We start from the raw sequence: 72089 nt of genomic DNA, 5'->3' as shown, positions 1-72089 counted from the left end.
CTTTCCAAGCATTCGTTTATTCCTCACTTGATTCACATATTTATCTTTCTTGATTTACATTTGCCATTATATATGTTTTATGTTTTAAATCACTAAAACCTCAATTTCTATCAAAACGTTTTTCACGTTCTATTAAATTTTTAATTTACCCAATTCACCCCCTCTTGGGTGTGTGCCATAGGATTTCAAACCTATCAACTATCCCATTCCAATATATATCGCTCGGACCCACCAACGGGTCTTTATAGAGTCAAAGAGGGACATTTCCAAGCAAAAGCAGAAATAGAAGGGATCAAAGGAAAAGTGTTTCCATTGCCAAGAAGATGGGCATTGAAAAAGGAACTACCCCCTGTATCTCACCATCCTGAAAGTCAAGTGCTTAGAGAACCAAGATTCAAGTATATCTTTCTTCTATGTTATTAACATAATCAATGCTATTGGTCATTCTCCCATCTCATGGATACTTGATTCATGTGCAACTTCTCATATATGTGTTTGCATGCAAGATCTAGAGGAGAATAGGTCGCTTGGGAAGTGAGAAGTTATCCTCCAAGTGGGAAATGGAGCTCTCTTAGAGCCATTAGCTATAGGGACTGATATTTTACTCTTATGTTGGTTTTGATGATGAAAAACAAATGATTTTAAACCCCAATTCAAGTTTACATTTTTGAACTCAAATCAATTTCAAATACAATCAAATCAAATGAAGTATGATTTTCTATCTATATATATTAAATGGAAATTAGCAAAAACATGCGCTATGATTTAAAATAATCTCCTAAATGATTTTCAAAAATTAGTTTTGAACCGTTGGTTAAAATAGAACAATAACTTTCTAAATGAAGCAAAATTTTTCAAAAACAAAAGACCACATGTCAAACGATTATAGGAACCTGTTGACATTTTGGCATTTTAAACCAAACTATCAACAGATATCTTATAAATTGTCGACCATTTTGGTTGATATGTTTCTGGCAATCGACCATTCGCCTTAGAGCTGTAGATTGGTAGAATGCTTGTTCTTATGACAAAAAAGGGGGAGATACAACTTGAAACTGATTTTCAAATGAAAATAAGTTTTGTCATCACCAAAAATGGGGAGAATGATATTTTACTCTTGTGTTGGTTTTGATGATAAAAATAAATGATTTTATACCCCAAGTCAGGTTTACATTTTTTAACTCAAATCAATTTCAAATACAATCAAATCAAATGAAGTATGATTTTCTATCTATATATATTAAATGGAATTTAGCAAAAACATGCACTATGATTTAAAAGAATATCCTAAATGATTTTCAAAAATTAGTTTTGAATCGTTGGTCAAAATAAAACAACTTTCAAAATGGAGCAAACTTTTTCAAATGAAAAAGACCATCTGTCGACCAATTCTAGGAACCTGTCGACCATTTTGTCATTTTTGACCAAAATGTCAATAGATATCTTATAAATTATTGATTATTTTAGTTGATATGCTTCTGGCTGTCGACCAACAAAATGCTTGTTCTTATGGATTGGAGTTTTCCTTGCATCTATCAACTGTTATGTTATAATCTATCGACCGATAAAATGCTTACATAAGAAGGTGTCATCAATTCTTCATATACTTTCGACCGATTTTCAAATTTAAGCGAACCTGTTGACCAGTTCCTTGAATTTGTTGATCATTTCTATTATAGAGACTTTCAACCTCTAGTTTAGTCAAGTCTTCAATTGTGGCTATCTACCACCAATGGCAATTTTTTTGAAATCCCTCACCAAGCACTATAAATACATCCAAGTGATTCTATTACAAGCTTATAAGTGCCTCATATTTTTGTACTCAGTTGTTTTGCTCGTTTTTCTCTCAAAAAGGCTTTGATTATCATTTGTATCATTTTGCTTAAGCCTTGTGTATATCTTGAGAGATATTGTAGCTAAGAGTATATACTCTTTGATCTTCTCTTCTTGTATCATTATTAGTTTTCCTACATTGCATTGCTAGAGGGCCTACTTGATTGAGTATGAGGTTTGTAATTTCCTAGTTTGGTGCTAGAAGGCCTACTTGAGTTCAAGTAGGAGGTTTAATGCATTGCTTCAAAATCCTTAGTGATGAGCTAAGGAAGTGGATTAGACTTGGTTTAAACAGAACCACTATAAATTGCTTGTGTCTCTCTATTACTTTTATTTTTTATTTCATTATTCCAAGCATTCTTCAAAATCATCCCAAATTGCATTAAAATCTCATTGTTCAACAAAAATGAGTTAAAGTTCAATCAAGTTTTAAAATAACTCAATTCACCCCCTTTTGGATTGTGGTGCCATTGCTATACAATTATACCAGGAACAACTTTTGTAACTCTTCAAACTGGGTATGTATTAACTTTAAAAGACTTTATATTGATCTAATGCTTTTCGGAATATAATGTCCCTAAACTTGTATATAAGGGATGGTTATGAATTATCTTTTACTTCTAAATCATGTCAAATTCATTATGATAATGAGGTAGTTGGCATGAGTATTATGGTGAATAGTCTTTATATATTGGAATTACACAAAAGTGTCAGACAGAAGGATGTAAATGTTGCATCCACTAGCAGCAGGAAGTGTTCTCGTGGTGACGGTGTTGACCTTAAACACTTGTGACATCTTAGATTAAGCCATATATATAAACGGGAGAAGGATTAACGAATTGTCCAAAAAAGGATTAATTGATCTAGTAGATTATGAACCGAGGCCAACTTGTGAATCATGTCTCCTCAAGAAAATGGCTAAGTCATCATCTATTAGACAAAGTGGGAGAGCCAGTGAATTGTTAGGACTAACCACATAAATGTTTGTGGGTCATTCTCTGTTATGACGAGGGGTGGTTATAACTACTTCATAACCTTTATTGATAATTTGTTACGATATGGTTATGTGTACTTGATTAAGTCCAAGTCTGAAGTTTTTGAAAAATTCAAAGAGTTTAAGGTTGAAGTAGAGAACCAAACTGAAAAGAGTATTAAAATACTTTGATCAGATCGAGGTAAGGAATACTTAAGTACGAAGTTTAATGACTACCTCAAGGAAAATGGCATTATATCCCAGTTGTCTCCTACAACTCTACAGTTGAATGGTGTTTCTGAGAGAAGAAACCATATTTTGTTAGACATGGTACGATCAATTATTGCCTTTGTCGATCTACCATGATTACTATGAGGGTATGCATTATGCACCGTTATTTATCTCCATAACAGGGCTCCAAGTAAATCTATCGAGAGTACATCATATGAGATATGGGTCGAAAGGCAACCAAGTCTTAAGCATGTCAAGATCTAGGGTTGTCATGCCTATGTTAAGAATCTCAAAACAGATAGACTAGAATCTCTTCTAATAAAGAAAGATTTGTGGGGTATCCCAAGAATTGCAAAAGGTACTACTTCTACTTTCCCACTGATCAAAAAGTGTTGGTTAGTAGGGATAACATATTCTTGGAATAATTCCGAAAGAAAATAAAAATAAATTTTAATTTAAGATAATTTAGCGACGGAATAATTCTGTTGCTAAATAAGAAAACATTTAAATTAAAATTAAAATCTTTTAGCAACAGAATAATTCCATCGCTAAATGGAAAAAAATTAAAATTAAAATCTTTTAGCGATGGAATAATTCCATCACTAAAAGAAAATAAAAATAAAAATTTAATTTAAAATAATTTAGCAACAGAATAATCCCCTCGCTAAATGGGAAAAAAATTAAATTAAAATTTAATTTAAAATTATTTAGTGACGGAACAAATCTGTCGCTAAATAGGAAAAAATTTAAATTAAAAATTAAATCTTTTAGAAATAGAATTCTTTCATTGCTAAAATTAAAATTATAAGTTTTAACAACCGAATTATTCCATTGCTAAAATGTAAAATTCATAAAATATTTAAATTAAATTTAAATTTTCATTTGACAAAAAAATTCATATTTAAATGTAGAATATTCCATCGTTAAGTTGTAAAATTAATAAACAAATAAAATTACAAATTAAAATCAAAATAGGGACTGAATTTTCTACTGCTAATATTGTAATTTGTAAAACTTCCATTTAAATTAGCAACGAAATAAAATTAATAAATATTAAAATTAAAATTAATATTTGTTTAAATTAGCGACGGAATATTCCGTCTGTTTTAAAATACAAGACAAACAAAGAAGCCTCCATTCAAATATAAGGAAAAAATTAACAAAATATATATATATATATTCAAATATAAGACAAGTATAAGTAAAACATATTCGGATATAAGACATAAAGAAGAAAATATATCTGGATACAAGACATAAACATATATTTGCATATTTGAATATCATGAAAGCCACTTGATTATTGTTTATCTGTACAAAAATTATTAGTAAAAATAAACTTAGAATTAGTTACAAAATTTGTTAGATTTTGAAGATATTTTCTATCAAATATTTAGAATTATATACTTACAAAATTATTTCTCTAACATATAAATCGCAAATCATTTTTTTTCACTAGTTTAACATTAAATTGGAGTTTAAAAATATTATTTATATATATATTTTTTTATTTAGTATAAATATATAATTTATATAGTATTTTTTATTTATTATTTTTTGTTTAGTATATTATTTATATATGAATTCGACTCGTTATTCGGTCGGATTATATTAATTTTGGGAAAGAATATTTAATTAATTGAGTAATGACTTTGGGACATTATGTGTGTTATTTTTAGATAATGTGATCAAAGTAGAGAGAATGTAGGAAAAATTCAAATGTTTGATTCTAATGGAAGTGGGACCCATGACTTTGCAAGGTATTTAAATGAGCATTTTATGGAATTTGAGGTATTAAAAATATTGTAATATGGATTATGGAATATTGTATAAATGAAAATGGTTTTCCTTGAATAATGAAGGGTTAATAATAGTGTATATATATATATATATATGTAAATAAGTAGGAAAAGAGGAGAAAAAGAGAAAAATAAAGGAAATGAGAGAAGAGGATAGGGCGTTCGTGAGAGGAAGGAGGGAGAGCAACTAGGATTTCAATTCTTCTTCTTCTTCCCCTTGATAATCAAGCTCCAAGGGGGTTTTGGTTTGGTTGGTTGTTGGATTCTCATCATCTCCATCTTCACTTGCTTGTTTTTCCCCAATTTGAGTTGAGGAGGAGCGTGGTGGCTTTGGTGGAATTTCTCCAAGTGGTGTCCTTAAAAGAGGTGATTAAGGCAAGTTCTAGTTCTTCTCTTCTATACCTTTAGTTCTTGTTGGATTGATGATAGAGCTTGAAACTTCTATAATTTTTGGAGAAAGATTTATGTTGTTGGTTAAGTATGTAAACCCTCCCTCATCTTCCTTTATTCTTGTTGATTTGAATTGGACATTTACATAGGGTCTTTCCACCCTATATTTAGTTGGGAATGATGTGTTTTTGTGATTGGGATTGATGGTTGGGAGTTTTGGTTGATTTAAGGTATTTTCGATAATTTCTGTGTGTTTCTGGGTTCATTAGTCGACTATTTAGTGGATTAGCTAACCTCTGGAAGATCATGTCTCAACCCAGTTGACTAATCCTTCTTGGGTGCCACGTGGCGTCCCAAAAAACTATCACATGGCATCCTCACTCATATATGTGCATATATTAATCTTATACTAATCCCACTCCAAGTTTCTTAAATTACACTTGGACCCCGAAAACTCTCAATCACCTCACCACTCGCACATTGCAACCCACATGCACACAATCCCACATAGGCCCTCTTGGCTAAGCCATGTGGCTATCCCTAGGCTCTTATCTTTTCAATTAGGCTGCATGTGGGAGCCTCACGCATTATATAATATCTTACAATCTTTAATTAGGTGTAATCCCTCTTAGAAATATTATGCAAAATTCATAATAATAAACGATACCTTGAGACATGCTCTGACCACTCGGACACGCCACCTAGAGGCCAAGAATCAGCTCCGCCAGCTCATCTTAAGGCCCACCTTCTCTTAGAGGACTCCCTAGGCCACTTAATCTTCCACGAAGGATTCCTCTCAAGGCCATCCGAATTAGACTAAGAACCATAGTCCTCGTACTCGCCGTATGCATGTTCAGCCCTAACATCTGATAAAAATACTATGAATAGCTCTTCACTCATCGAGATAGGTACTTCTCTTATCTTAATTCATTGCACATCCGACGAAACCTCTACGAGCTTCCACGGATAACTATTTTTCTTCCCATACTAACTTAAGCATCGGAAGGCACACGTGGGTGAGGAATCCCCGCGTGCCTTCTAACTTGTTCTTATGAACGCATTTATGACCCGAACACACAGGAAGTTACTCTCAAATGGATTAATCTTCTACTGAAGATGCACCTGAGGGCTCATTCGAGACTCTTGCCAGACAATCGGAGACTAGAGTGGCTGCATATTTTCACAAGCAGACACCTGCCAATTTTTTGTCTCGCTACACCATGACTGCAATGTTCCTACACAACAAATCTCAATTGTTGTATTTTGGCAACAATATGAGAGGTCCCATGTAGCGCTCTAAATATAATAACTTTGACATCTGAAAATCCCTTCTAGAAGATAAACATATCTGTAAGAGATGGACATTATTTGCAAAAATCTTAATTTTAGCCTACTTAAAAGTAGTCCATATCCCTCTATAAATAAGCAGTTTTATGCCTCTAATATTAGTGTGAATTATGCTCTACAATTGCCATCATCCTCAATATCTAACTTAAGTATCGGAGTATTTGTGTAAAACCTCTCTACACTCTCTAACTATTTTCTACCTAGCAGACTTGGGTAGATAAACGATGATGTTCCCAGTCAAATAAATTTATTGTTGTATTTTGACAATAAATATATTTTAATAAAAACATAAATTAAGAATTATAGATGGATTTCTACAAGATAGTGAATTAAAACATATTTTAATTATTGAAAAATGGCACAACTATTCTCCTTAACTCAATTTCCCCGAAATAAATCTCAATTGGTTTATGTCTTAAAACTCACCTCACTTTGGATTGAGTTGGATGAGTTCGAGTTTACCAAAGACAAAACTTTGGTGTTTGAAAGCAAACTCAACCCACCTGTCTTTCAAATACAAAGCCATATAAACGATAATTAGTCTTATCGATGTCCCATTATGGGTAAAAAAATGAGGTGTTCTAAGTTTTATACTGTTTAAATATTTATAATTTGATTATTATTATTATTTCAATATATATATATATATACGTTCTATAATTATAATGTCTCATTTGCTTATATTTTTAATATTAATTACTTGATACAACTTTTGTAAAGACACGAAAATTTAGAATCATTTTAAATCATTTTAAAATTTAATAAGGAATAAGTTGGTAAAGTAATAAATAAAACCAGAATTTTATTTCCTTGTATCAGCATTTTAATTGCAATAAAAGTACATTTTATTGAATGCATTGCTTTAAAAAAAAAAAAAACAAAGAGTAAACAGTTAAAGATATGGAATGGGCTGAGCCCAACCCTTTCTCGGCCCAAATGAGAGGGGGAATCCCAGCCCATTTGGGCAAGGCCGTCACTTTAAAATGGAGAGAACCGTAGGCTCTCCCGATCAACACCAAGAAGCCTCCGCCCGCGGACGAGCCTCCTTCCCTCTGCAATCTCTTCTTATCGGGCGGATACTGCCACCAACCTTTGGTAAGATTTTCGGCAACCGATTTTCTGATTCACACACACACACAAGCGTTTGGGAGGGTTTTTTCGAAAAGACGAGTTTGATGGTCAGTTCGGATCGTGTGAATCTGCCGTGGTCGGTGACCGACGCTTTCCTGTAAACGGGATTCTTTGGGTATCTTGAAAACCAAGATTGGGAAACTCCACAGGCGGGTTTCGATCGCCAGAGCACCGGCGGGCCAGCGGCCAACAGCGTCCGACTTCTGCTGCCGGCGGTTGGATTGTCTTTGATCAAAAATTCATTACTCGTGCCCTCTCATTATAAATTAGAGTTTCTTGCTTCGAACTGTTAGATATAAATACTTTACAGTATATATATAATAAATTCACATATCATATAAAACACTGATATTAATAAAGAAGAAGAATACCTCTATGCTCTATAACAACGATGAAAATCTTGATTGCAATGGCAAGCACAAAAGCACTGCACCAGACCAAATCTTCCTCTTCTTCTCTGCTATTAAGCCTTAACCCTTTTCTTAATGGGAAGAAAATGGTGTAATAGATGATCAAAGTGAAGAGGGGACTTAGCCATATATATATAGAGCCAATAGGGTTTTACCCATCACAAAACCCTATTGGGCCTACACTTATTCGACAAACCATATTTATATAAATAGGCCTAAGGCCATTAAGGTGCACTAAGCCCAAAGTCCAATTATGATCACATATAATTCATTTGGGCTTCCAGGCATTGTTAAGCTATAGCCCAACTGGTTTTTTCTTAAAAAAAAAAAAAAACAAAATCCAATTAATATTGCACACAAAATGGAAAAATTATAACATTCTCCCACTTGTGCAATATTAGTTGGTGTCAATATATATATATATATATTTTGAAATTGACTCTCCAGTTGGACAACAAGAATTTAAAAACTTGAGTGGCCACTATTTTGAAAGCATAGCTTAACAGATAATCACCTCTAAACATGTTCCGTCCGACCTAATTACCAAAATTAGATCATAGCCGTCAAAATGTATTTATTTCCATAAATTTGCACTATGGCCATAACTTTGGCAATTAAATTAACATGAACACAATATGATTTGAAAGTGTAGTATAGACAATAGCATATACCTTATAGATCTTCATGCCAAGTCTATATCAGTCCTTTAACTACCACTATCCATGAAAGCTGAATCTGAATGCCTTCAATAGTGATAAAAGAAACAAACATAACAGCTCCAAAATATACAGTGATATCACCAATCTAATGTCATGAAAAGATACATCATGAAAAGATACATTAGCATGCATATGACTTTAAAATTTAACATGGATCCATGAAATAAATAGTCGAGCTCATTACATAATAGTGATTAGGAGTAACAATTCAACAAAAATACCAACTCCCACTAATCAAGCACATCAAAAGACTCTAAAATCCCCATATTAACAACGTGACTTTTAAAATCAATAGGTCGAAGTCCTTTGGTTAATGGATCAGCAACCATAACCTGAGTATTTATGTGCTCTACAATAATATCACCTTTCTTGACCATGTCTCTGACTGAAAGATATTTGATCTCTATGTGTTTGGAACCACTAGAACTTTTATTATTTTTAGTGAAGAAAACTGCAGCACTATTGTCACAATAAATTTTGATTGGCCTTGAGATGGAATCAACAATCAAAAGCCCAGAAATGAAGTTCTTCAACCACATAGCCTGTGATGCCCCTGCATAACATGCTACGAACTCTGCTTGCATAGTAGATGAAGCTACAAGTGTCTGTTTTGCACTTTTCCATGAAACTGCCCCACCGGCTAACATGAAAACATATCCAGAAGTGGATTTTCTTTCATCAGGACACCCTGCAAAATCTGCATCTGTGTACCCAACCACCTCAAGGTGATCAATTTTTCTATACATTAGCATAAAATCCTTTGTTCTTTGCAAGTATCTCATAACTTTCTTTGCCAACACCCAATGCTCAGGCCCAGGATTAGAAGAAAATCTCCCTAACACACTAACTGCAAAAGCAATATCGGGCCTAGTACAAACTTGAGCATACATCAAACTTCCAACAGCACTAGCATAAGGGACAGTTTCCATCTGTTGTTACTCTATTACATTTTTGGGACAATTTTTCTTACTAGGCAATTCTCCCTTAGCTATAGGCACTTCCCCAGCTCTACAGTTTTGCATATTAAAGCGATTGAGAACACGATCTATATATGATCTTTGAGAGAGTCCCAACAAACTTTGAGTCCTGTCCCTTTTAATTTCAATACCAAGAACAAATGATGCTTCACCAAGATCTTTCATGTCAAAAGTCTTGGAAAGCATTTGTTTAGTATCATGAAGCAGGTTCAAATCATTACTCGCAAGGAGAATATCATCTACATATAACACAAGAAGAACAAATCTGCTCCCACTGATCTTGAGATATATGCATTGGTCTATCTTATTTTCAGCAAATCCAAATGAAGTAATTACCTCATCAAACTTTAAATACCATTATCGAAAGGCTTGTTTTAAACCATAAATAGATTTCTTCAACCTACATACCAAATGTTCTTTACCATTTTCTTTGAAGCCTTCAGGCTGTTGCATATATACTTCTTCATGCAAATGTCCATTTAAAAAGGCTGTTTTAACATCCATCTGATGAAGTTCAAGATCAAAGTGTGCCACTAGTGCCATAATAATTCTGAAGGAATCCTTTGAGGAAACAGGGGAAAATGTTTCATTGTAATCAACTCCTTCTTTCTGAGTAAAACCCTTAGCTACTAATCTCGCCTTGTACCTTTCAATATTGCCTTTTGAATCTTTCTTAGTTTTGAACACCCATTTGCAGCTTATAGGCTTAACTCGTTTAGGCTGTTCAACTAGTTCCCACACATCGTTGCGTGCCATAGATTTCATTTCATCCTCCATGGCTTCCAACCATTTATCAGAACAAGTACTTGAAACAGCTTGGCTATATGAGATTGGATCTATAACATGACCAAAATCGTAGTCATTTTCACCAAGGCATACCACATAATCATTTGATATAGCAGATCTTCTTTCTCTCTGAGGGCGCCTATCAGGAATTTCAAGATGTGAAATGTGTACTGGAGCATCTTCATGTTGGGATACTTCTTCTGTTTGATCTGGTTCAAACACCATCCTTTCATGTACAACTGGTACTGGCATTATCATAATTTCCTCTTCCACATTAACATCCCTTACACTAGAACAAGAACATTCACTTGTATCATTCTCCAAAAATTTTGCAGTGATAGAATCCACAATCTTTATGCCTCAACTAGGGCAATAAAATCTGTATCCCTTAGAATTGTCAGGATAACCAACAAAGAAACAACGTGTAGTCTTAGGATCCAATTTACTCTCAGAAGGATTGTAGATTCTTACCTCAGCAGGACAGCCCCAAACTCGGAAATGATTTAGGCTCGGCTTACGACCAACCCAAAGTTCAAAAGGAGTTAGAGGCACAGATTTACTGGGAACTCTATTCAAGATGTACATTGCAGTCTTTATGGCTTCACCCCAAAGAGACATGGGTAGATTACATCTACTCATCATCGTCCTCATCATATCTTTTAGTGTGCGATTTCTCCTTTCAGCTACTCCATTTTGATCTGGTGTGCCAGGCATGGTATATTGAGCAACTATCCCACAATCTTGTAGATACATGGCAAACGGACCCATACATTGTCCACTAGGTCCATGCCTACCATAGTACTCTCCACCTCTATCAGATCTCACAACCTTTATACTTTTCTCTCGCTGCTTCTCCACCTCAGTTTTGAAAATCTTAAACTTTTCGAGTGCTTGAGATTTATCCGCAATAAGATATACATATCCATAGCGAGAAAAGTCATCAATAAAGGTGAGAAAATATTTGTTCCCACATAATGTAGAGACATAAGGTCCACTTATATCAGTGTGGATAATTTCCAGAAGCTCGTTACTACGAGTTGCACCTCTTTTCTTGGTTTTGGTGAGCTTTCCCTTTATGCAATCAACGCAAGTCCCAAAATCATTGAAGTCAACAGTAGGCAAAATACCATTTTTAACAAGTCTCTCCATCCTTTCTTTGGAAATATGACCCAACCGTTTATGCCATAAGTTTGAAGAGTTTTCTTTAATCAAGGTTCTTTTAACACCAACATTCTCAACATTCAAGGAAGTAGCCATGGAAGAAAATTTTAACTTATATAACCCATCACACAAGAGTGCAGTGCCAACAATAACTGAATTAAAAAACAAATTTAAACTTCCATTGCCAATACCAAAATGATATCCCGCACAATCCATCTTAGAAATGGAGATCAAATTCCGCCTAAAGGACGGTACAAAAGTGACATCATTCAAAACAAGGGTATATCCAGTTTCTAATCTAAACTCTATTGCTCCTATATCTTTAACTTGTACTCGAATGCCATTTCCAACCACCAGCGTTCTCTCATGATCATTTGGCTTTCGCTTGCTCTTGAACCCCTGCAAGGTATTGGCCACATGAATAGTTGCCCCGGAATCAAACCACCAAGAATTCAATGGAACATCTATTAAATTGGATTCAAAACAAACAAAAGCAAGTGGTTTACCTCCACTTTTGTTCTTTTCCAACCAGTTCTTATACTTGTGACAGTCAAATTTCTTGTGACCCTTTTTCTTACAGAACCAGCAATTGATCTCATTCTTGATAGCAAGTTTGGGGCCATTGCTCTTCTGATTTTTGATCTTGTTGCCACCTTTGTTATTTCTGCGATAATTGTGGCTTGAGGAATGCCCTTTCATGTTTGGCTGACTCACAAAATTCACACTACCACCAGAACCCCTAAGGATCATCTTTTCTTCTTGGTCACAGATAGAGATTAGTTCATTGGTATTCCACTTATCCTTCTGAGTATTATAAGAAGTCTTCAATTGGTCAAATTGTGAAGGCAAGGAGTTAAGAGCATGATGAACAAGAAATGATTCAGTAATGGGGATCTCAAGCTCGGTCAGTCTAGCAGTTATATCAACCATCTTCATAATATATTCTCTCACACCACCCACCCCATCATACTTCATTCCTGTCAACCTATCCATAAGTTCTCCAGCATTCGCTTTTTCAGACGATTTGTATTTTTCTGCTATATCATCAAAGAATCTCTTAGCATTTTCTGTCTTAGATATGGCACCAATGAGAGTATGGGAGATAGACCTTTTCATTATCATCAAACTTAAACGATTCGCCCTTCCCCATTTTTCATACCTAGCTTTCTCTTCAATGGAACTCCTCACAGTTGGCTTAAGAGGCTCATTCTCATGTAAGGCCATGTCAAGATCCATCAAACCCAGATGAATTTCAATATCTTCTTTCCATCTCTTAAAATTGGTTCCAGTCAGAGTCTCAATGGTCGAAGTCTGATTACCGACATTGAAAGCACAAGGGGCTGTATATAAAAAAAATATATCGCAATTAAATGTAAGCAAAAGATAAACAAGAATAAGCCCAAACATCTTTATGGCATTATTCTTACAAAAACTTAAGATGCACATTATAAAATCACCTTTGGGCAGAAAATATAATATACAACTTAAATTTTCAAGTAAGTAAATCAAGGACAAAGGATAAACAAGAATAAGCCTTAAACCTTTATGGCATTATTCTTACAGGAATTTAAAATGCACATTATAAAATCACCTTTGGGCAGAAAATATAATATTCAAGTTAAATTCCCAAATATGAAAAATAAGTAACTCAAAAACAATCTCCTTTGGGATAAAAGTTTCAAGTCACAATGTATTTTCACATTTACATCATGTCATCTAAATTAAAATACACAATTAACACCTTTGGGCAGAAAATTATGCACCTCAATTCAAATAACAAATGTCCCCAAATAATTAGGTGAGATCAATCAACTTAAATTTCCCCCTTTTTTTTCTTTTTTTTTTTTGAGTAATGGATTTATCATTTAATTATTAATTTTTTAGGCTCAAAATAAAATTTTAATTTCAGACCCAAAAATATAATTTAAATAATTAAATGTGTAAAGCCCATAAGAAAACATATATATCCCAATAAACATATGGGCTAAGTTAATAAAAATAGGCCCAAATAATCAAATTAAAACCCCATAACAAAATAAGCCCATGAATTGAAATTAGCCCACTTGATAAAAGGATAGCCCAAGCCCAATAAAAACAAATTTTGGATCTGCTGGAACAGATCCACTTATGGGTCTCTTTCGGATCAGGTTAGACGGCCCAGATCCGACCAGAATAACAACCCAGCCCCATTTAAAACCCATATTCTTCCTTCTAGGGTTTCTTCTCAAACCCACCGCCTCCATAGCCTCTCTCTTCCTCTCTGTGCGTCGCCACCTCTTCTTCTTTCTCTTTGTTTCGCCGGCCGCCTCGCCTTTTTCTTCTCCATTCAAGGCCGCGACCGGCGACGCGGGCCATCAGCGACGACGAACTACGCCATGGCCGTCGCTGCCACTGTCTTCTCCGTTTTATTTCATCGCCATCAACCCAGCGGTATAGCCTCTTTCTCTTTCTTAAATCGTAGCAGTGAACAGATTATAAATATGTATGTATATATATATATACTTTGCTTAGTTGCAAAGAGATTGGAGAAGATAGGGCAATGGAAGATATATATCTTATATAATATAAGTATTAGTTGCAGAGAGGTTGCAGAGAGATTGTATATAATATATATATGTATTATATATATATAAGTAAATGTTCACGGCAGAGGTGAACAGTTTGTAATACATGGACATTGCACAGTAAAAATTCACAATATGTGCATTGAAACTTACAGTACGTATAATCAGGTCCTATATGAATATGTGTTTGCTCTGATACCACATGTTAGATATAAATACATCATAGTATATATATAATAAATTCACATATCATATAAAACACTGATATTAATAAAGAAGAAGAATACCTCTATGCTCCATAACAACGATGAAAATCTTGATTGCAATGGCAAGCACAAAAGCACTGCACCAGACCAAATCTTCCCTTCTTCTCTACTATTAGGCCTTAACCCTTTTCTTAATGGGAAGAAAATGGTGTAATAGATGATCAGAGTGAAGAGGAGACTTAGCCATATATATATAGAGCCAATAGGGTTTTACCCATCACAAAACCCTATTGGGCCTACACTTATTCCACAAACCATATTTATATAAATAGGCCTAAGGCCATTAAGGTGCACCAAGCCCAAAGTTCAATTATGATCACATATAATTCATTTGGGCCTCCAGGCATTGTTAAGCTATAGCCCAATTGGTTTTTTCTTAAAAAAAAAAAAATCCAATTAATATTGCACACAAAATGGAAAAATTCTAACACGAACTTCTAAGAGTTTCCTCGACCATGGCTTATCTACCTTTGTTTTCTGTAGGATCGACCGGGTGAATACGTTGGGATGGTGATTTTGAGGATGGAAAGGCTTTAACTTAATTTCGAACAATTTCTCTGGACTTTGTGAGCCATGCGGTGAGAATATAATTCAAGATTTTGATTTTTCTGTTGAAATATTTAATTGTTTCCTATATTATGCAATTAATTAATTGGCAATTGAGATTGGTGTTTTATTTTGTTGATAAAAATAACACATCAGATTGAAGGGCGAGGTAAATTCTTGCACTTATTTGCTTTAATTTATGGCCAATGTAGTTGCTCAAACACATTATCTGTTATTATCTTTCGTATGATGTGTATATCTTTGGGTTTCTAATGTTGCAGAGACAGTTATTACAAGCTCTTTTTCACTTAACAAGATGACCTCCAAAGAACTATGACGCGTGAATCAGAGGCCAGCTTAGAGCATTTTCATGGTGTCAGTTTGGTTACGGACGTAGGAAAGCAAAATTGACGTTTGTAATATCGAGTTGGTTATTGTGAAAGATGTTGCAGTGATTTAGAGTCTGGATAAGTGAAGGCATAGTTTTAGGGAGGCACATATGTTTGTCATTAGGCCTTTGCCATGACGGGTGCGCTTGCATGGAAGGTCATCTCTTAATAAAAGCATACTTCTTTGTGTTTGAGGGGAGATCACACGGGATGTATTTTTTGCCCTAGGTTCTCCCCTCTAGAGTGTATTCTTCTTGTTTTGTCTTTTCTTTTCATGCTTTCCTTTCTCTTGAACAATGGAATATTGCATCCTCGAAAGCAGCCTCGACATTCTCGATTTTGGCATGCCATGAACCAGCGTTGCTTCCTAGTTGTTCTCGGATGATGTAGATACAAATTACACATCAGATTGAAGGGCGAGGTAAATTCTTGCACTTATTTGCTTTAATTTATGGCCTTTTGATTCCCTTTTCATACCTTTTTTATGGATGCTCAATGTAACACCCCGTCTCGCCAGGCGTGTCACTATAAGGAAATTCCCGGGGTTTCTTTTTTTTTTTTTTTCAAGTCTGTTACTCGCGGGGCCTGTGAGCACAATCTTCACATGCAGATGAAACACTCGTCGTAAAACTACAGCCGGCACCCGCGATGATCTTAAGTACAGTCTCCACATGCAGATAATATACCCCGAGAGATCCAGTCTTACTCGTTTAGTTAGAAATAACAAATCTTAACCGAATGAGACAATATAAACACAGCGGAATACTTAATTAATCAAAATGACGTGGCCTACCATGTGTTACACACCAAAATGTTCCCATACCGTCATATGTATACAACATCAAAACTAATTATTACAACATCGTCAAGTGATATATAACATCAATGCTTCCAAATTTATATAACAACAACAACTATCAAACAAACACCACTGGCTTATCTGTCATGTCCTCGACCTCGCTGTAATCCCTGACTGGAACGTTGAATGTTCCAGGGGCATAACCCATGTTAGATATTAAACCATCTAAGTGAAGGTATGAAACAGTTATACAATGCATGAAAGACATACGAGCATGGCATACTATACGACAACATGCAAGACACGTCTAACTCGAGATATCACCTTGACATACTTAATCCCTCGAATGTCCCACTGTGGCACACGTTCACCTGGTCCAACGTTAATCCCTCAGGTGCACCGTCGTGACACCCATTCACCTGGTTTAACATTATTCCCTCGAGTGCCCCAGTGTGAAACCCGTTCACCTAGATTAACATTGTCCCAATCTCAAGTAGACTCCATACCGCCCCATATGGACCCAACGATGCAATTAGACTTGACCCCACATGATATGAAAATTTACACGCCATGGACCAATATTTTTAAAAAAGTAAACAGTTAATGCAATGTAGTGAATATCGACACAACGAATGTAAGTAAAAGCCTTGTAAAATAAGCTAAGTCTAGGAGAGTACAATTACTCACAAGAACTTACCAAAAGCACTTAAAAACACTTTTGAGTCAAGATAAGGCTAAAATCAAACCACTCACCTTAATTCGGAAAAGTCCAGATTTTACCTCGAAAAACGTGCCACACCTCAAAAATTTTGTAATTCTTCTTCCAATGACCCAATTGATTCCTATTTCACCATTTAAGACCTTTGGAATCAATATTTCTATTTTTCCACAATTTCTCTATTTTTATTTATTTTTCAAACATTTCTATCTTCGGAAATTCATTAAAAATACCTAACATCAATTTTCACAAAATACTTTTCCATGATAATTCTTAAAATAATTTTACCTAAATTCTGAAATTAAAAACACACAAAAACCCTACCTCACGCGCCGCCCAGAGGTCCTGCGAGTGAGAGCCACGCGCCGCTGTCTGGTTGTCTTCTCCGGTCGTCTTCCCCGATTCCGGCGACGTCCAATGCCCTAACTTCTTATAGGGGCTTGTAGAGATCTTCAAGGCGACCCCAATGGAACCTTCAATCGTCGGAAAAAGTGGCCGGAGGTGGGTTTAAAACCCAGTTGCAGGTTGCGGCGGCGGCGGTTCGACTTTCCAGCCAAGCTTCCAGAACCCCTCCAAATCTATACCAAACGCTCCCAAATTTTCCAGAATCAATCCTTAGAACACTAAGAACAAAAGCCCCTTATCCTTGTGCCTCGATTCAAGCCCGAATGCCCTGAATTTCTCTCGATTTTTTTGAAACCCTCGGCCTTGGTTGGCTATTTATACCCAAACGCTCCCAAATTTCTCTCGACGCCAAAACCCACTAAATCTTGCTTGATCTTATCTCTTTATCCCCAAATCTAGCTTCTAAACTGATCAAATAGCCCTAAATCATGAGATTTTGACCTTAAAAATTTAGTCGAATCGGCGATCACTTCCGCCATTAAATCCGATCGCATCAAGGCCATTTCAGGCCAATGGCAAGCCTTAGCAGCTTCATCATCACCTAAAGCTACCCTAGCACCCTTCAGGCGACCTTCCCGACGCCTCCAGTGGCGGCTGCCGGAGGCCATGTGAGGTGGTCGCGTTCCCACTATGCAAGTTTTAGAAAATTGCATTTTCACCAACCTATTTTCTTCATTTAACATTTCGACCCTTTCCTTTGAGTCCCTTATCTTTCTAAATATATCACAACAACCCTCAAGTTCTATATTTTCCCTTTCCTTTTTGGAATTTCTGAAAAATTCGTCGATTCGACCTCCCACTGATATTTTGCAAAATCTGCACTTTTGCCCAAACTCTCCTAATTGCGTGCTTTTGACTTCAAACCTTGAAAATCCCTGATTTTTATCAAATATCGTCTAATTGTGCCATTTCTCGTCAATTGGCTCATCTTAACTTAGTCATTCCTCCTTCGTTTAAGTTTCGAATATCGCACTTAGGCCTGAAACTTTGCTAAATATCATTTTTGACCCATATCTTCAAACAAATTCTCTTATTATTTAATACCGGGTATTACACTCAAGAGTCTCAGTTGTTCAGATCTTGCCATGTTTGTCTGGCCAATGTAGTTGATCGAACACATTATCTGTTATTATCTTTCATATGATGTGTGTATCTTTGGGTTTCTAATGTTGCAGAAACGGTTATTAGAAGCTCTTTTTCACTTAACAATATGACCTCCAAAGAACTATGACGCGTGAATCAGAGGCCAGCTTAGAGCATTTTCATGGTGTCAGTTTGGTTATGGACATAGGAAAGCAAAATTGACGTTTGTAATATGGAGTTGGTTATTGTGAAAGATGTTGCAGTAATTTAGAGTCTAGACAAGTGAAGGCATAGTTTTAGGGAGGCACATATGTTTGTCATTAGGCCTTTGCCATGACGGTTGCACTTGCATGGCAGGTCATCTCTTAATAAAAGTATACTTTTTCGTGTTTGAGGGGAGATCGCACGGGGTGTTTTTATTGCCCTAGGTTCTCCCCTCTAGAGTGTGTTCTTATTGTTTTGTTTTTTTTTCTTTTCATGCTTTCCTTTCTCTTGAACAATGGAATATTGCATCCTCAAAAGCAACCTCGACATTCTCGGTTGTACTCTCTAACCCAACGTATTTTGGCATGCCATGAACCAGCGCTGTTGCTTTGTTTGTAGATGAATTAAAGAGGCTGGTGAGTAGTTGAATTAGTGTATTGAGCTCTTTACAAAGTTAAATTCTTCATTTGTAATCATTTAGATATTTGAATAAAATATATCCTTTATTCTTTGCTGTCTTTATCTAAAATCTTTTCTTTGAGTGTTAATTTTGCTTTCTTCGTTAAATTTTAACACAGTTTAGGGTGAATGTAAAAGCTGAGTCGACCCATATTGTCATGGCAGCCCACATCTTAGGTTTTAGTCCCAAGTGGTTACAATCTAAAGTTCTGAGCAAGTGACAATGCATTGCATTCTTTTAAATTACAATAATGTCACACTTGGATATTGTTGTACGTACAATACCTATCCTTCAAAACAAAACAAAACAAAAAAAAACAAAAAGGACACAAGAGCTAGCAGCCTAGCCAAGGTGGTCACAAGAAACTCTCAACCCCATATAGGAATTCATTTATTATATATATTTTGTATGTAATGCGCAAACTGTGGCCGAGCATATATATATAACCTATGAAACTCTTAACCCCACATAGGAATTCATTAACCCAACGAGGTGCTAATCAGGTCCAAGAATGAGGACGACAATAATGGTGGCGATGGTGACAGTATTTGGTAGAAACGATCAGTAAGGACACAACGGCGAGGTGCTAATTTGTCCATGATTTGCGACAAATGCACATCTATTTTTAGCCCACATGGTAAGAATTGTAATTTTTTCATGCTTTTGAAACACAACATTGGTGTTAAGGTATTTTCAATTCTATCAACATGAGGTATTTTCAAATCACATACAATTAATGAACAATTTATCATTTGTTAAGATGTAATTGGCAATTTAAAAGAAAAGTAATCATTTATGTGGAAGATGGAGCAATTGCGTAAGGTATTTTCAAATCTATATTTTGTATGCATGAAGACAAAGAGAGATTAATAATATGGACAAGTACATCAAATATGAACAAGTACATCAACGTAAAATGACTTTGAAACTATATATAATTAACTTGATAGGTAATTAAGTGAACCACAAACATAATGTAAAACCCAAAAATAGAAGCGTACTAGATTTGTTTAAATAATAAAGAGATCACAATTACTCTACCTGTTGCTTAAAATCTCCATTTGTGTACTTTATGAGTGAATATGTTTCTAATAATAAATCTATTTAATACACAAATTTAAATATAATGGTTGGGGATACTGATCGTACAAAAATTTGAAAAACAAATAAAGTTCAAAGAAAGACATTAACATGTTTGTCGCGGTAAGTCGGGAGCTTCAGTGGGTATATCCCACCGTGATCCTATCATGGTAGGCCGCGAGGTCCAGTGACTCAGAAGGAGACATTACATCTTACAATGGACTACATTAAGTTCTTGCAACCATAAGAGCAATTTACCATGGCTATGTTGAAGAAAAGATTTTCATGCTTGTAAAATAAGAAGTATAATCAATACAAGAGATGATTTACACATTGCACTACACGTCCATTTCAAAGTATTTGTATCCACAAGCATATAACCGCCTCCAGCCTCACCCACATACTTTGTCATAAGCCTCAAAATAGCCTAAACCAGCCATTATTGCCACCACAAGCGGTAGCGACGACGCAACCACCGTCTGCAAGTGATTTTCACGATCGAAGCCTACTGTTTGTAACAAGAAGCAAAGAGAGTTAATATATCTAAAAATGGGTTAGATCTAACAGTTGAATTTCTGTAGATTTGATTTTTATTTTTTGGCCTAAATGCCACATGTGATAAAAATATAGTAGAAATGGTAAAGGGACTAGTAGAGATATAAGGAAACTGAAATATAGTAGAAATGGAGGAAGGAAACTGAAATCTATACCATTTGATTTGGGTGTCAGGCAACAACGATAGCCTTGAGGCAACAAGAAGTTGGAGGTGGCGGCAACGTAGTGGTAGTAACAACGACGAGAAGCTAGAGGCGTCGACTACGTAGAGGCAATAGTGGCAGGGAGGTTAAGGCGGTGGAGGCGATGACAAGCAGAGAGAACTTCAGGAAGTTGAGAGAGGGAGATGAAGTCAAGTTGCTGGGGGTTTAGGGATTTAGCCAAGGGAAAAAGAGACAAGGCATCCCTCGCCTTTACAATTGGGGCTATTTTTTTATTTTTTTTAGACATTTAGTTGTTAACTAAATAATAAAATAATTTATAAAAATATTATTAATAATTATTTGATTGATAAACATAAAATGATTTAAGATTATGATAACTGATAAAAACTTTTAAATTATGATAATTTTTAAATATTTTAAATAATAATTTTTGATAATATAATCATTTATATTATTGCATCAAATTAATAGATTATGATACTTTGTACACTTAATTTAAACCTATTTGGTGAAGTTAATGCATCAATATATCATTTAGTGTGCTATATCAATATAAATATATAATATATTGATGTAAAGTGTGTTAACATTTATGTAGTCTTTTCAAACATTTGAATCATTCAATATTAAAATTACTTTATTTATAGAGTTTTATAATATACAAATGTAGTGTATGTCTTATGGAAGTAGTTTAACCCCAAAAACATAATATTAATTTGAAATAAATTAAAAGCGTGATCCTACTATTCAATAAATTAAAATTTATATCATAAATAAAAATATTTTAAAAGATGAATCATTTTTTGATAATTAATTATATTTTGTCACAATATACTTAATGAGACAAGTATGATATGATTAATATGATGACAAACCAACTTTGTCACAATAAGTATGTTGTGACAATTTTAATAGTTATTATGACAAATTAATTTATTATAAAAATGTTAAATTCTCATAATAATACTCTCACTTATAACTGTCATCACTCCTCCAAACTTTCTAGGGCAAATAAATTTGATGTTCCTACTCAATGCATAGTACCAAAAAGTGGATCATTTGATTGTGTGATATACCAAGATTTTAAAATTTGACGTGATTTTCTTGTCTCTTATCACTATAAGAATATTTATATAATTTTTTCAATTCAGCTTTAGTATACTTTTTACATTAAAAAAAATATAATTCATTCTCAAATTTTTTTAAATTACGAAAAATGCCTCTCTCTCTCTCCTCTCCCTTTTTTTCATTTTGTATACATTTAATAAATGTTACCAATAGTTAATTATTATACATTTAATATATATATTATTTTTTAAATTTTTACATATTTAGTTTACATTTATATATATAATTAATTTTATATTTTATGAACATGAAATATATTTATGTATATATTTAGACTTTAATTTAAATAAATATATTTAATTTCTATATTTATAAATAAAAAGTTTAATTTTTATAAATTAATATTTTCAATTCATCTAATGTTTGACACAGATATAAAAAACGTCTCAAATTTGAACATACATCTGCTTTCGTAGTTTTAAAACATTTTGAAAACATGTATATAACATGAATGTGTCAAATATTACAACCAGACATTTATACACACATATCTAACACCCCGTGTCAATGTCCAATGTGAATTACCAAACAACCACCAACAACGAGGCCGTTAGAACATGTTGTCTAGGCCCTATAGTGTGCAAGAGTTAACTTCTACCTGTCTGGGAGTTTACATCAGCATACTTGCATCAAAAGTCGACTCTGTGTTCTTGAGAAGTCGCATTTCCCATAGGGAAGTCAACTTTTCTGGAAACAGAATCGTAAATCCAATTTTCTACACCCTTCAAACGACAACCAATTTGTTATATTTGACACATACAATCACGTATATACATTAAATACCAAGCTGAGGCTCTGATACCACTAACAAATTACACATAATGTAGAAAAAATTAAAATTTTAATTCACATAGAGATGCAAAGCGAAATACAATAAATACACACCATACACAGTTTGGATATTTAAACAATACATATATTCATCACATGAATATAAATAAATGCGTACTTAAAGTTCAATGTCAAGTTGGGGTACAAAAACTATTTCTGTACTGAGACCAATTACAGCTCAAGTTGTGGTGGTCCTGGGTTATCCACACCTAGCTTGTTGTCTGGTACCGTTTCAGTCACCTTAATTTTCTCATGCTAAACCATAGGAATCTTGTATCGTCAGCACTTGTGCCTCAAAACCCATCTGACTATCACACACCTATAATTTTAATTCAAACAGAAGAAGAACGAAGGAAATAAAAAATTACAAAAAGCAGCTAACAGATTTTTTTCACTCTCTGTCAATTTCTCTTCACTTCTTCTTATATAACCCTCAAATTGAAGCTGAGTCACCACTCAAAACTCCCAATTTCATGCCACGTGGGTGCCCCAATTTTAAGCTTAGTGGCACTAAGAGTCGACTTTCCAGTAGCTAGAAGTCGACTCATTGGGCTACTAAGAGTCGACTTTCCAAGGAGAAGTTAACACCTTGAGCCTTTAAAAGTCAACTCTCCCAAGGAGAAGTCGACTTTCTAGCCCTACAAGCCAACATTTAACTTGTTGGTTTCTCAAGACACTTTGGGCACATGATTTTAATACCAGACGCAACACTATATGGTGTCTGACTTTTTAGGTTCACTACCCGCTAGCAATCAGATAACACCAAAATCCATTTTGGTACCAGCCAACACCTTGACCCATCACTAGAATCTCTCCATATCCTGATAACGATCTAAGAGTTCCTGAATAGTTCTTAGTAGTGATTTAAGACAATATAAGTGGCAGTGAAGTCTCACTTCAAGTGAACCTATTATAGTTAGCGATTATTGTGTTATAATCCTTCTATCACCTAACATCCCCACTGACCTAGAGTCATGGAGTGATAAACTCACAAACTTAGTAACTATGTATCTAACTTCATCAATGTGACAAGATGACACCTCAAGAAACACCTTTCCTAATAATCAATCTGCCTTGTGCAGGGACTGTCCCCTCACACTAATAGTTGATCACATAGGACGTTCACCCTATCAATAATGATAAGGCTGATGGATCCTCTCCCTGAACACCTACCTCTATGCACTAGCAATACGAAACCACATAGATGAACCTCTTCACCTCGCAATTGGATGGTTTGACGCATTAGCAAGTCCCGCACACCAATACAAAAAGCAACCATGCCAATTCAAGTCTAAGGATTAGCTACGTTATCACAACTTGATGACATGACCATTTTCCACTATGCCATATGGTCAATTTCGATGTCACATTCAATGCGTTGTTCTCCAACAACCACTTACAAGTCTACTAGCAACATCCCAATATCATATGGTGTGTGACACACCACTCTCCCTCATAGTAAATGATGTAGTAACCCTTATCCTAGTCCATACTAGACTAATCAAAGTTCCTATCTATAGAATCTAAGGACTAGGAATTGTTTAAGAAGTTATATTACAAGAGAATCCCGTCACACAGTCTCAACATCTTACGAAAAAGATTCACAAACAAAAGATCTTAGGACTCATTCATATCTTTACTAAAGAGTTTATGAATGAAGATAAACTTGTTTTACATTGATATATATAAAGATACAATAAATTTATTAATTACAAGCCCGTTAGACATCATCCAAATCTAGCATTAGGACACACAACACTAACACACCCAACATACCACCAATCACCCACCATGAGTCTCCCTTTTAAGGATTCGTGTTTTTCACTTAGGAAGTGTGGGATTCAAAAAATTAAGTGGGAGGTATCGTTTGGTTTAAGATTTAAACTAAATGGTTATGCAAGATAATATCAAAGTAACAATAGTTTATATATTTATTGTAGCATTTGCAAAATGACAAATTCTTCAAACCCAATCTCGCGTATTTTAGAAAAAAAAATGTTTTAACTAAACCGAACTCTAAGGATTGGTTTCGCAAATTAAAATTGGTTTTAAGTTTGGAGAAAATTCAAGATGATGTAAATAGACAAGTCCTTGATTCTCTTCTAGAAGGCTCCTCTAAGGCCCAGGCCCAAATCAAAGGGAAAAGGTAAGAAAGAGTTCTTGCAATTTCTTCATCTTTTAGAACTTCAAAGAGGAAGAAGAGTTCTTCCAACAAGAAGAAGTTCGAGCCTATAACGACTTGCCTCCTGGAGCCCCTGCTAGCATAGAGGATCCGTGAGAAGATCATTAGTAAGATGGTATAAAAGCAACTTAAACCACACCACCTTCACATGCCACATAACCATCATATGAAACATCATAATGAAACTGTTAACATACACATACAACCAGAACAAAAGGACACACCCTCTAAATACAATATATCAAGTCATAACCACAAAAGCATATATACACCCTTGGGCTCAAGAGTCTAGCTAACGCTAGCAGTACACCGAAAAACACCCTAAGACCTTCTTCCAGGTGAGCTCTATACACATCTACAGACATAAAGTCAGCCCTTACTAGACTTGCCCCTAGCCTGGTCCTTGCCTTTACTTGGAATAATAGAAATGAAGAGAATAAGCCACAAAGCTCAACAAGTATAACAACAAATAAAGAATGAATGATCCAAGAACAAAGAAATATAAACAACCCATCACTAGCAACCCAATCAAACAAGAATATAAGCTAAGGAATCATCCCAATGCCATGCCTACCAAACGACCCATGAGTACATAAATAACATAAAGAGTACCGTGACATCCTGTCCAACACCCACAACCATCACTGACACTTGGGGACAGAAAGCTCACTCCTAGAGCTGGGCCCTCTCGCCACACAACCCTTAAGGACATTTAGCTCCCACCCAAGATCACAATCACAACATAAGCCACAAGGTCATTAGGGCCAGAAAGCTCACTCTTAGGGTGATGCCCATGAGTACATACACCTTTAAGGACAATCCGCTCCCACCCAATGACTAGGTTCACCAGCACCACATACACAAGTCCATATATGTATAAAAAAGACATGCTCACAAATGGGTTTAATTCCATGCCAATGAATGCATAACCACCCCTCAAGAACATCTAGACCTGTATTGGGACCAAGAAGAAAATACTAAAAAATAATCCAAATGACTTGAACTCATTCCAAATCGAAGCCTATCAAGTCTAGTTTATAATGCAACAAATGGTTCTCGAATCAAATTTTTTTACTAAAAGTTATACTCAAAACAGTGGAACATGCACAGGCTACTACAAGGCAAAAATGGTCGATCGTTTCCCAGAAGCGGTCGATCGGTCGAAGCCAAGAACCCCCCCTAAACTTCCTCAAAACATACAGGTTAAGCACACACACTTCTACCAACTATATCCTAGCAAGGAACACATCATTCCCAAAGGTTTATAGGGTGATACGAACCCTATTTTAAAACTCAAAGAAGACCAATAAGAAAAACCCAACAATAAAGGAGAGTTGCAAAGGTTTCTGCATAACCTTCAACACAAGCTTCTTTGGAGAAAACATGGGAGTTTCATGCTTAGATTCCCAAACACCATAGCTAGAAGCTTAAGAGAGAGATAAAAAGGAGTAGAACTTGCCTTAAAAAACCCTTCTTGATGGTCTTTCTTGAGCTAACAAACTTCCAAGATCCCTTTACTTCACCCTTCGAACAAGAAAACTAGCAGGAAAGGAAAAAGAAGAAGATAAAGATACTTGAACTCCACAATCCTTTTGAATCATAGAGAAGAAAGAAAGAGAGAGAAGAATGAGACCCTACCTCTTGCTTCCTCTCTCCCGATGGTCTCTTATCTCTTTAGCCTTCCGCTTGCTTCTTCTTATGCAAGGGAAGCTAACATATAGATATACACACAAATGCCTTCCTATTTACTTAAATTCCCTTGACACTTGAATGAAATTCCCCCTATGTTCAAATAAATCCTTTAATTCACAAAATATATTAGGCATTAATTACACTCCACTAAATAATATTTCGGATCACATTCCTTGGTTTATGTTGAGTCCCGCTAGCACTTAAGCCAAATCTTTGACTTTTTCCACTTCCATTACACATCACCTAGAAATATCACACATAATTCACCAAATTATTATTCTAATAAAGTAACTATTGATATTTTACTCTAGTATTTGGTTTTAATGATGAAAAATAAAATCAATTTATTTCCCTAAGTCATTTGTCAAGTATATGATTTGTTGAAGATTATGATTTGTCAAGAATATGAAAATCAAAATGATCTATGATTTTCTATATTAGTGAAAAACATATTTTAAGTATTATTGTATTTTTTGTATCAAAATGAACTATGAAATATTATTTCTCTAAGTCTAGAAAATTAGCACATTATAAGAGAACATATAAGAAAATATTTTCATTTTGAAAAACTATCTTCTAGTATTTTGATAAATAGTATTCATTGTTATTGAAACGATTTTTAATGAATTTTTCAATAAATAGAAGGTATGTATTTTGAGAGTGGTAAACTTGCTAAATCCCGAGTTTATACTAAAACCAAAATTCTATTTTCTTATGGTTATGGATTTTGATTTTTTAGATATTTTTATTGAATCCAAATGGGGTGTACTTTCTTATTTACATTTATGTATTAAAGTAAATGGAAGGTAAAATATATATTAAAGAAAATAAGGACATTTACTTAAATTGAAAAAATGTAAATATGTTGTAATGTATTGGATTGAAATTTCTCTTCATCTGTTGACTAAGTACTTCATCTGTCGACTATGTGCCTAGCATCTATCGACTATCAATGTGTATTTTAAAAGCAATTTTCTTCATATTTTTTATCTTTCGACTATGGGTCCAGTTCTGTCGACTATGTCTAATTTTTGTTCATATAATTAATTGACTAACCTCTTTAGTCTATCGACAATTTGTGTCTTTGACAGTTTCCAACGGTTAGTTTCTCATTCTCCAACGGCTCAAAAATGGCTACTTTCGGACAAAGCTTTTGGGAAGCCTATAAATACAAATCAATGAGATCAAGAAGAGGCTAATGGATGGAAATGAGTTGATCTAAAGATTTCAAATCATTTTATTCGAGCTTTACAAGAGTCTGCGCTTTCATTGTTGTATTTTTCTCTCCAGGGCTTCGTTCTATCATTGTAAATTTATTATTGAGTCTTGTTTTCATTGTGAGAGAACTTGTAACTAAGAGTGTTAACTCTTAGCTTCTCCCTTTCATTTGTATCGTGCTTATTTTCCTAGCTTGTTATGCTATAGGACTTGCTCTTTGAAGCAAAGGGTTGAAATACCTAGCTAGGTGCTAGAGGGTTTTCCTGTATAAGCAAGAGGTTTGTAATTTGCTAGTCTTGGACTAGAGGGCCTACTTGGTTAAGTAAGAGGTTTAGTGGATTATTTGCAAAATCTTTAGTGAGGAGATAAGGTAGTAGATCAGGCTTGGGTTAAGCCGAACCATTATAAATCTTTATGTTCTCTTGTGCTTGTGTTCTTTGATCTTTATCTTTCCAATCATTCGTTTATTCCTCACTTGATTCACATATTTATCTTTCTTGATTTACATTTGTCATTATATATGTTTTATGTTTTAAATCACTAAAACCTCAATTTGTATCAAAACGTTTTTCAAGTTCTATTAAAATTTTAATTTACCTAATTCACCCTCCTCTTGGGTGTGTGCCATAGGATTTCAAACCTATCAACTATCCCATTCCAATATATATCATCCGGACCCACCAACGGGTCTTTATAGAGTTAAGGAGGGACATTTCCTAGCAAAAGCAGAAATAGAAGGGATCAAAGGGAAAGTGTTTCCATTGCTAAGAAGATGGGCATTGGAAGATGAACTACCCCTTGTATCTCACCAACTTGAAAGTCAAGTGCTTAGAGAACCAGGATTCAAGTATATCTTTCTTCTATGTTATTAAGATAATCAATGTTATTTGTCATTCTCCCATCTCATGGATACTTGATTCATGTGCAACTTCTCATATATGTGTTTACATGTGGGATCTAGATGAGAATAAGTCGCTTGGGAAGTGGGAAGTTATCCTTTGAGTGGGAAATGGAGCTTTCCTAGAGCCATTAGCTATAGGGACTAATATTTTACTCTTATGCTGGTTTTGATGATAAAAAAACAAATGATTTTATACCCCAAGTCAAGTTTACATTTTTGAACTCAAATCAATTTCAAATACAATCAAATCAAATGAAGTATGATTTTCTATCTATATATATTAAATGGAGATTACCAAAAACATGCGCTATGATTTAAAAGAATTTCCTAAATGATTTTCAAAAAGTAGTTTTGAACCGCTGGTTAAAATAGAACAACAACGCTCAAAATGAAGCAAATTTTTTTAGAAACAAAAGACCTTATGTCGAACGGTTCTAGGAACCTGTCAACATTTTGGCATTTTAGACCAAACTATCAACTGATATCTTACAAATTGTCGACCATTTTGGTTGATATGCTTTTGGCTATCGACCATTCGCCTTAGGGCCGTAGATTGGCAGAATGCTTATTCTTATGACAAAAAGGGGGGAGATACAACTTGAAACTGATTTTCAAATGAAAATAAGTTTTGTCATCACCAAAAATGGGAAGAATGATATTTTACTCTTGTCTTGGTTTTGATGATAAAAAATAAATTATTTTATACCCCAAGTCAGGTTTACATTTTTTAACTCAAATCAATTTCAAATACAATCAAATCAAATGAAGTATGATTTCCTATATATATATATATATATATTAAATGGAGATTCGCAAAAACATGCGCTACAATTTAAAATAATATCCTAAATGATTTTCAAATATTAGTTTTGAATCGTTGGTTAAAATAGAACAACAACTTTCAAAATGGAGCAAACTTTTACAAATGAAAAAGACCATCTGTCGACTGGTTCTAGGAACCTGTTGACCATTTTGTCATTTTAGACCAAACTGTCAATAGATATCTTATAAATTGTTGATCATTTTAGTTGATATGCTTCTGACTGTCGACTAGCAAAATGCTTGTTCTTATGGATTGGAGTTTTCCTTGCATCTATCAACTGTTATGTTATAACCTATCGATCGACAAAATGCTTACATGAGAATGCGTCAACAGTTCTTCATATATTTTCGACTGATTTTCAAATTTAAGCAAACTTGTTGATCAGTTCCTTGAATTTGTTGATCATTTCTATTGTAGAGACTTTCAACCTCTAGTTTAGTCAAGTCTTCAATTGTGGCTATCTACCACCAATGGCAATATTTTTGAAATCCCTCACCAAGCACTATAAATACATCCAAGTGATTCTATTACAAGCTTATAAGTGCCTCATATTTTTGTACTCAATTGATTTGCTTGTTTTTCTCTCAAAAAGGCTTTGATTATCATTTGTATCATTTCGCTTAAGCCTTGTGTATATCTTGAGAGATATTGTAGCTAAGAGTATATACTCTTTGATCCTCTCTTCTTGTATCATTATTAGTTTTCCTACATTGCATTGCTAGAGGGCCTATTTGATTGAGTAGGAGGTTTGTAATTTCCTAGTTTGGTGCTAGAGGGCCTACTTGGGTTCAAGTAGGAGGTTTAATGCATTGCTTCAAAATCCTTAGTGATGAGCTAAGGAAGTGAATTAGACTTGGTTTAAACCGAACCACTATAAATTGCTTGTGTATCTCTATTACTTTTATTTTTTATTTCTTTATTCCAAGCATTCTTCAAAATCATCCTAAATTGCATTAAAATCTCATTGTTCAACAAAAAAGAGTTCAAGTTCAACCAAGTTTTAAAATAACCCAATTCACCCCCCTTTTGGATTGTGGTGTCATTGCTATACAATTATATCAGGAACAACTTTTGTAACTCTTCAAACTTGGTATGTATTAACTTTAAAATACTATTTATATTGATCTAATGCTTTTTGGAATGTAATGTCCATAGACTTGTAAGGGATGGTTATGAACTATCTTTTGCTTCTAAATCATGTCAAATTCATTATGATAATGAGGTAGTTGCATGAGTATTATGGTGAATGGTCTTTACATATTGGAATTACACAAAAGTGTTAGACAGAAGGATGTAAATTTTGTAAGGATGTAAGTTTAGTTACAAAATTTGTTAGATTTTGAAGATATTTTCTATCAAATATTTAGAATTATATACTTACAAAATTATTTCTCTAACATATAAATCATAAATCATTTTTTTCGCTAGTTTAACATTATATTGGAGTTTAAAAATATTATTTATATATATATTGTTTCTTTAGTATAAATATATAATTTATATAGTATTTTTCATTTTTTATTTTTTATTTTTTATTTTTTTGTTTAGTATATTATTTATATATGAATTTGTAACGACTTGTTATTCGGTCAGATTATATTAATTTGGGGAAGGAATATTTAATTAATTGAGTAATGACTTTGGGACATTATGTGTGTTATTTTTAGATAATGTGATCAAAGTAGAGAGAATGTGGGAAAAATTCAAATGTTTGATTCTAATGGAAGTGGGACCCACGAATTTGCAAGGTATGTAAATAAGCATTTATTGAATTTGAGGTATTAGAAATATTGTAATATGGATTATGGAATCTTGTATAAATGAAAATGGTTTTTCTTGAATAATGAAGGGTTAATAATAGTATATATATATATGTGTGTATATAAGTAGGAAAAGAGGAGAAAATGAGAAAAAGAAAGGAAATGAGAGAAGAGGGGAGGTCGTTCGTGAGAGGAAGAAGGGAGAGCAACTAGGGTTTTAATTCTTCCTCTTCTTCCCCTTGATAATCAAGCTCCAAGAGGGTTTCGGTTTGGTTGGGTGTTGGATTCTCATCATCTCCATCTTCTCTTGCTTGTTTTTCCCCAATTTGAGTTGAGGAGGAGCGTGGTGGCTTTGGTGGAATTTCTACAATTGGTATCCCTAAAAGAGATGATTAAGGCAAGTTCTAGCTCTTCTCTTCTATACCTTTAGTTCTTGTTGGATTGATGATAGAGCTTGAAACTTCTATGATTTTTGGAGAAAGATTTATGTTGTTGGTTAAGTATGTAAACCCTCCCTCATCTTCCTTTATTTTTGTTTATTTCAATTGGACATTTACATAGGGTCTTTCAACCCTATATTTAGTTGGGAATGATGTATTTTTGTGATTGGGATTGAAGATTGGGAGTTTTTGTTGATTTTGAGGTGTTTTCGATCATTTCTGTGTGTTTCTGGGTTTATTAGTTGACTATTTAGTGGATTAGTTGACCTCTAGAAGATCATGTCTGGGCCCAGTCGACTAATCCTTTCAATAGTCGACTAATGCTCTCATTAGTCGACTAATCATCTCATTAGTCGACTATTCGTAAGTTGACTCTACACTGCGCACCATCTACTATTTCGGTCATAACTTTTTGTATAGATATCCGATTGACGAACCGTTTAAAGTGTTGTAAATTAGACTCAATAGGATTTGATTTGACATATTATAGGTATTATCTGAACATGATGTGAAGGGTCTCCCTGGGGTTTAAATTCATATCTATCGATATTAAGAGTCAATCCATGTTTTGTGGCATTATTTGGTTCGAGTTTTGGGGTCTCATGAATAACTATTATGAGAGATGGTTGAGACTCATATTTGGGGTGTGTTTCATGCATTATCATGTTATCGTATATATATGTGTGTGTGTGTGTGTGTTAGCCCAGGTATTGGGTGGAGTTGATTGGCCTCAAGGGTCGCGTGTGGAGGCGAGCACCGTCCTTGGAGTGGAGCTATTCGGACCCAATGACCTCCTGGCATTTGAATTTGTTGTGACCTTGGGTGGGAGCTGACTGTTGTCAAGGGTTATATGTGCTCGCGAGCACAGCCTTGGGAGTGGAGTTGTCTATCCCCAAGCATCCATTTGTAATTGTACGAACTAATGGGATTTATGTGTGCATATATTTTCTTTTGTTCGTGGGGCCGGTGTGCGTGATTTACTAGGCTTTATTCCTTTTCCCTAAGGCAAATTACTCATGTTGTAAGCTGATTTCCATTATCATTCGTTGTTATGCTTGATGGGCCTTGTGGCTCATTCTCTTGCTTCTTACATCATTCCAAGAAAAGGAAAATGTAAGGCTGAAGGCGAATCTAGCAAAGATGGATCTCTGGGGACTTAGCTGTGTACAGAGATTACTTAAATACAAGGTCATTAGCAGTCTTTGTTAGACTGGAAAGTGCTATGGCACACACCAAGAATGGGGGTGAATTGGATAATTTAAAAACTTAATTGAACTTGAAAAACTTGTTAATACAAAATAAGGTTTTAGTGATTTAAAAACGTAAAGCATATAAAATGACAAATATAAGTTTGCAAAGATAAATAAGTGAACCAAGTGAGAAATAATGAAATGCTTGGAAAGATAGATAGATCAAAGAACGTAAGCACAAAAGAACACAAGGATTTATAGTGGTTCGGCTTCACCCAAGCCTAATCCACTACCTTAGCTCCTCACTAAGGATTTTGCAAATAATCCACTAAAACCTCCTACTTAACCAAGTAGGCCCTCTAGTCCAAGACTAGAAAATTACAAACCTCTTGCTTATACAAGCAAGCCCTCTAACACCTAGCTAGGAATTTAACCCCTTGCTTCAAAGAGCAAGTCCTCTAGCACAACAAGTTAGGAAAATAAGAGTGATACAAATGAAAGAGAGAAACTAAGAGTTAACACTCTTAGTTACAAGTTCTCTCACAATGAAAACAAGGCTTAAGAATGATTTTACAATGATAGATCGAAACCTTGGAGAGAAAAATATAACAATGAAAGCACAAATTTTATAAGCTCGAGTAAAAATGATTTGAACTCTTTAGATCAACTCGTTCCCATCCATTAGCCTCTTTAAGCCGTTTGTGACCGTTGGGATTTGAAAAACTAGCCGTTTGAGGCTTTCTGCGAAAGGAGTTAGTCGACAAATAAAAATGGTTAGTCAACAGAATCAAGCAAAAATAACAAGCTTAGTCGACAGAGAAAATAGGTTGGTCGACCAAGTCATAAAGACAACAAGGCACTTAATCGACCAAGACAAAAATAGGCATGGCAGTTAGTCGACCAACTTGAAGAGTTAGTCGACCAAGTCATAACATATATACTGTTAGTCGACCGGTAACGCCCCGCTTTCTCGGGCGCATTATAAATTGGGACAATTCTGGGACAATAAAATTTTTCTTTTCAAACTTAATTCTAAATCACATCATACCTCGAATCCGTCCCAGAATTCCCAATCATTTTTCTAGAAAGAGAATCATTATATACGTCAAATGCGGAAACAAAGATCGAAATCTGATATCTTAACATTAATCATAAATAAATTCTTACATCTTCAACATTCCTCAAAACGTTCAGAACCTAAAGTGGCAGAACTTAAATACAGGGGCTACGTAACATACATTTCATTCTTCATGCACTCTGATAAGTGCCATTAATGCCTTATCTATCCTCGTATCTGCTACAATCTCCACCTGGAACGTTTGAATATTCCAGGGGCAAAGCCCAAGTTAGATGATGAATCATCTAAGTAAGGGTACATAATGCTATGTCATGTGTGTATGCAATGTCTTTCATCGTAGGTGTCAATTGCACCCCTCATGCTGCCTACCATTTTTGCGGCCCCCTCTTTTGAGACCGAGGTGTATGGGTGCACCCTTGGTAAAGTAGCGGTACCAGTTCGTACTCCCTACGGCCACAAATGCAAGTGATCGATGATATCAACGTGTATTTATACATTTCATAGTCATGTATGCAGTCTACGTGATGGATACATATCAAGGCATGTCAATATGATGAAAACATTTTCGAGAAAGTACCACTTACCTTCTCAAGCTTATCGAGCTACCTCGATATCCGCGCCTGCCTTGAAATTCGTGCATCACCTCAATTTGCGTACCAACCTCAAAATTTGCACGAGTCTCTTCAACTTTAGTCTCAAAGTATCCTAATCACCATAATTATTTAAATAAACGTTAAAACCTATTTTTTCATAATTTCTGGCATTTTCTATAATTTTCTCTCTATTTCTTCCTATTTTTCCTCAATAAATCCAGATTAAATATTTCTAAAATATTTTCTCAAATATTTCACTACGATAATTCATAAAATAATATTCTTGAATTTCTGAAATTTTCTAAGGAATTTTACTCACCTTAACTTAGCATCTCGGATTCCCTCGGTATGTGTGCCATATTCTCGAAACGCATGCTCAGGCTGTTTTTCTCACCAAAATCTCCGGTATATCACCGAAACATAATTTCCTATTTTTTCGAGATTTTCTAAGATTTTTCCCATCATTTCCCAATTTTTTTCTTCTTTTTTTTTTCTTTCTTTTCTCTTTTTCTTTTCTTCTCTTCTTCTTCTTCCTCCTCCTTCTCCCTCCTGTCTCCCCTGCTCCTGCAACTCCCTCTTTCCTCTTTCTTTCTTTCTTCTTCTTCTTTCTTCTTTTCTTCTTCTCCTTACTTCCTTCCTTTCTTCTTCTTCTTCTTCTTCTTCTTCTTCTTCTTCTTCTTCTTCTTCTTCCTCTGCAACTCCTGCCCCTGCCATGTGCGCACAGTACGCCTCCTACGCACGGCTGGCTCGCGGCCAACACCGCTTACCGGCCTCACCACCGTGCACCGCCCTCTCCACCGCGCACCCGCTGCTATCCGGCTCCACTGTGCACAGCCGCAGCCACCACGGTCGCCCCCTGCTTTGCGGCGGCTTGCTGGTGCTTCACGGCCGCGGCTGCTTGCTTGCGGCCACTTCACGAGCCTCTACCAGGCCCTTCGGTCGTTGCCGCATCATACGAACATCACCACGATAGCCTCCTTGCTTGCTGCAGTGTCCTGCCATGGCTGCGCACGAAGCTCGGGGCTATGGCCGCTTACCTCCAGCTCCCTCAGGACCCAGCTCTTTCTCTCTCTCCCCCTCTCTCTCTCTCATTTGCTTTCTATCTCTCTCGATCCCGTACTGCCTCTCCCTCGGCCACGATCACTGCCAATTTATAGGTAGTGGCTCCACATAAATATCACTGTTACAAGCTTACCCATCACACACTTAATTAGAAAATTTCCACAAATCTCGCTATTTTTTCCCTCAAATCTCGCTGCCTCTTCCTTAATTCTAGCTGCCATATCTCTCCCTAAATCCTGCTAAAATCCCTTCAGTTTTGCACAAATCTCGGCCATAAAATTCTCACAGAGCGCCCAGCTACGTACATATATATATATCAATATATATATAATGTTATATATTATACTATATTAACAACAATTTTATACATTTAAACCTCAAATTATATCATAAATTCATTAGAACAATTCTCTAATTGCAACCAGGCCCTTAAGTATCGAATTTATTTGCATTACAATACTAAAAACGCAAAATTAATAATCCAATTCTTAGTTAAAAAGGACGATTTCGCCCTAGTGTCCTTACCGGGCTGTCGTTTCACCCTAAAACCACTAAAGGGTTGCTCATTACGCAAAATCGAAGCCCCCCTAGGGTTCCGTTAATTTTTCGGGAGTCTCCTACAACGATTCGATCTTTCAGCTTAAATGGCAATTGTATTTTTAGCTGTACCGAAAACTGTCCCAGATTCAATTTCTTTTGATACCATAAATCCTATCTCGATACACTCGTCGAGACCATATAATTTTCCTTAGATAATTTCACTCCGAGGGATTCCCTGCAATTGATTCCGGTACCAAAAATTGCTATAAAATTAATTTTTCGGTATTCTAAACTCATTGAAATTACGTGGCAACTTCATACGAACATGGGGTATTACACGACCAATATTATAGCTTAGTCGATCAAGTCAGAAACAAACACACTGTTAGTCGACTGATTCTATAACTTAGTCGACCAAGACAATATGTTAGTCGACATAGTGAAAGCATGTAGTCGACAGAGTGAAGGCATGATGATACAAAACATATTTACATTTCTTTAGTTTAAGTAAATGTCCTTATTTTCCTTAATTTATATTTTACCTTCCATTTACTTTAATACATAAATGTAAATAACAAAGTACCCCATATTTGGATTCAATAAAAATATCTAAAAAATCAAAATCCATAAGAATAAGAAAGTAGAATTTGAGTTTTAGTACAAACTTATGATTTTGCGATTTTACCACCTCCAAGATATATATTTTCTATTTCTTGAAAAATTCGTTAAAAATTATTTTATCACTAATGAATGTTAGGAATTGAATTACAGGAAGTTAGTTTTCTAAACAGAAAACATTTTCGTATATGTCTCCTTATAAGGTGCTAACTTTCCAGACTTAGAAAAATATGACTTTGAAATCTCGATACTTGAAATTCATTTGGTTTTCATTCTCACAAAGTAATACTTAATATTAAAATTGATTTATGTTGAAAACCACAACCTTGACTCATGACTTAGGGATTAAACAAAATATGTTTTTCATCATCAAAACTAATATATAAAAAGTACAACAACAGTCTTTTGTTGTATTACTAAGAACTTTTCAATCTCTTATTTTTGAATTTTTTTTTAAAAAAATAGCGACAAGTAGATGTTCTTCGGTAAACAGCCATGGGCATCTTCCTACCGCTAAACCCTCCTCGTACGCCCCCTCTTTCTCGTTTAATGACGGGAAAATGCCTATCGCTAAACTCTCCCCCTGCGCGCCCTCTTCCCCCATCTTTCCTGTTTAGTGACGAGCATTTACCTGTCGCTAAACAGCGACGAAAAGATGCCCGTTGCTAAACCCCCTCCCCCCGCTACGCGTGCCCCTTTTTCTCGGTCGCCCCCCTTAAATTTCCCCCTATATAAATCCCTTCCCCTCCCCCTCCCCCTCCCCCTCCCCCTCTACACTCTCTGTCTCCCCTTCTCCTCGCCCCCTCTATACTCTCACCTCACTTTTAAAGTTTTGTTTATTTTTTTTTTTTGTTATAGAGTCTTCATTTAGAACATATGAGCATCACCAAAATTTATAAGCTATTTTCTTTTTTTTTCTTTGTGCATTATATATTTAGTATTTTGTTATTTTAACTTTTAAATGCATCTTTTAATGTTTTTTAGATGAAAAATATCCATTTTATTCATATTTATTTTACATATATATAGTTGCATATTATGTATATATTATTATGTATTATGTATATATTACTGATGATTTAAAAAGATAAAAAAAATTAGAAATAAAAAATTATTATGTCAATGTTTTTCAATAAAAAATTAATTATACATAAAAAAATAAAATAATTGTACATTTTATTTGGAAAAAAAAATTAAGTAGTTGTTGGTCCTTTAACACACACAATGGCCACTCAAGAGGGGTGTGAATTAAGTGATTAAAAACTTATTGAATTGATTCTTTCCCTTTTAAAACTCTTGAGATTTTTTTATACACAAAATACATTTGTTATAAATATATGTGTTGTTTGGAAATGATAGCAATATAAATACACAAATAACCACAATATAAACACAAGATATATAGTGGTTCGGTGTATTCAACACCTACTCCACTCTCTCAAGGTCAAACCGACACTTGAGGTTCCACTAAAACCACCACTAGGTTTCCACACAAGAACCCCTAGCAAACTTGTACACCCCGAGGTTTCCCCTTAGCTCACCACGGAAACTAATACAACACAATAATACACCTAGATTACTTGGGCTCTAGGATGTCACTCACAATCCACAATCTAATACAAATAAATCAATCCTATGTCCAACACACTTGGACTACAATGGATATCAATACAAGATCAATATACAAGGTAAAATGAAATGATACAAGTTACCAATAAGAAAAAAACTTCTTCTTTGCCTTAAGGCTCCAATGGATAGATCTTTGAAGCTCCTTGGGCCTTGGATTGTTTTGATTGAGTGCTTGAGAGCTTGGGTGTGCTTTAGGAAGATAGGAAATGGTAGAGCATTAGCCTTCTTCAGATTTCTCCTCTTGATATTTATATTGGGGCTCCCAAAACGACCTGCAACGGCTTCAAAAATCCGACCGTTGGAGTCTGGCAGTCGACTGCTCAAACTGACAGTCGACTCCGCGACACCCACAGTCGACTCTCGCTACCGACAGTTGACTCTCGCTCAACCCACAGTCAACTTTCTCACAGACAGTCGACTCTCATTGGCCTACAGTCGACTCGACAGTCGACTGGCCAAAACCCACTCTCGACTACCTCAACTTTGCATAAACAAGGCTCGGCTATATCGACTGATGCACATCCACAGTCAACTGTCATTGACTTACAGTCGACTGTCCCACACCGAGAGTCGACTCTCAGACCAGATTTCAAAAAAATAAGATTTGCTTTGATAATACAATACAAAGCATAAATTCATTACAAGATAATACAAGATATTTACATTTCAAAAAAAGTAAATGTCTACATTTTCTTTTATTTATATTTTATCTTTCATTTACTTTAATACATAAATGTAAATAACAAAGTACCCCCCATTTGGATTCAATAAAAATATCTAAAAAATCAAAATCCAAATAGATTAGAAAGTAGATTTTGGGTTTTAGAACAAATTTCGATTTTGACAAATTTAGAACTTCCAAAAACATACTTTCACATTTTCTTTTATTTATATTTTACCTTCGATTTACTTTAATACATAAATGTAAATAACAAAGTACCCCCCATTTGGATTCAATAAAAATATCTAAAAAATCAAAATCCAAATAGATTAGAAAGTAGATTTTGGGTTTTAAAACAAATTTCGATTTTGACAAATTTAGAACTTCCAAAAACATACTTTCCATTACTTGAAAAATTCACTAAAAATCATTTTCACAATAATGAATACTAGTTATGAAAATGCCGGGAGTTAGTTTTCTAAAAGGAAAATATTTTCTTATATGTTCCCTTATAGTGTGCTAATATTTTACTTAGAATCAAATAGCATTTCTTGGTTCGTTTTGATACACAAAATACTATAATACTTAACAAGTATCAAAAATCTATTAGGGGTTTTAAACATACTAAAAATAGTTTTATTAAAAATATGTTTTGTTAAACATCAAAATACACAATAGGTTAATTGGAGCAACTTGGCTCAACAGTAGTTATTTATTAAATATATTATAATAATTTTAAATAAAAAGCTTAATATTTGTATTTTAATTAGTTCACATTTGTATTTTAGAATAAGAAGTATAAATATAATGTTATAAATATTGTTGTCCAGTTAGTTATATTAATAAATATAATTTTAAAATTAGAAATACAAATATATGTTATAAATATTGTTGCTAAGTTAGTTATTTTAATTAATTAATTAATTAAAATAAATTATTAATTATTAAAAATATATTTTTATATATTTATATTAAATAAATATAAAAATTTACTTTCAAATTTTAATTTATATAATTATATTTTTATATATTTTATTATTTATTTTATTTATGTTTAAATTTTTTTTTAAACATAAATAACTCTCAAAGATCTTTTTTTCTTTTTGGAATATACAGGAGTGAAACAATCAATCTATTGACATTGGAAGACCTAAAAGAGTCTTTCTAATGTATCATTGATCGTGAAATATCGATCGCTTATTGAACCCTGTGAATTGTGTGAAAGTAGGATACTCCAAATTCGAGATTTTATTTATTATTTATATATATTATTTTATATTTATTATTGAGTATAAAATATATTTTTCTCAATATATATATATTATTTATATTTTATGATTTTTTTTAAATATTTGAAATATTTTTTTAAAATTTTTGAATTTATTTTTAAAAAAATAGCGACAAGTAGATGTTCTTCGCTAAACAGCCACAGACATATTCTCATCACTAAACCCTCATTGTGCGCCCCCCCCTTTCTCGTTTAGCGACGGGTAGATGCCGGTAGATAAACTCTCCCCCCGTGCGCCCTTTTCCCCCACTTTCCCGTTTAGTGACGAGCATTTGCCTGTCGCTAAACAACGACGGAAAGATGCCCGCTGCGCGTGCCCCCTTTTCTTGGCTGCCCCCCTTGAATTTTCCCCTATATAAATCCCTTCCTCTCCCCCCCCCCCTCTGCACTCTCTGTCTCCCCCTCTCCTCGCCCCCTCTATACTCCCACCTCACTTTTAAAGTTTTGTTTTTTTTTTTTTTTTTTGTAGAGTCTTCATTTAGAACATACAAGCATCACCAAAATTTATAAGCTATTTTCTTTTTTTTTCTTCATGCATTATATTTTTAGTATTTTGTTATTTTAATTTTTAAATGCATCTTTGAATGTTTTTTAAATGAAAAATATCCATGTTAGTTTAGATGAAAAATATTCATGTTATTCATATTTATTGCATTTATATTATTATTTATTTTACATTTTTATAGTTGCATATTATGTATATATTATTGATGATTTAAAAAGATAAAAAAAATAGAAATAAAAAAATATTATGACAATTTTTTCAATAAAATATTAATTATACATAAAAAATAAAATAAATGTTCAATTTATTTGGAAAAAAAATTTTAAGTAGTTATTTATTAAACGATAATTAGTCTTAATTAGCTAATCATCAACTGTTACGATAAGCGATAGACAAGCTAGAAGAGCTGGTACTGCCAAATTCTCGCCTTAATTTTGTGTGTATCATGATGTATGTGCTGCATGGGGATTGGGTTGCCTTTATTGGGAAGAGATGCTTTGTATGTGGAATGTGTAGGATTTCCATGACCCAGTTGGTCTAAGAACTAGCTTGGGTACCCTAGGTGAACATATGCATTTAGAGCATTTCACATCTGTGTATTCTTATATGGGCGTAGCATAGCCTGATGATTGGTTTATGGGGGCCTTGTCATCACGTTTATGCTGCAGATGCCATTGTATTTCTTATGTGTTGCATTACGTGGTGAGGATGAGTGGCTATGAGAGGTGGGTTTGGCCCATAAGGCCGTGGGGACGCCCACGACAGCAGTATGTTATGATGATGTATTATGTTATGAGGTCAAGAAAAGGCATAATGAATGATAGGAAAAGCCAATTGATGACTCGTGGGGAATGATCTTATGTATACTCCACGAGTGTTTTTTGAGAGTTTAGGGAATGATCTGGTGTATACCTCGAAGGTCTTTAGATATTGAAGTTATTTGGGCCTGGTGGGGAATGATCTGGTGTATACTCTACAGGTGCTCTTTGAGACTTTAGGGAATGAATTGGTGTATATCTCGGAAGTCTATGGTAACTTATATTGGGTTGTTACAAGTTTGTATATGGGACTTGGGTGCCAGTGTGTGTTTTATGTGGGCCCTAGGGACCTTTTACGTACAGTTTACATTATATTTATGCATTTAGATCTAAGGGACGTGTTGATTATGGTATGGTGTGTTGTTGTATTGGCATGATTTGCCTGGGATGTTGGGGAAAGTTCGATCCTTAACCTGTAGCCTTTCTTTCTTGAGCTTGCTAAGTCTTGTGACTCACCCTTACTTTCCATCATTTCAGGTAAGAGAATTTCCTGAGATATCAAGTACGTTTGATTGGGATTGGGTCTAGATCGCTAAGTCATGATAGCAGGTGCAGAGTTCTCCCGAAACTAGGTCCTGGGTATTGTTTTGGTTTTGTCAGGTTATGTAACCGAGTTATGGGACATGGTATGTACTGATATTTTACACTTGTGATCAAAATAGTTTTGATAATGATAAATAATATAATTTTCGTTAAATATGGAATTCATGTATTAAATGTTTTCTATGCATTCAAAAATCAATTTCATGAAGTATCTCAAAAAGAAATGAAGATTGGGCTATTTTAAATCCAAGGGGTTTATTTGAGTCAAAGACTCAAATTAAATTGGTTTAAGTTGTTTTTAAAATATCTCAAATTGTTTCAATCCTAAAGCAAAGCAAGTTGACAAGGTTTCAATTTTATTATGCAAGTTGGCTGACTAATAGTATGCTCATTTATCTTTTAAAGCTTGACTTGGTTGACTAAGACATAACAGTGCTTATGTGCTGACTTGGTCGACTAACTCCTTAAGTCTGTCGACATAAGTATTGCCTTGGTCGACTAAGTGCCATGCTTATTTATGTCTTGGTCAACTAAGTGTTCTATTATTTTTATGACTTGGTCGACTAACCTATTTTGTTTGTCAACCAAGTTTATTATTTTTCCTGATTCTGTCGACTAACCATTTTTATCTATCGACTAAGTTTTTTTCACAGAAATCATAACGGCTAGTTTTTGCGGCATTAAATGCTCAATCAACCACTACAAGGCTCAGATTTTTGTATTTATCTACCATCAACTATAAATAGGTGGTTGAAGGATCGTTGAAGGGTGTTGAAAGACATTTATTATCTTCAACTACCGAGCATTTAAGTTTACTTTAAGCCTTAAATCTTATTCTCTCTGTAATTATCTTTTCGAGGCTTTGTATCTATAGTGTTACATTCATTTTAAGCCTCTATTTATCTGTGGAGAGAAATTGTAACCAAGAGTTGTACTCTTAGATTCTCGTATTTATTTTTTTCTTATATTTTACCTAGCGTAAGTTAGAGGGTCCACTTAAGTGGGAGGTTTGTAACTTTCCTAATCGCGAACTAGAGGACCTACTCGGTTTGAGTAGGGGGTTGATAGTGGATTTGTTTCAAAATCCTTAGTGGGAAGCTAAGGTAGTGGACTAGGATTAAAAAGCCGAACCACTATAAATTATCATCTCTTGTGCTCGTATTCTCTGTTTATTTGTCTTTTCGAGCATTTCTATATTACTTACTTGATTTGTATATTTAACTTCTCATTGAAAAAGATTTCATATTTTTCATTCTTGTGTTCTTCATTGTCAATACGATATTATCTTTTTATGGTTGATACCTCATCGTGACATTTCAAGGTCTTAAGATTTAACGAAGCCGTGGTCTTCACATACGACATTTATGTTCTTCAAAAGAATTCTTAAGGGAAATTTTTTTTTACACCAATTCACCCCTCTCTTGGTGTGTGCCATAGCATTTCAAACCTATCATGTACGGTTATATAAGGTTGCTCATGAAATGTTATAAAAAAACTATGATTTTTATTGTGTTGAACTTGATGTGTGTTTATAGCGTGCGCAAATATTTTATATCATTCAAGTAATAACCCTCTCACGGATCATCTATGCTAGCGGGGGCTCCGGGAGGCGAGCCATTACATCATCTCCTTCTTTAGAGAGCTTTTCTTTCTCGAGACACCTCCCCGAGAAAGCTCCCCTAGAAACCATCTCCTTTCTGAGAGAGCTTCTCCTTCTTGAGATGCCTCCCTGATAAATCTCTCTTAGAGACCATTTCTTTCCCAAGAGAGCTTTTCTTCCTGAGACGTCTCCCAGAGACGTAGATCTCCTTCTTGAGATGCATCTCCTCGAGACGCCATCTTATTTTCGAACTCTCCCAAGACGTCTCCCCGAGACACCAACTTCTTTCCAGACTCTTCCATCTTCTTTTCTAACTCTCTCGAGACACCTCCCCAAGAGGCTAACTTCTTTCCAAACTCACATTCTTTCCAAAGTCATCTTCTTCCCAAGGTGCCACTTGGTTGTTCCTTCCCGATCCATTTTCTTCTTCCTGAGTCTCATTTTCCTTCCCGTCTCCTTATCAAGCACCACGTGGCCGCTTCTCCTTCTTCTTCCCAGGTACCACGTGGCCATTTCCCTTTCCCTTTCTCGAGTGCCACGTGGCGTCCCAAAAAACTATCACATGGCATCCTCACTCATATATGCGCATATATTAATCTTACACTAATCCCACTCCAAGTTTCTTGAATTACACTTGGACCCTGAAAACTCTCAATCACCTCCTCACTCGCACATTGCAACCCACATGCACACAATCTCACATAGGCCCTCTTGGCTAAGCCATGTGGCTATCCCTAGGCTCTTATCTTTTCAATTAGGCTGCATGTGGGAGCCTCACGCATTATATAATATCTTACAATCTTTAATTGGGTGCAATCCCTCTTAGAAATATTATGCAAAATTCATAATAATAAACGATACCTTGAGACATGCTCTAACCACCCAGACACGCCACCTAGAGGCCAAGAATCAGCTCCGCCAGCTCATCTTAAGGCCCACCTTCTCTTAGAGGACTCCCTAGGCCACTTAATCTTCCAAGAAGGATTCCTCTCAAGGCCATCCGAATTAAACTAAGAACCATAGTCCTCGTACTCACCGTATGCATGTTCAGCCCCAACATCTGATAAAAATACTATGAATAGCTCTTCACTCATTGAGAAAGGTACTTCTTTTATCTTAATTCATTGCACATCCGGCGAAACCTCTACGAGCTTCCACGGATAACTGTTTTTCTTCCCATACTAACTTAAGCATCGGAAGGCACACGTGGGTGAGAAATCCCCGCGTGCCTTCTAACTTGTTCTTGTGAACGCATTTATGCCCCGAACACATAGGAAGTTACTCTCAAATGGATTAATCTTCTACTGAAGATGCACCTGAGGGCTCATTCGAGACTCTTGCCAGACAATCAGAGACTAGAGTGGCTGCATATTTTCACAAGCAGACACCTGCCAATTTTTTGTCTCGCTACACCGCGGCTACAATGTTCCCGCACAACAAATCTCAATTGTTGTATTTTGGCAACAATATGAGAGGTCCCATGCAGCGCTCTAAATATAATAACTTTGACATCTGAAAATCCCTTCTAGAAGATAAACATATCTGTAAGAGATGGACATTATTTGCAAAAATCTTAATTTTAGCCTACTTAAAAGTAGTCCATATCCCTCTATAAATAAGCAGTTTTATGTCTTGAATATTAGTGTAATTATGCTCTACAATTGCCATCATCCTCAATATCTAACTTAAGTATCGGAGTATTTGTGTAAAAACCTCTCTGCACTCTCTAACTATTTTCTACCTAACAGACTCGGGTAGATAAACGATGATGTTCCCAGTCAAATAAATTTATTGTGATATTTTGACAATAAATATATTTTAATAAAAAGATAAATTAAGAATTATAGATGGGTTTCTACAAGATAGTGAATTAAAACATATTTTAATTACTGAAAAAGGGCACAACTATTCTCCTTAATTCAATTTCTCCGAAGTAAATCTCAATTGGTTTATGTCTTAAAACTCACCTCACTTTGGATTGAGCTGGATGAGTTCGAGTTTACCAAAAACAAAACTTTGGTGTTTGAAAGCAAACTCAACTCATCTGTCTTTCAAATACAAAGCCATATAAACGATAATTAGTCTTATCGATGTCCCATTATGGGTAAAAAAATGAGGTGTTCTAAGTTTTATATTGTTTAAATATTTATAATTTGATTATTATTATTATTATTATTATTTCAATATATATATATATATATACGTTCTATAATTATAATGTCTCATTTGCTTATATTTTTAATATTAATTACTTGATACAACTTTTGTAAAGACACGAAAATTTAGAATAATTTTAAATCATTTTAAAATTTAATAAGGAATAAGATGGTAAAGTAATAAATAAAACCAGAATTTTATTTCCTTGTATCCGCATTTTAATTGCAATAAAAGTACATTTTATTGAATGTATTGCTTTAAAAAAAAAAAAAACAAAGAGTAAACAGTTAAAGATATGGAATGGGCTGAGCCCAACCCTTTCTCGGCCCAAAGGAGATCCCAGCCCATTTGGGCAAGGCCGTCACTTTAAAAAGGACAGAACCGTAGGCTCTCCCGATCAACACCAAGAAGCCTCCGCCCGCGGACGAGCCTCCTTCCCTCTGCGATCTCTTCTTATCGAGCGGATACTGCCACCAACCTTTGGTAAGATTTCCGGCAACCGATTTTCCGATTCACACACACATACACAAACGTTTGGGAGGGTTTTTTCGAAAATTAAAACCTAGGTCCGCCAAATGCAACCGTTGCATCCTTTTCATTTTTTGGTACGTGGGTAAGAAAGAAAAGACGAGTCTGATGGTCGGTTCGGATCGTGTGAATCTGCCGTGGTCGGTGACCGACGACGTTTTCCTGTAAACGGGATTCTTTGGGTATCTTGAAAACCAAGATTGGGCAACTCCAAAGGCGGGTTCCGATCGCCGGAGCACCGGCGGGCCAGCGGCCAACAGCGTCCGACTTCTGCTGCCGGCGGTTGAATTGTCTTTGATCAAAAATTCATTACTCATGCCCTCTCATTATAAATTAGAGTTTTTTGCAGTTTCTTGCTTCGAACTTCTAAGAGTTTCCTCGACCATGGCTTATCTACCTTTGTTTTCTGTAGGATCGACCGGGTGAATACGTTGGGATGGTGATTTTGACGATGGAAAGGCTTTAACTTAATTTCGAACAATTTCTCTGGACTTTGCGAGCCATGCGGTGAGAATATAATTCAAGATTTTGATTTTTTTGTTGAAATATTTAATTGTTTCCTAGATTATGCAATTAATTAATTGGCAATTGAGCTTGGTGTTTTATTTTGTTGATAAAAATAACACATCGGATTGAAGGGCGAGGTAAATTCTTGCACTTATTTGCTTTAATTTATGGCCAATGTAGTTGCTCGAACACATTATCTGTTATTATCTTTCGTATGATGTGTATATCTTTGGGTTTCTAATATTGCAGAGATAGTTATTACAAGCTCTTTTTCACTTAACAAGATGACCTCCAAAGAACTATGACGCGTGAATCAGAGGCCAGCTTAGAGCATTTTCATGGTGTCAGTTTGGTTACGGACGTAGGAAAGCAAAATTGACGTTTGTAATATGGAGTTGGTTATTGTGAAAGATGTTGCAGTAATTTAGAGTCTGGACAAGTGAAGGCATAGTTTTCGGGAGGCACATATGTTTGTCATTAGGCCTTTGCCATGATGGGTGTGCTTGCATGGCAGGTCATCTCTTAATAAAAGCATACTTCTTTGTGTTTGAGGGGAGATCACACGGGGTGTATTTTTTGCCCTAGGTTCTCCCCTCTAGAGTGTATTCTTCTTGTTTTGTCTTTTCTTTTCATGCTTTCCTTTCTCTTGAACAATGGAATATTGCATCCTCGAAAGCAGCCTCGACATTCTTGATTTTGGCATGCCATGAACCAGCGTTGCTTCCTAGTTGTTCTCGGATGATGTAGATACAAATTACACATCAGATTGAAGGGCGAGGTAAATTCTTGCACTTATTTGCTTTAATTTATGGCCTTTTGATTCCCTCTTCATACCTTTTTTATGGATGCTCAAGAGTCTTAGTTGTTCAGATCTTGGCATGTTTGTTCGGCCAATGTAGTTGATCGAGCACATTATCTGTTATTATCTTTCGTATGATGTGTATATCTTTGGGTTTCTAATGTTGCAGAAACGGTTATTAGAAGCTCCTTTTCACTTAACAAGATGACCTCCAAAGAACTATGACGCGTGAATCAGAGGCCAGCTTAGAGCATTTTCATGGTGTCAATTTGGTTATGGACATAGGAAAGCAAAATTGACGTTTGTAATATGGAGTTGGTTATTGTGAAAGATGTTGCAGTAATTTAGAGTCTAGACAAGTGAAGGCATAATTTTAGGGAGGCACATATGTTTGTCATTAGGCCTTTGCCATGACGGGTGCGCTTGCATGGCAGGTCATCTCTTAATAAAAGTATACTTTTTCGTGTTTGAGGGGAGATCGCATGGGGTGTCTTTTTTGCCCTAGGTTCTCCCCTCTAGAGTGTGTTCTTGTTGTTTTGTTTTTTTTCTTTTCATGCTTTCCTTTCTCTTGAACAATGGAATATTGCATCCTCAAAAGCAACCTCGACATTCTCGGTTGTACTCTCTAACCCAGCTTATTTTGGCATGCCATGAACCAGCGTTGTTGCTTTCTAGTTGTTCTCGGAGGATGGAGACCAAATGTGATACTTGGGAAGATATTTGTTTGTAGATGAATTAAAGAGGCTGGTGAGTAGTTGAATTAGTGTATTGAGCTCTTTACAGAGTTAAATTCTTCATTTGTAATCATTTAGATATTTGAATAAAATATATCCTTTATTCTTTGCTTTCTTTATCTAAAATCTTTTCTTTGAGTGTTAATTTTGCTTTCTTCGTTAAATTTTAACACAGTTTAGGGTGAATGTAAAAGCTGAGTCGACCCATATTGTCATGGCAGCGCACATATTAGGTTTTAGTCCCAAGTGGTTACAATGCATTGCATTCTTTTAAATTACAATAATATCACACTTAGATATTGTTGTACTCATAATACCAACCCTTCAAAACAAAACAAAACAAAAAAAAAACAAAAAATGGCAAGTTAAAAAGGACACAACAACTAGCGGCCTAGCCAAGGTGGTCGCAAGAAACTCTCAACCCCGTATAGGAATTCATATATTATGTATGTCATGCACAAACTGTGGCCGAGCATATGTATAACCTATGAAACTCTTAACCCCACATCGGAATTCATTAACCTGATGAGCTGCTAATCAAGTCCAAGAATGAGGACGACAACAATGGTGCCGATGGTGACAATATCTGGTAGAAACGATCAAGGACGATAATTACGAGGTGCTAATATTGATGTTTTACATTTGATATAATTTTGATGATGAAAAACAATTGTATTTTGATGATGAAATAAAGTTATGAGATTTCAATGTTAAAGAATTTTATGATTCAAAATATTCTTTTTCATGTTATCATTTATCGTTTCAGTTTTTATAAAAAGGATAGTCGACTATGTGTTTCATTCTGTTGACTATGCCTGAGAATAGTCGACTATGCTGTTAAGGATAGTCGACTATGCTGTTTCGATCTGTCGACTATTTAAGGCATCTGTCGACTATTTTTCAGTCTGTCGACTATCATGTAAGGATAGTCGACTATGGCTTTTCATCTGTCGACTATTTTTGTTCATAAAATTCAAAAATCTCTTCATATTTTTGCAATAGTCGACTATGCATATGTATCTGTCGACTATGAAATTTTTGTGTTATAAGACAGTCGACTATGCGTTTTTGTCTGTCGACTATGTTCTATTTTATTTGTAAAAATAGTTAACTATGCATTTTCTTCTGTCGACTATATCTTTTACAGAAAGCTTCCAACGACTAGTTTTTCAACTCCAACAGTCACAAACGGCTACATTTCTCTTCAATCTTTTGGGAAGCCTATAAATACAAGTCATGGATGATCAAGAGAAGACTAATGGATGGAAATGAATTGATTTGAGCTTACGGTTTATCTTCGTTTGTATTTACAGTGCTCTGTGCCTTCATAGTTATACTTTTCTCTCCAAGGCTTCATTCTATTATTGTTAATACATTCATTTAAGCCTTGTTTAATCTTGAGAGATATTGTAACTAAGAGATTCATCTCTTAGATTCTCTCATATTCTATATTTCTTATTTTTCCTAGCTTGTGTAGCTAGAGGGCCCAGTTGAGTGGGAGGTTTTGTATTTTCCTAGTCTTGGACTAGAGAACCTACTTGGTTTAAGTAGGGGGTTTTAGTGGATGGTTTGAAAAATCCTTAGTGAGGAGCTAAGGTAGTGGATTAGGCTTGGTTAAGCCGAACCACTATAAATCCTTGTGTTTTCTTATGCTTGTGTACTTTGATATATTTATCATTACTAGCATTTCATTATCCTCACTTGCATTGAATTTTTACTTTCAATCAAAAGGATTTCAAAGTTTTAAATCAAATTTTTAAAATAACTAATTCTCCCCCCCCCCCCCTCTTGGTGTGTGCCATAGAACCTACCGTTCTAACAAATATGTCCATAATTTGCGACGGATACACATAATTAACTCACATAGTAAGAATTGTAATTTTTTCATGCTTTTGAAACACAACATTGGTGTTAAGGTATTTTCAAATCTGTCAACATGAGCTATTTTCAAATCACATACAGTTAATGAACAATTTATCATTTGTTAAGATGTAATTGGCAGTTTAAAAGAAAAGTAATCATTTATGTGGAAGATGGAGCAATTGCATAAGGTATTTTCAAATCTATCTTTTGTATACATGAAGACAAAGAGAGATTAATTAACTTGAGATATTAATTGTACTAACACTTGCTTCATTTTCTCTATAATAGTTTAACAAATATGAACAAGTACATCTATTGTCAAACGTAAAATGACTTTGAAACTATATATAATTAACTTGATAGGTAATTAAGTGAACCACATACATACTTTAAGTAAAACCCAAAAATAAGAGATCACAATTACTCTACCTGTTGCTTAAAATCTCCATTTGTGTACTTTATGAGTGAATATGTTTCTAATAATAAATCTATTTAATACACAAATTTAAATATAATGGTTGGGGATACCGATCATACAAAAATTTGAAAAAAAAATAAAGTTCAAAGAGAGACATTAACATGTTTGTTGCGATAGGTCGAGAGCTTCAGTGGGTATATCCCACCGTAATCCTATCATGGTAGGCCGCGAGGTCCAGTGACTCAGAAGGAGACATTACATCTTACAATAGACTACATTAAGTTCTTGCAACCATAAGAGCAATTTACCATGGCTATGTTGAAGAAAAGATTTTCATGCTTGTAAAATAAGAAGTATAATATAGGGGTGTGCATTTGGTTATAATCGAACTGAACCGACCAAAAAATACTAACCGAATCGAACCGACCCGCATGCGATAACCGAACCGAACCGATTGACTAATCTCAGCTAACCGAAATCTAAATTGAGTTAACCGAACCGATAACCGAAACTGAAAATTAATTGTGCAAAATCAGAAATTGATACAGAAATTGACATAGAAACAAATTGATTTACAGCAACAGAGGAACAACGTTTGTGCAACCCATTTGTGCAAATGAAGGAATACACACAAGAGAGAATACAAGTCCATTTATAGTGAAGAAGAACAGAAAAATGCAAACCCATTTACAATGCAGAGCAGTAGAAGAACAAAAGATCAAATACACGAGAGAATACAAACCCGTTTGTGGAAATACAAACGAACAACCCATAGAAGAAAACGTCAAGAAATTAACCCAATTGAAAGTCAAAAAAATTAAAAATCTTACAAACCCTAACCTAACTGTCGATACTAACCTAAGTGCTCGATGGTCAGTGGTCGGTGGTGTGGATCGATCGTCCAAGCACAAGAAAGGAAAGGAAGAACAGTGATGAAACGGCATTGGTGTGGGTCTGACAAAGGAGACGGAGGGGACGGCTGGACCGCAAAGCGAAAGGCGGGCGCGACCGACTGTCTACGGCGAAGGCATCGAAGGCGGAGGTGACCTTCATCGATGGCGACACACCGACGGACACAAAATCGATCGATTTGTGCGATCTGCCGGAGGCTCTCTTTGTCTCTATCAGTCGGTCTTGGTCTCTAGATCCAAGTGAGTGGCTGTCTCACGGGGGGGGGTGTCATTGGGTGACCCAACTTGGGTCACGGACTTATGGGCGGGTAATATCTTCGGTTCGGGCGCGGGGCGGGGCGGGGGGGGCGTGGTCACGGGTAACTCGGTTATTCGGTTATTCAATTATTTTTGTATAAATAACCGAACCGAACCAAACCAAATAATCGATTTTTAAGAAAAAATATAATTGAACAATTTATCATTTGTTAAGATGTAATTGGCAGTTTAAAAGAAAAGTAATCATTTATGTGGAAGATGGAGCAATTGCATAAGGTATTTTCAAATCTATCTTTTGTATACATGAAGACAAAGAGAGATTAATAATTAACTTGAGACATTAATTGTACTAACACTCGCTTCATTTTCACTAAAATAGTTTAACAAATATGAACAAGTACATCTATTGTCAAACGTAAAATGACTTTGAAACTATATATAATTAACTTGATAGGTAATTAAGTGAACCACAAACATACTTTATGTAAAACCCAAAAATAGAAGCGTACTAGATTTGTTTAAATAATAAGAGATCACAATTACTCTACCTATTGCTTAAAATCTCCATTTGTGTACTTTATGAGTGAATATGTTTCTAATAATAAATCTATTTAATACACAAATTTAAATATAATGGTTGGGGATACCGACCGTACAAAAACTAGAAAAAAAAATAAAGTTAAAAGAGACATTAACATGTTTGTCGCGGTAGGCCGGGAGCTTCAGTGGTATATCCCACCGTGATCCTATCGTGGTAGGCTGCGAGGTCCAGTGACTCAGAAGGAGACATTACATCTTACAATGGACTACATTAAGTTCTTGCAACCATAAGAGCAATTTACCATGGCTATGTTGAAGAAAAGATTTTCATGCTTGTAAAATAAGAAGTATAATCAATACAAGAGATGATTTTCACATTGCACTACACGTCCATCTTAAAGTATTTGTATCCACGAGCATATAACCACCTCCAGCCTCACCCACAGACTTTGTCATAAGCCCCAAAATAGCCTAAACCAGCCATTATCGCCACCACAAGCGGTGGCGGCAACGATCGCTACCACCAACAACCATCGTCGGCCAGTGATTTTCACGATCAAAGCCTATTGTTTGAAACAAGAAGCTAAGGGGATTAATATATCTAAAAATGGGTTAGATCTAACAGTTAAATTTCTCTAGATTTGGTTTTTATTTTTTGGCCTAAATGCCACATGTGATAAAAATATAGTAGAAATGGTAAAGGGACTAGTAGAGATGTTTGGAAACTGAAATATAGTAGAAATGGAAAAAGTAAACTGAAATCTATACTATTTGATTTGGGTGTCCGGCAATGACAACAGCATTGAGGCAGCTAGAAGTTGGAGGTGGCAGCAACATAGTGGCAGCAGCAACGGCGAGAAGCTGGAGGCATTGACTGCATAAAGGCAACAATGACAGGGACGTTAAGGCAGCGGAGGCGATGACAAGCAGAGAGGACTTCAGTAGGTTGAGAGAGGGAGATGAAGTCAAGTTGCTGGGGGTTTAGGGATTTGGCCAAGGGAAAAAAAGACGAGGCATCCCCCGTCTTTACAATTGGGGCCATTTTTTTTTTTTTTTTTTAGACATTTAGCTGTTAACTAAATAATAAAATAATTTATAAAAATTATTATTAATAATTATTTGATTGATAAACATAAAATGATTTTTATAAATTATTATTAATAATTATTTGATTGATAAACATAAAATGATTTAAGATTATGATAACTGAAAAAAACTTTTAAATTATTGCAATTTTAAATATTTTAAATAATAATTTATGATAATATAATCATTTATATTATTGCATCAAATTAATAGATTATGATAATAAATTATTGCATCAAATTAATAATGTAAATTATTGCATGAAATTAGCAATTGTAAAAAAAAAAATTAAGTATTTGTTAAGAAAATAAGATCTAGGGCTTTGGTATCCCAAAAGATTTTCTTTTGAATTAATTGCGTACCCAAATGTTCAAGTAAAACTTATCAATTCTGGAGAAGCTGACTTATCTCTTGGTTTAGTAAAAAGCAAACATCAATTACACTTTTAACATCTGAAGTCAAATATATAGCAGTTGGAAGTTATTGTACACAAATTATTTGGATACAACATTAAATGGAGGATTACGATATTAAGTTCAACCATATCCCTATCATATATGATAGTCATTTCATTAGAAAACATGTAAAAGAGAGAGAGAGATCGATTTAGAATATGTGAACACAAATGATTAACGGACTCATATATTTACAAAACTCTTAGGAGAAGACGAATTTTGAAAAATTAGAAGAGAATTATAAATAATTCATATATTTATTGAATTAGATATATTTAGATCTTCTAACAAAAAAATTCAGTATCACTTGTTAAGTAAAATATAAGTAATATTTAACCAAAATGATACTTTGTACACTTAATTTAAACCTATTTGGTGAAGTTAATGCATCAATATATCATTTAGTGTGTTATATTGATGTAAAGTGTGTTAACATTCATGTGGTTTTTTCAAACATTTGAATCATTCATTATTAAAATTACTTTATTTATAGAGTTTTATAATATACAAATGTAGTGTATGTCTTATGGGAGTAGTTTAACCCCAAAAAAACATAATATTAATTTGAAATAAATAAAAAGCGTGATCCTACTATTCAATAAATTAAAATTATATCATAAATAATAATATTTTAAAAGGTGAATCATTTTTTGATAATTAATTATATTTTGTCACAATATACTGAATGAGACAAGTATGATGTGACTAATGTGATGACAAACCAACTTTGTCACAATATGTATATTGTGACAATTTTAATAGTTATTATAACAAATTAATTTATTATAAAAATGCTAAATTCTCATAATACTACTCTCACTTACAACTATCATCACTCCTCCAAACTTTCTAGAGCAAATAAATTTGATGTTCCTACTCAGTGCATGATACCAAAAAGTGGATCATTTGATTGTGTGATATATCAAGATTTTAAAATTTGATGTGTTTTTATCACTATAAGAATATTTATATAATCTCTTCAATATAAGAATAATATTTATATATTCTTTAAATACTATTCAATTCAGTTTTAGTATACTTTTCACATTAAAAAAATATAATTCATACTCAATTTTTTTAAAAAAAACGAAAAATGCCCCTCTCTTCTCTCCTTTTTTTTCATTTTGTATACATTTAATAAATGTTACCAATAGTTAATTATCATACATTTAATATATATTTTAATTTATAAATTTTTACATATTTAGTTTACATTTATATATATATATATATTTAATTTTATATTTTATGAACATGAAATATATTTATGTATATATTTAGACTTTAATTTAAATAAATATATTTAATTTCTATATTTATAAATAAAAATTTTAATATTTATAAATTAATATTTTCAATTCATCTAATGTTTGACACAGATATAAAATACGTCTCAAATTTGAACATATATCCACTTTCGTAACTTAAAAACATTTTGAAAACATTTATATAACATGAATGTGTCAAATATTACAACCAGGCATTTATACACACATATCTAACACCTTGTGTCAATGTCCAATGTGAATTACCAAACAACCATCAACAACGAGGCCATTAGAACATGTTGTCTAGGCCTTATAGTGTGCAAGAATCAACTTCTACCTGTCTGAGAGTTGACATTAGCATACCTGCATCAAAAGTCGATTATGTGAGGCCATTAGAACATGTTGTCTAGGCCTTATAGTGTGCAAGAATCAACTTCTACCTGTCTGAGAGTTGACATTAGCATACCTGCATCAAAAGTCGATTATGTGTTCTTGAGAAGTCGCGTTTCCCATAGGGAAGTCGACTTTTCTGGAAACAGAATCCTAAATCCAATTTTCTACAGCCTTCAAACGCCAATCAATTTGTTATATTTGACATATACAATCACGTATATACATTAAATACCAACCTGAGGCTCTGATACCACTAACGGATTACACATATAATGTAGAAAAAATTAAAATTTTAATTCACATCAGAGATGCACAGCGGAATACAATAAATACACACCATACACAGTTTGAATATTTAAACAATACGTATATTCATCACATGAATATAAATAAATGCGTACCTAAAGTTCGATGTCAAGTTGGGGTACAAAAACTATTTCTGTACTGAGACTAATTGCACCTCAAGTTGTGGTGGTCCTAGGTTATCCACACCTAGCTTGTTGTCTGGTACCGTTTCAGTCACCTTAATTTTCTCATGCTAGACCAAAGGAATCTTGTATCGCCAGCACTCGTGCCTCAAAACCCATTAGACTATCACTCACCCATAATTTTAATTGAAACAGAAGAAAAACGAAGGAAATAGAAAATTACAAAAAGCAGCAAATAAATTTTTTTCATTCTCTATCAATTTCTCTTCACTTCTTCTTCTTATATAACCCTCAAATTAAAGCTGAGTCACCTCTCAAAACTCCCAATTTCATGCCACATGGGTGCCCCAATTTTGGGCTTAGTGGAACTAGAAGTCGACTTTCCAGTAGCTAGAAGTCGACTTATAGGGCCACTAGAAGTCGACTTTCCAAGGAGAAGTCAACTCCTAAGCCTCTAGAAGTCAACTCTCCCAAGGAAAAGTCGACTTTCCAGCTCTACAAGCCAACATTTGACCTGCTAGTTTCTCAAGACACTTTGGGCACACAATTTTAATACCAGATGCAACAATATATGGTGTCTGACTTTTTAGGTTCACTACCCACTAGCAATCAGATAATACCAAAATCCATTTTGGTACCAGCCAACACCTTGACCCATCACCAGAATCTCTCCATAACCTGATGATGATCTAAGAGTTCCTGAATAGTGCTTAGTAGTGATTTAAGACAATAGAGGTGGCAGCGAAGTCTCACTTCAAGTGAACCTATTATAGTTGACGATTATTGTGCTATAATCCTTCCATCACCTAACATCCCCTCTAACCTAGAGTCATGGAGTGATAAACTCACAAACTTAGTAACTATGTATCTAACTTCATCAATGTGACTAGATGACACCTCAAGAAACACCTTTCCTAATAATCAATCTGTCTTGTGCAGGGACTGTCTCGTCACACTAACAGTTGATCACATAGGATGCTCACCCCATCAATAACGATGAGGGTGATGGATCCTTTCCCTGAACACCTACATCCATGCACTAGCAATACGAAACCACATAGATGAACCTCTCAATCTCGTAATTGGATGGTTCGACGCATTAGCAAGTCCCGCACACCAATACAAAAAGCAACCATGCCAGTTCAAGTCTAAGGATCAGCTACATTATCACAACTTGATGACATGACCATTATCCACTATGACATGTGGTCAATTATCAATGTCACATTCGATGCGTTATTCTCCAACAACCACCCATAGGTCTACTAGCAACATTCCAATATCATATGGTGTGTGACACACTACTCTCCCTCATACTAAATGACGTAGTAACCCCTATCCTAGTCCATTCTTGACTATTCAAAGTTCCAATCCGAAGAATCTAAAGACTAGGAATCGTTTAAGAAGTTATGTTACAAGAGAATCCCGTCACACAATCTCATCATCTTATAAAAAAGATTATCAAACAGAGGATCTTGAGACTCATTCATATCTTTACTAAAGAGTTTATGAATGAAGATAAACTTGTTTTATATTAATATATACAAAGATACAATAAATTTATTAATTACAAACCCGTTAGACATCATCCAAATCTAGCATTAGGACACACAACACTAACACACCCAACATACCACCAAAGCGTTGAGAGGTATTCATGTAGGAGAGAACTCAATCACCCACCATGACTCTCCCTTTTAAGGATTCGTGTTTTCCACTTAGGAAGTGTGGGATTCAAAAAATTGAGTGGGAGGTATCGTTTGGTTTAAGATTTAAACTAAATGGTTATGCAAGATAATATCAAAGTAACAATAGTTTATATATTTATTGTAGCATTTGCAAAATGACAAATTCTTCAAACCCAATCTCGCGCATTTTAGAAAAAAAAAATGTTTTAACTAGACCGAACTTTAAGGATTGGTTTCCCAACTTAAAATTGGTTTTAAGTTTGGAGAAAATCAAGATGATGCAGATAGACATGTCCTTGATTCTCTTTTAGAAGCCTCCTCTAAGGCCCAGGCCCAAATCAAAGGGAAAAGGTAAGAATGAGTTATTGCAATTTCTTCATCTTTTAGAACTTCAAAGAGGAAAAAGAGTTTTTCTAACAAGAAGAAGAAGTTCAAGCCTATAACGACCTACCTCCTAGAGGTCCCGCTAGCATAGAGGATCCATGAGAGGGTCATTAGTAGGATGATATAAAAGCAACTTAAACCACACCACCTTCACATGCCACATAACCATCATATGAAACATCATAACGAAACTGTTAACATACACATACAACCGAAACAAAAGGACACACCCTATAAATACAATATATCAAGTCATAACCAAAAAAGCATATATACACCCTTGGGCTCAAGAGTCTAGCTAACGCTAGCAGTACATCAAAAAACACCCTAAGACCTTTCTCCATGTGAGCTCTATACACATCTATGGACATAAAGTCAGCCCCTGCTAGACTTGCCCCTAGCCTGGTCCTTGGCTTTACCAGGAATAATGCAAAGGAAGAGAATAAGCCACAAAGCTCAGCAAGTATAACAACAAATAAAGAATGAATGATCCAAGAACAAAGAAGTATCAACAACCCATCACTGGCAACCCAATCAAACAAGAATATAAGCTAAGGAATCATGCCAATGCCATGTATACCAAACAACCCATGAGTACATAATAACATAAACAGTACCGTGACATCATGTCCAACACCCACAACCACCATTGACACTTGGGGATAGAAATCTCACTCTTAGAGCTGGGCCATCTCGCCACACAACCCTTGAGGACATTCAGCTCCCACCCAAGATAACAATCACAACACAAGCCACAAGGTCATTAGGGCCAGAAAGCTCACTCTTAGGGTGATGCCCATGAGTACATACACCCTTAAGGACAATCCGTTCCCACCCAATGACTAGGTCCACAAGCACAACATACACAAGACCATATATGTATAAATAAGACATGCTCACAAATGGGTTTAATTCCATGCCAATGAATGCATAACCACCCCTTAAGAACATCTAGACCTGTTTTGGGACCAAGAAGAAAATACTCAAAAATAATCCAAATAACTTGAACTCATTCCAAATTGAAACCTATCAACTCTAGTTTACAACGCAACAAATGGTTCTCGAATCAAAATTTTTTACTAAAAGTTATACTCAAAATAGTGGAACATGCACAGGTTGCTACAGGGCAAAAATGGTCAATCGTTTCCCAAAAGCGGTCGATCAGTCGAAGCCGAGAACCCCCCTAAACTTCCTCAAAACATGCAAGTTAAGCACACACACTTTTACCAACTACATCCTAGCAAGGAACACATCATTTCCAAAGGTTTATAGGGTGATACGAACCCTATTTCAAAACTCAAAGAAGACTAATAAGAAAAACCCAACAACAAATGAGAGTTGCAAAGGTTTCTACATAACCTTCAACACAAGCTTCTTTGGAGAAAACATAGGAGTTTCATGCTTAAATTCCCAAACACCATAGCTAGAAGCTTAAGAGAGAGATAAAAGGGAGTAGAACTTGCCTTAAAGAGCCCTTGTTGATGGTCCTTCTTGAGCCAACAAACTTCCAAGATCCCTTTACTTCACCATTCGAACAAGAAAACTAGCAAGAAAGGAAAAAGAAGAAGATAAAGATACTTGAACTCCACGACCTTTTTAAATCATAGAGAAGTAAATGTTAGTGAGAAGAAGGAGACCCTACCTCTTGCTTCCTCTCTCCCGATGGTCTCTTCTCTCTTTAGCCTTCCACTTGCTTCTTCTTATGCAAGGTAAGCTAACATATATATATACACACACACATGCCTTCCTGTTTACTTAAATTCCCTTGACACTTGAATGAAATTCCCCCTCTGTTCAAATAAATCATTTATGTTTACAAAATATGTTAGGCATTAATTACACTCTACTAAATAATATTTTGGAACACATACCTTGGTTTATGTCCAGTCCCGCTACCACTTAAGCCAAATCTTTGACTTTTTCCACTTCCATTGCACATCACCTAGAAATATCACACATAATTCACCAAATTATTATTCTAATAACGTAACTATTGATATTTTACTCTAGTATTTGGTTTTGATGATGAAAAATAAAATCAATTTATTTCCCTAAGTCATTTGTCAAGTATATGATTTGTTGGAGATTATGATTTGTCAAGCATATGAAAGTCAAAATGATCTATGATTTTCTATATTAGTGAAAAACATATTTTAAGTATTATTGTATTTTGTGTACCAAAATGAACTACGAAATGTTATTTCTCTAATTCTAGAAAATTAGCACATTATAAGGGAACATATAAGGAAATATTTTCATTTTGAAAAGCTATCTCCCAGTATTTTGATAAATAGTATTCATTGTTATTGAAACGATTTTTAATAAATTTTTCAATAAATAGAAGGTATGTATTTTGAGAGTGGTAAACTTGCTAAATCTCGAGTTTATTCTAAAACCAAAATTCTATTTTCTTATGATTATGGATTTTGATTTTTTTAGATATTTTTATTGAATCCAAATGGGGTGTACTTCCTTATTTACATTTATGTATTAAAGTAAATGGAAGGTAAAATATAAATTAAAGAAAATAAGAACATTTACTTAAACTGAAGAAATGTAAATATGTTGTAATGTATTGGATTGAAATTCCTTTTCATCTGTTGACTAAGTGCTTTATCTGTCGACTATGTGCCTAGCATCCCTCGACTATGTTTTGTTCTGTCAACTATCTTGATGGTTCTGTCGATAACTTAATTTAATCTGTCGACTATCAGTGTGTATTTTAGAAGCAATTTTCTTCATATTTTTTTATCTTCGATTATGGGTTTAGTTCTATCAACTATGTCTAATTTTTGTTCATATAATTAATCGACTAACCTCTTTAGTCTGTCGATAATTTGTGTCTCTGACAGTTTTCAACGGTTAGTTTCTCATTCTCCAACGGCTCAAAAATGACTAGTTTCGGACAAAGCTTTTGGGAAGCCTATAAATACAAATCCATGAGATCAAGAAGAGGCTAATGGATGGAAACGAGTTTATCTAAAGATTACAAATCATTTTATTTGAGCTTTACAAGAGTCTGTGCTTTCATTGTTGTATTTTTCTTTCCAAGGCTTCGTTCTATCATTATAAATTTATTATTGAGCCTTGTTTTCATTGTGAGAGAACTTGTAACTAAGAGTGTTAACTCTTAGCTTCTCCTTTTCATTTGTATCATTCTTATTTTCCTACCTTGTTGTGCTATAAGACTTGCTCTTTGAAGCAAGGGGTTGAAATACCTAGCTAGTTACTAGAGGGTTTACTTGTATAAGCAAGAGGTTTGCAATTTCCTAGTCTTGGACTAGAGGGCCTACTTGGTTAAGTAAGAGATTTTAGTGGATTGTTTGCAAAATCCTTAGTGATGAGGTAAGATAGTAGATTAGGCTTGGGTTAAGTCGAACCACTATAAATGTTTATGTTCTCTTGTGCTTGTGTTCTTTAATCTTTATCTTTCCAAGCATTCATTTATTCCTCACTTGATTGACATATTTATCTTTGTTGATTTACATTTGTCATTATATATGTTTTATGTTTTAAATCACTAAAACCTCAATTTGTATTAAATTTTTAATTTACCCAATTCACCCCCCTCTTGGGTGTGTGCCATAGGATTTCAAACCTATCAACTATCCCATTCCAATATATATTACCCAGACCCACCAACGGGTCTTTATAGAGTCAAAGAGGGATATTTCCTAGCAAAAGCAAAAATAGAAGGGATCAAAGGGAAAGTGTTTCCATTGCTAAGAAAATGGGCAATGGAAGATGAACTACCCCTTGTATCTCACCAGCTTGAAAGTCAAGTGCTTAGAGAACCAGGATTCAAGTATATCTTTCTTCTATATTATTAAGATAATCAATGCTATTGGTCATTCTCTCATCTCATGGATACTTGATTCATGTGCAACTTCTCATATATGTGTTTACATGTAGGATCTAGAGGAGAATAGGTCGCTTGGGAAGTGGGAAGTTATCCTCCAAGTGGGAAATGGTGTTCTCCTAGAGCCATTAGCTATAGGGACTAATATTTTACTCTTATGTTGGTTTTGATAATGAAAAACAAATGATTTTATACCCCAAATCAGGTTTACATTTTTCAACTCAAATCAATTTCAAATACAATCAAATCAAATGAAGTATGATTTTCTATCTATATATATTAAATGGAGATTAGAAAAAACATACACTATGATTTAAAAGAATCTCCTAAATGATTTTAAAAAATTAGTTTTAAACCGTTGGTTAAAATAGAACAACAAAGTTCAAAATGAAGCAATTTTTTTTAAAAACAAAAGACCATATGTTGAACGGTTCTAGGAACCTATTGACATTTTGGCATTTTAGACCAGACTATCAACAGATATCTTATAAATTGTCAACCAATTTGGTTGATATGCTTCTAGCTATCGACCATTCGCCTTAGGGCTGTAGATTAGCACAATGCTTGTTCTTATGACAAAAAAGGGGGAGATACAACTTGAAATTGATTTTCAAATGAAAATAAGTTTTGTCATCACCAAAAATGGGGAGAATGATATTTTACTCTTGTGTTGGTTTTGATGATAAAAAATAAATTATTTTATACCCCAAGTTAGGTTTACATTTTTTAACTCAAATCAATTTCAAATACAATCAAATCAAATGAAGTATGATTTTCTATCTATATATATGAAATGGAGATTCGCAAAAACATGCGCTATGATTTAAAAGAATATCCTAAATCATTTTCAAAAATTAATTTTGAATCATTAGTCAAAATAGAACAACAACTTTCAAAATGGAGCAAACTTTTTCAAATGAAAAAGACCATCTGTCGACCGGTTCTAGGAACTTGTCGACCATTTTATCATTTTAGACCAAACTGTCAATAGATATCTTCTAAATTGTCGATCATTTTAGTTGATATGCTTATGGCTGTCGATTAGCAAAATGCTTGTTCTTATGGATTGGAGTTTTCCTTGCATCTATCAACGGTTATGTTATAATCTATCAATCGACAAGATGCTTACATGAGAAGGTGTCAACAGTTCTTCATATATTTTCGACTGATTTTCAAATTTAAGCGAACCTGTTGACCAGTTCCTTGAATTTGTTGATCATTTCTATTATAGAGACTTTCAACCTCTAGTTTAGTCAAGTCTTCAATTGTGGCTATCTACCACCAATGGCAATATTTTTGAAATCCCTCACCAAGCACTATAAATACATCCAAGTGATTCTATTACAAGCTTATAAGTGCCTCATATTTTTGTACTCAATTGTTTTGATCATTTTTCTCTCAAAAAGGCTTTGATTATCATTTGTATCATTTTGCTTAAGCCTTGTGTATATCTTGAGAGATATTGTAGCTAAGAGTATATACTCTTTGATCCTCTCTTGTTGTATCATTATTAGTTTTCCTACATTGCATTGCTAGAGGGCCTACTTGCTTGAGTAGGAGGTTTCTAATTTCCTAGTTTGGTACTAGAGGGCCTACTTGAGTTCAAGTAGGAGGTTTAATGCATTACTTCAAAATCCTTAGTGATGAGTTAAGGAAGTAGATTAGACTTGGTTTAAATCGAACCACTATAAATTGTTTGTGTATCTCTATTACTTTTATTTTTTATTTCATTATTCCAAGCATTCTTCAAAATCATCCTAAATTGCATTAAAATCTCATTGTTCAACAAAAAAGAGTTCAAGTTCAATCAAGTTTTAAAATAACCCAATTCACCCCCCTTTTGGATTGTGGTGCCATTGCTATACAATTATATCAGGAACAACTTTTGTAACTCTTTAAACTGGGTATGTATTAACTTTAAAAGACTCTTTATATTGATCTAATGCTTTTTGAAATGTAATGTCCCTAGACTTGTAAGGGATGGTTATGAACTATCTTTTACTTCTAAATCATGTCAAATTCATTATCAATGATAATGAGGTAGTTGGCATGAGTATTATGGTGAATGGTCTTTACATATTGGAATTACACAAAAGTGTTAGACAGAAGGATGTAAATGTTGCATCCACTGGCAACAGGAACTGTTAGACAGAAGGATGTAAATTTTGTAAGGATGTAAGTTTAGTACAAATAAACTTAGAGTTAGTTACAAAATTTGTTAGATTTTGAAGATATTTTCTATCAAATATTTAGAATTATATACTTACAAAATTATTTCTCTAACATATAAATCGTAAATCATTTTTTTTCGCTAGTTTAACATTAAATTGGAGTTTAAAAATATTATTTATATATATATTGTTTATTTAGTATAAATATATAATTTATATAGTATTTTTTATTTTTTATTTTTTTGTTTAGTATATTATTTATATATGAATTTGTAACGACTCGTTATTCAGTCGGATTATATTAATTTGGGGAAGGAATATTTAATTAATTGAGTAATGACTTTGGGACATTGTGTGTGTTATTTTTAGATAATGTGATCAAAGTAGAGAGAATGTGAGAAAAATTCAAATGTTGACCCACGAATTTGCAAGGTATGTAAATAAGCATTTTATGGAATTTGAGGTATTAGAAATATTGTAATATGGATTATGGAATATTGTATAAATGAAATTGGTTTTTCTTGAATAATGAAAGGTTAATAATAGTATATATATATATATATGTGTGTGTATATAGGTAGGAAAAGATGAGAAAAGAAGAAAATGAAAGGAAATGAGAGAAGAGGGGAGGGCGTTCGTGAGAGGAAGAAGGGAGAGCAACTAGGGTTTCAATTTTTCTTCTTCTTCCCCTTGATAATCAAGCTCCAAGAGAGTTTCGGTTTGGTTGGGTGTTGGATTCTCATCATCTCCATCTTCTCTTGCTTGTTTTCCCCCAATTTGAGTTGAGGAGGAGCGTGGTGGCTTTGGTGGAATTTCTCCAAGTGGTGTCCCTAAAAGAGGTGATTAAGAAAAGTTCTAGTTCTTCTCTTCTATACCTTTAGTTCTTGTTGGATTGATGATAGAGCTTGAAACTTCTATGATTTTTGGAGAAAGATTTATGTTGTTGGTTAAGTATGTAAACCCTCCCTCATCTTCCTTTATTCTTGTTGATTTCAATTGGACATTTACATAGGGTCTTTCCACCCTATATTTAGTTGGGAATGATGTATTTTTGTGATTGGGATTGAAGGTTGGGAGTTTTTGTTGATTTTGAGGTGTTTTTTATCATTTATGTGTGTTTCTGGGTTCATTAGTTGACTATTTAGTGGATTAGCTGACCTCTAAAAGATCATGTCTCGGTCCAGTCAACTAATCCTTTCAATAGACGACTAATGCTCTCATTAGTCGACTATTCATAAGTTGACTCTACACTACGCACCATCTAATATTTCGGTTATAACTTTTTGTATAGATATCCGATTAACGAACCGTTTGAAGTGTTGTAAATTAGACTCGATAGGATTCGATTTGACATATTATGGGTATTATCTGAAGTTGATGTGAAGGGTATCCATGGGGTTTAAAGTCATATCTATCCAGATCAAGAGTCAATCCACGTTTCGTGGCATTATTTGGTTCGAGTTTTGGGGTCTCGTGAATAACTATTATGAGAGATGTTTGAGACTCATATTTGGGGTGTATTTCATGCATTATCATGTTATGGTATATATATGTGTGTGTGTGTTAGCCCAGGTATTGGGTGGAGCTGATTGGCCTTAAGGGTCGCGTGTGGTGGCGAGCACTGCCCTTGGAGTGGAGCTATTCGGACTCAATAACCTCCTGGCATTTGAATTTGTTGTGACCTTGGGTGGGAGCTGACTATTATCGAGGGTTATATGTGCTCACGAGCACAACCTTGGGAGTGGAGTTGTCTGTCCCCAAACATCCATTGCTAATTGTACGAGTTAATGGCATTTATATGTGTGCATATATTTTCTTTCGTTCGTGGGGCCGTTGTGGGTGATTTACTGGGCTTTATTCCTTTTCCCTAAGGCGAATTACTCATGTTGTAAGATGATTTCCATTATCATTTGTTGTTATGCTTGCTGGGCTTTGTGACTCATTCTCTTGCTTCTTACATCATTCCAAGAAAAGGTAAATGTAAGATTGAAGGCAAATCTAGCAAAGATGGATCTCCGGGGACTTAGTTATGTACAAAGATTACTTAAATACAAGGTCATTAGCAGTCTTTTGTTGTATTACTAAGAACTTTTCAATCTCTTATATTTTGAAAGCCTATGTATGTGTTGTTGTGATCATGGCTTGGGGTTTTGTAGCTAATAAAAGCTTAGAACTTGTGTACTTATGTCATGATGGATGTACATATGTGGTAATTTAGGGAGCGTTTATGGATGTTTTGATATTATGTCTCTCTTTGTGGTGGTTGGGTTGAATGTTCTTATTTGAGTTGTTTTTGTATCATTTTATTGATGACCTTCTCACAGATTATCTATGCTGCCCGAGGCTCCGGGTGGCTGGCCGTTATAGAATTAATTCTTTTATTTGAATAAGATCTCGATTCCAACGACAATTTTATTAGATATCTTACAACTAGAATCTCTCTTTTTTCAATCCAGTTCTTCCACCATCGCAAACCCTATTTAGAATCCAAATACTCCATTTCGGATTTAAGAAATAACTCTCTGAGATCTTTTTTTCTTTTCGAAATATACAGAAGCAAAACAATCAATCTATTGATATTGGAAGACCTAAAAGAGTCTTTCCAATGTATCATTGATCGTGAAATATCCATTGCTTGTTGAACCCTGTAAATTGCGTGAAAGTAGGATACTCCAAATTTGGGATTTTGTTTATTATTTATATATATTATTTTATATTTATTATTGAGTATAAAATATATTTTTTTCTATATATATTACTTATATTTTATGATGTTTTTTAAAAATATTTGAATTTTTTTTTTAAATTTTTGATTTTTTTTTTAAAAAATAGCGACAAGTAAATGTTCTTCGCTAAACAGCCACGAGCATCTTCCCGTCATTAAACCCTTCTCACACGCCCCCGCCCCCCTTTCTCGTTTAGTGACAGGCATATGCCTATTGCTAAACTCTCCCCCTGCGTGCCCTTTTCCCCCTCTTTTCCATTGAGTGACGAGTATTTATCTATCGCTAAACAGCAACGAAAAGATGCCCGTTGCTAAACCCCCCCTCTCCCTACTACACGTGCCCCATTTTCTCAGTCGCCCCCCTTGAATTTCCCCCTATATAAATCCCTTCCCCTCCCCCCCCTCTACACTCTCTGTCTCCCTCTCTCCTCGCCCCCTCTATACTCCCACCTCACTTTTAAAGTTTTTTTTTTTTTTTTTTGTTATAGAGTCTTCATTCAGAACATATGAGCATCACCAAAATTTATAAGCTATTTTCTTTTCTTTTTTTCTTTGTGCATTATATGTTTAGTATTTTGTTATTTTAACTTTTAAATGCATCTTTTAATGTTTTTAAGATGAAAAATATCCATTTTATTCATATTTATTTTACATTTATATAGTTGCATATTATGTATATATTATTATGTATTATGTATATATTACTGATGATTTAAAAAGAAAAAAAATTAGAAATAAAAAATTATTATGTCAATGTTTTTCAATAAAATATTAATTATACATAAAAAATAAAATAAATGTACAATTTATTTGGAAAAAAATTTAAGTAGTTATTTATTAAATATATTATAATAATTTTAAATAAAAAGCTTAATATTTGTATTTTAATTAGTTATCATTTGTATTTTAGAATAAGAAGTATAAATATAATGTTATAAATATTGTTGTCGAATTAGTTATATTAGTAAACATAATTTTAAAATTAGAAATACAAATATATGTTATAAATATTGCATCCTCGAAAGCAGCCTCGACATTCTTGATTTTGGCATGCCATGAACCAGCGTTGCTTCCTAGTTGTTCTCGGATGATGTAGATACAAATTACACATCAGATTGAAGGGCGAGGTAAATTCTTGCACTTATTTGCTTTAATTTATGGCCTTTTGATTCCCTCTTCATACCTTTTTTATGGATGCTCAAGAGTCTCAGTTGTTCAGATCTTGGCATGTTTGTCCGGCCAATGTAGTTGATCGAACACATTATCTGTTATTATCTTTCGTATGATGTGTATATCTTTGGGTTTCTAATGTTGCAGAAACGGTTATTAGAAGCTATTTTTCACTTAACAAGATGACCTCCAAAGAACTATGACGCGTGAATCAGAGGCCAGCTTAGAGCATTTTCATGGTGTCAGTTTGGTTATGGACATAGGAAAGCAAAATTGACGTTTGTAATATGGAGTTGGTTATTGTGAAAGATGTTGCAGTAATTTAGAGTCTAGACAAGTGAAGGCATAGTTTTAGGGAGGCACATATGTTTGTAATTAGGCCTTTGCCATGACGGGTGCGCTTGCATGGCAGGTCATCTCTTAATAAAAGTATACTTTTTCGTGTTTGAGGGGAGATCGCACGGGGTGTTTTTTTGGCCCTAGGTTCTCCCCTCTAGAGTGTGTTCTTGTTGTTTTGTTTTTTTTCTTTTCATGCTTTCCTTTCTCTTGAACAATGGAATATTGCATCCTCAAAAGCAACCTCGACATTCTCGGTTGTACTCTCTAACCCAGCTTATTTTGGCATGCCATGAACCAGCGTTGTTGCTTTCTAGTTGTTCTCGGAGGATGGAGACCAAATGTGGTACTTGGGAAGATATTTGTTTGTAGATGAATTAAAGAGGCTGGTGAGTAGTTGAATTAGTGTATTGAGCTCTTTACAGAGTTAAATTCTTCATTTCTAATCATTTAGATATTTGAATAAAATATATCCTTTATTCTTTGCTTTCTTTATATAAAATCTTTTCTTTGAGTGTTAATTTTGCTTTCTTCCTTAAATTTTAACACAGTTTAGAGTGAATGTAAAAGCTGAGTCAACCCATATTATCATGGCAGCGCACATATTAGGTTTTAGTCTCAAGTGGTTACAATCTAAAGTTCTGAGCAAGTGACAATGCATTGCATTCTTTTAAATTACAATAATGTCATACTTGGATATTGTTGTACGTATGATACCAACCCTTCAAAACAAAACCAGAAAAAAAAAACAAAAAAAGGCAAATTAAAAAGGACACAAGAGCTAGCGGCCTAGCCAAGGTGGTCGCAAGAAGATCTCAACCCCATATAGGAATTCATTTATTATATATATTATGTATGTCATGCGCAAACTTTGGCCGAGCATATATATAATCTATGAAACTCTTAACCTCAGATAGGAATTCATTAACTCGAGGAGGTCCAAGAATGAGGACGACAACAACGGTGGCGATGGTGACAGTATCTGGTAGAAACGATAAGGACGACAATGATGAGGTGCTAATCTGTCCATGATTTACGACGGATACACATCTATTTTTAGCCCACATAGTTAGAATTGTAATTTTTTCATGCTTTTGAAACACAACATTGGTGTTAAGGTATTTTCAAATCTATCAACATGAGGTATTTTCAAATCAGATACAGTTAATGAACAATTTATCATTTGTTAAGATGTAATTGGCAATTTAAAAGAAAAGTAATCATTTATGTGGAAGATGGAGAAATTGCATAAGGTATTTTCAAAACTATCTTTTGTATACATGAAGACAAAGAGAGATTAATTAACTTGAGATATTAATTGTACTAACACTTGCTTCATTTTCTCTATAATAGTTTAACAAATATGAACAAGTACATCTATTGTCAAACGTAAAATGACTTTGAAACTATATATAATTAACTTGATAGGTAATTAAGTGAACCACATACATACTTTAAGTAAAACCCAAAAATAAGAGATCACAATTACTCTACCTGTTGCTTAAAATCTCCATTTGTGTACTTTATGAGTGAATATGTTTCTAATAATAAATCTATTTAATACACAAATTTAAATATAATGGTTGGGGATACCAACCATACAAAAACTAGAAATAAAAAAAAATATTAAAAGAGAGACATTAACATGTTTGTCGCGGTGGGCCAGGAGCTTCAGTGGGTATATCCCACCGTGATCCTATCGTGGTAGGCTGCGAGGTACAGTGACTCAGAAGGAGACATTATATCTTACAATGGACTATATTAAGTTCTTGCAACCATAAGAGCAATTTACCATGGCTATGTTGAAGAAAAGATTTTCATGCTTGTAAAATAAGAAGTATAATCAATACAAGAGATGATTTACATATTGCACTGCACGTCCATCTTAAAGTATTTGTATCCACAAGCATATAACCACCTCCAGCCTCACCCACAGACTTTATCATAAGCCCCCAAATAGCCTAAACCAGCCATTATCGCCACCACAAGTGGCGACGGCGGCTACCACCAGCAACCACTGTTGGCCAGTGATTTTCATGATCAAAGCCTACTTTTTGAAACAAGAAACTAAGAGGGTTAATATATCTAAAAATGGGTTAGATCTAACGGTTAAATTTCTGTACTTTTGGTTTTTATTTTTTGGCCTAAATGCCACATGTCATAAAAATATAATAGAAATGGTAAAGGGACTAGTAGAGATGTATGGAAACTGAAATATAGTATAAATGGAAGAAGGAAACTAAAAATCTATACCATTTGATTTGGGTGTTAGGCAATGACAACAGCATTGAGGCAGCGAGAAGTTGGAGGTGGCGGCAAAGTAGTGGCAGCAGTAACGACGAGAAGCTGGAGGCATCGACTGCATAAAGGCAACAGTGGCAGGGACGTTAAGGTAGCGAAGGCGATGACAAGCAGAGAGGACTTCAGCAGGTTGAGAGAGGGAGATGAAGTCAAGTTGCTGGGGGTTTAGGGATTTGGCCAAGGGAAAAAGAGACAAGGCATCCCCCATCTTTACAATTGGGGCCATTTTTTTAAAAATTTTTTAGACATTTAGCTGTTAACTAAATAATAAAATAATTTATAAAAATATTATTAATAATTATTTGATTGATAAACATAAAATGATTTAAGATTGTGATAACTGATAAAAACTTTTAAATTATGACAATTTTAAATATTTTAAATAATAATTTATGATATTATAATCATTTATATTATTGCATCAAATTAACAGATTATGATAATAAATTATTGCATCAAATTAATAATGTAAATTATTGCATGAAATTAGCAATTGTAAAAAAAAAATTAAGTATTTGTTAAGAACATAAGATCTAGGGCTTTGGTATCCCAAAAGATTTTCTTTTGAATTAATTGCGTACTCAAATGTTCAAGTAAAACTTATCAATTCTTGAGAAGCTAACTTATCTCTTGGTTTAGTAAAAAGCAAACATCAATTACACTTTCAACATCTGAAGTCAAATATATAGCAGTTGGAAGTTATTGTACACAAATTATTTGGATACAACATTAAATGGAGGATTAAGATATTAAGTTCAACCATATCCCTATCATATATGATAATCATTTCATTAGAAAACATGTAAAAGAGAGAGAGAGATCGATTTAGAATATGTGAACACAAATGATCAATGGACTCATGTTAAATAAAATATAAGTAATATTTAACAAAAATGATACTTTGTACACTTAGGGCCTGTTTGATTGGCTATATTTTCTATGGAAAATAGCCATTTTCCATGTAAATTCCTATTTTGGTAGTGTTTGATAGACCATATTTTCTAGGTAATTCAAATTCTC

The 72089-nt window shown here is 34.5% G+C and overlaps 1 long non-coding RNA gene across 4 annotated transcripts; it reads left to right on the top strand.

Annotated features, from left to right (window-relative positions):
• Positions 1-15237: 15237 nt before the first annotated feature.
• On the top strand, positions 15238-69270 carry LOC127787233 (uncharacterized). 4 transcript variants are annotated; one of them, XR_008020125.1, is made up of 7 exons: positions 15238-15302; positions 15415-15943; positions 18620-18884; positions 47797-48060; positions 48251-48515; positions 68291-68389; positions 68580-69270. It is a non-coding gene; the product is annotated as an uncharacterized LOC127787233 (long non-coding RNA). The 4 variants fall into 4 exon arrangements; XR_008020126.1 differs by lacking the exons at positions 15238-15302; positions 15415-15943; positions 18620-18884 and adding exons at positions 46647-46730; positions 47188-47282 and having other exon boundaries at positions 47532-48060; XR_008020128.1 differs by lacking the exons at positions 15238-15302; positions 15415-15943; positions 18620-18884 and adding exons at positions 46867-47057; positions 47188-47282 and having other exon boundaries at positions 47532-48060.
• The last annotated feature ends 2819 nt before the right edge of the window (positions 69271-72089 follow it).

Source organism: Diospyros lotus, chromosome 12, assembly GCF_014633365.1.
Source record: "Diospyros lotus cultivar Yz01 chromosome 12, ASM1463336v1, whole genome shotgun sequence".
Taxonomy (NCBI): Eukaryota; Viridiplantae; Streptophyta; class Magnoliopsida; order Ericales; family Ebenaceae; genus Diospyros; species Diospyros lotus.
This window is presented reverse-complemented; position numbering and strand designations above follow the sequence as displayed.